This window comes from Magnolia sinica, chromosome 2, assembly GCF_029962835.1.
Source record: "Magnolia sinica isolate HGM2019 chromosome 2, MsV1, whole genome shotgun sequence".
NCBI classification, from domain to species: Eukaryota; Viridiplantae; Streptophyta; class Magnoliopsida; order Magnoliales; family Magnoliaceae; genus Magnolia; species Magnolia sinica.
Window position 1 is genome coordinate 128,732,269 of NC_080574.1, and position 72,089 is coordinate 128,804,357.

The 72,089-nt window shown below is 40.0% G+C and overlaps 1 protein-coding gene across 10 annotated transcripts; it reads left to right on the forward strand.

The window, feature by feature from the left end:
* Nucleotides 1-15,861: 15,861 nt before the first annotated feature.
* Nucleotides 15,862-34,316, forward strand: LOC131237622 (zinc finger protein BRUTUS-like). Of its 10 annotated transcripts, none has more exons than XR_009167335.1 (15): nucleotides 15,862-16,279; nucleotides 20,282-20,491; nucleotides 21,849-22,043; nucleotides 22,457-22,815; nucleotides 22,985-23,210; nucleotides 23,301-23,469; nucleotides 23,946-25,196; nucleotides 26,138-26,309; nucleotides 26,469-26,690; nucleotides 26,781-26,918; nucleotides 31,770-32,004; nucleotides 32,145-32,204; nucleotides 32,881-33,045; nucleotides 33,209-33,280; nucleotides 33,418-33,460. XR_009167335.1 is itself a non-coding variant. In XM_058235495.1 (15 exons), the coding sequence occupies exons 1-14, from the start codon at nucleotides 15,947-15,949 to the stop codon at nucleotides 33,547-33,549; spliced, it is 3,774 nt and encodes a 1,257-aa protein (XP_058091478.1). In that variant the 5' UTR covers nucleotides 15,862-15,946; the 3' UTR covers nucleotides 33,550-33,564; nucleotides 33,828-34,316. The 10 variants fall into 10 exon arrangements, 9 of the variants coding, with proteins under 9 accessions (XP_058091478.1, XP_058091477.1, XP_058091479.1 ...); XM_058235495.1 differs by lacking the exon at nucleotides 32,881-33,045 and adding an exon at nucleotides 33,828-34,316 and having other exon boundaries at nucleotides 33,418-33,564; XM_058235494.1 differs by lacking the exon at nucleotides 32,881-33,045 and having other exon boundaries at nucleotides 33,418-33,792.
* Nucleotides 34,317-72,089: the final 37,773 nt, after the last annotated feature.

Below are 72,089 nucleotides of genomic sequence, written 5' to 3' on the forward strand. Positions count from 1 at the left end.
TCAAGGAAGGTGTTTGGCTGCGAGGGATAATGAATGAACTCAGGTTTCAACAAGAGATCGCGCTAGTTAATTGTGATAGCGAAAGCGCGATCAATATAGCAAATTCAGTCTACCATTCTAGAACTAAATATATTGATGTTTGTCATCATTCTATCCAACAAATGCTTGAAGAAGGCGGTGTCACTCTCAAGAAGATCAATATGATTGTGAATCTGGCGAACATGCTTACTAAGGTGGTTCCCACAGATAAGTTCCAATTATGTTTGACTTCTCTAGGTCTGGTAAAAGGTTGATGAAGATGGAGTGTGCGTGAAAAGCGACGGCGATGGTGAAGCTATGATGGAAGTGATTAGAGATGAAACTTATGAATGAAGATTGAAGCCATGGTGGAGATTGTTATGAGATGTTTCAAATCTATACATAGAACAGTAAACCCCAAATTATGCAGATTGGTCTCTGGACAGTTTTGGACAGTCTCGATTGACCGAACTCTAGGGTCGATCGATAGCATTTGGAAAATACCTCTAACCACTATGGACACTTTTGGGCGTGTTTGATCCCTTAAACACTCTGGCTTGATCGATTGAGGATTACTCGATCAGTGTCGATCGATTGATGGCACGTTCGATTTTGTAGTTTCCTATTCCAGGTGTTATATATATATATATATATATATATGGGTGCAATTGCGAGATTAGGGTATTCTAATCGAGACTTGAACGTTTCTAGGGTTTAGAGAGGAGAAAACGGAGGTTTTTTAATATTGTAAGTGCATCAATTTCACTTTGCACCGTGGTTTTTTTTTTTTTTTCCCACAACAGTTTTTCCACGTAAAAACTCACGCTTTCTTTGCATTTGTGATTGATTGTTCGTGTTTATCTTTCAACTATTTGATCTGAATTCAGGATTTTCTTCTACAACTTTCCCAACACTAAATAGCTTAAGAGAGTGACTGCAATTGAATAACTAGTTAATGGTAATATATTCTAAGACACGACTGAAAGTGATTGGCTGCACTTCTTAAAAACTGGTTGGAAGCACGAAGATCCTGAAAAACCATCATTAAGATAGAAATATAATCGGTCATGCTTGCTAATTAGCCAATTAATTGAGAGAAGATCTTAGAAATTGATTCTAAATACAATTCTCCAACAACCGACTTATGTGCCTATAAATAAAGCAAAAAATGAAGAGCTTCGTGCCCACGCCAGTCTAACACAACTCTCTTATACACTGCAATGTTGCTTATCCTTTATCCCTTATGAACGTTTATTTGAGCTTAGTTTAGTTTAATCTTAACTGAAAGCATGAACCAATTAAATTGCTTATCTTTACACCCTATATCTACAATCATATCGTTGGACAACTAGAAAGATCTCTACATTTCGAATAAAAGGCCTTCGAGATTTTTCACACTTATGTGCTTAGTGATTTCATTGATTACGAACAAATTGTCATATAACTACAGTCATCTCGACTATGAAGCCTAGTCGAGCAACGAACAAACAATCCAATTACGATAGTCTCACCTACGAAGTGAGATCCTGAGTGACGAACAGGTAGTCGTTGGTCAAACCACCTGTAGACACCCTACCCCCAGGTCGATAAGCCGATTAAGTTTGAACCAATGGATGGTCAACTAAAACCCTAAACTTAGAAACCTAAACCTTAAGAACCCTAAACTCAACCCAATCAACCTAGTCAGCCTAACTCTAAACCCTGAGAACCTAGAACCCTAAAACCTTGAGTCAACTCGACGACTCACCCAACCAACTCGTTGAGTTAATTCATCCAGTCAACCTACCAAGTCCAAAACCCAATCAACTCATGTAGTTAAGCCTAAAATTAAGCCTAAACCAAAGCCCAAAAGCAGGCCCAATCAAAGTATCATGCAAAACTTGAATACGATGTCCTTCACAGCAGAGCCTCCACGTGTTTGGTGAAGGTTGCATGCCGAAGCAATGAGTTCAAGTGGGGACTGGAGGCATCCAACTTGTTGTCGGCCATGTGGCACTCCTCCTCTTAGGGGTAGCGTTCCTCAAGCATGTGGAATCTCTCTTTTTTCAGGCCCTAAGTGTGCGACTAATGTGTATTTACTTCAATGCCCATCTCCTTAATCAAAATTATCCTTTCACAACCTCATCCAACCCATGAGATGATGTCAGGAAGCAGTATCCAATCTTAGCCCTTCAACCACCTTTTTACCACTAGAATTTATAGGAACTACAAGAAAATCGGATTTAGAGGCTATAAATAGTTCAATCTCCTTCTCATTTTAAGCATTCAAAAGATCCCAGAGATCATTTAGCCTTAATCATCTACTCATCCCTCCACCAAGGAGAGTGAGAGAGAGAAAGAGAGAGTTCAACCCTTGTCTACCTAATTTCTTTCTTCAGAGCAGTTTCCTTTCTCGTCCCTCTACCCCGGCATAACGTGACAGGGGTGGAAGAGCGTATATATCAAATCATGAAAGAATTGTTATGGAACGGCAGGGTAATCTTGAAAACAGTTTGTCAATCGAGTGTCCCGATGGGAGTGTCAGCCGAATGATCAGAGCTCAAATTTGATGGAGAACTCTAACATCTTTGACCATTATTGAAGGCTTGATCACCTGAAGAGATTTTTAGGCAGAATTCATAATTATGACCGCAAGGAGTGAGTTGCCAAATGAGATTATCCTCATTTCTTGGCTGGGGTTTTAGAAGATAAGATTTATGTAGTAAAACAAAAAAGTCTTATGAAGCCAAATGCTCTTGGATGGGTGTCAAAGCCCAAGTCTCCTGAGCCACCTAAGCCCTAACCGGAGCTACTTGATCTAGCCTTGCAATACTACCGTCCATCCACCCATTCAAGCTTCAATATGTTTAATCAAATTTAATCATTAGCATTGTGTATCATTCATTCTCTTCTCAACTCCCTTGCTCTTCATAAACATCAGTATTACATTGCATTTCATCGTTTTCTCATATATAACTGGTAGGCATATGCTGTGGCTTACCAATATAATTGAATTTGGCCCACCAGAAACTTTGCCAGTTAGCCGTTATTTTATCATAAACATCAACATTATATTACATTCCATTGTTTTGTCATATCAAACCAGCGGATATATGCTATGTAGCTTGCCAATATAATCGGAGCCTGCCCACTAAAAACTTAGCAAGTTAGCCGTTGTTTTATCATAAGCATTGAACATCCTATATATCATATTTCTATATACTTTGTACCATGCACTCGGTTGGTTCGAACGTATACTCTGAGGCTTACCAATATAATCAGATCTTGCCCATCAGAAATTTGTATTGATTAGCCATCATTATCATTGTATTACATTTCAATCTTTGTATGTGAGAAGTAATATTATTTCTCAGAAATTAGTCAGATCTAGTGAAGTAAGGACCGTACATCTGTATAGGCAAAGTGGGTGTCTAACACATTCCATCTCTTTAACTGTGGTCCCTTACTCAGAATATTTGGAAAGTAAACTCGAGAGTTGTCTTGGGGTTAAAGATCTTCAGATTCTCAATCTTGAACATTGCTATAATGTCTAACTAATTGTAGGATCAAAATAATTTATTTGTGGTGACTTTGGTCAAATGTAACACTCTCTTAACTTCCCCCCCCCCCACACACACACACAAAAAAAAGCCTTCGAGTGAGGCAACCTATGGAAAGTGAGCCGATCCCCCACCCGCAGGATCTTCAGCGTTTACACCACCTTACCTATGAAGTTTAGTTCCAAGCAATGAACATTTTATCACCCCATCGGATATTTTGCCTATGAAATATGGTTCCAGGTGACGAACAAACTATCATTTAACCATGACCATCTTGCCTACAAAATCAAGTCAAACAAGCTATAAAAAAAATTACCCCCGCATTGGCTATCTTACCTACCAAGCTCGATGCACGTCGAGCGATCAACAAACGACTATTACACCAACCGTGATTGTCTCAACTACAAAGTTTAGTTGAGCCACAAAGAAAGTGTCGTTGCCAACAATAGTTTTGCTTACAAAGCTAAAATAAGCGACACACAAACCATCGTGTCCAACGACCGTCTTACATACAAAGCCGGGAGGTATTTTGCTAAGTGATGAACAAACTGCAATTAATTTTTTCTTTTCTTTTTTACATTCACATATCTTTATACTGACCGTAAGCATTCATCTGAATATTATAGGATTATTTTCTATTTATTAATATTGTCCTACCATTGAACTTTATTAATTATCGAAAGTCCTTTCATTACAAAGTAAAAAAGAACACATAATAAGAATGAACGCCCCTTTCTCAAATCACCTAATTTTTGGTAATAGATGGCTAGAAACATAGCTATTCGTGTGGGACTTAGTCTCTTCATCTATTCAATTCCTGATTTGAGGTGCTTCCAGCTTTAGCATGCCCGCACATGTACACACATCACACGAATGACTGAATTTGAGCCAAACAATTGTTCCTGGTTTACTGACCCCTTGCACGGTTACACACATCACACGAGCCAACATCACTGTGGGAACATTTGAAACACGTAGAAGTTGAGATAGTGCACTCGAGGTGATCAGCTGCATAGTTACATTGAATGTGGACCATCGACAATTTTATTTTTTTAATCCATAATTTACATGTAGGGGGGGCCCACCTGATAAGTGGACCTGCCTTGTTATGTCACAGACCACCTTATGCAGGTACAGATGACCCACGTATGACAAATTGTCCCGTGTGCTGCTTTTAAATGTTCGAGTGGAGCTAGCCTGGTATAGCGGCCGTCTCATTAGGGAGCAGACGGTCGGATGATTTATCAATCAAGACCATCCATCGATCAGTTTTCTCCTATCATGATGGCAGGTGGTTCGGACTACAAATGTGTTGGTCAATCGTAGCGGTCAGATCAAGTAACAGTAGAGAAAGAATATAGATGGATGGTCCTGATTGATTCATCGCTCTGCTACGTCTCTTCAAGGAGATTGCAGTGCATGATTACTTTTTTTTTTTTTTTGCAGAAGTGGATCGGTCCTCGTGTCACATATAAGTAACAATATAATCTTTTGCTTTCTCTTCTTTAGTTTAAGCCGTTGAATAAAAAACAGATGGCAGATATTTGAAATTCGACCGTCCAACCACTATATAATGAATATTTATTAAAGAGAGGCTCTAAAAGATACATAAGCAGTTGTGTCTGGCAAAAGATACTAAAGGTGGAATGAGTCCAATCACTATTGAAAAGTTGTTGTCGCTGACTTGGACTGAATTTCAGCAATTGGTTTCACCTCCTTGAAAATGTGGTTGGCTGTCCACCTATTAAACTTCTACAGTATCAGATGGCAGTTCCAGCTCGGTCTAGACACATATCAAATCTCTCCATTGCCTCTAGAGGTATGGGAGATACCATTCTTATATGTACTTTTTGTACAAGTAGCAAATATGGACTGTATCTAAACCGTTCATTTGATATGTTGGATAGACAATAGGCCATGGTCTAAAACTCATGATGCTTAAAACAAAAGCCTTTTGTTTCTTATGGTCATTTGTCATTAGGGGCTGACCTTTGATATGAACCACCCATTATGTTAGGCACATCTTGAGGTGGGTTATCCATCACGTGGGCCCACCTTCAATGTCCACTACCCATCTCGTGGAGCCCACCTTTGATTTGGACCGTCCATCATGTGGGCACTACCACTGAAGTGGGTCATCTATCATATGGGGCCCATTTTGGATGTGAGCCAATTTATCATTAGGGGCTGACCTTTGATGTAAACCATCCATTGCATGGGCTCACATATTGTCATACATCATGTAGGCCCACCTTCGATGTGGAGGGCAATCCATCATGTGGACCCCACCTTTGATGTAGACTGTCCATTAGGTGTGGCATCCTTTGACTGTGGCTATCCATCACACCGCGAGATGAAAAAGAAGTACAAAAAAAAGAAAAGTAAAAGGTTGAGAAGCCAGATAAAAAATTTATAAGAATAAGTTATTTATAAAAATTACTTTGAATGGCACTTACCAAACTGATTGAAGTTAAAAAAGTAACTTAGTCTCATTTGGCATCTTTACTTTAATCTAATAAAAGCTTTTCAAATAATAGCTATTTTAATAACTTTATTGAGTTAGCAATCAGTATAATATATGGCATGTAGATATGACTTAGAATGAAAGAACAATAAATAAAGAAAATAGATTTCCCTTCCACATCAAAACATTAACCTAATAATATACTTAAAAGAAATATTTGATGATCAATTACAAATGTTAAAATTTGTAGATAAGATTAAAGAATTATCAATTGAAAGCATAAGATCTTTAAATCTTGAAGAATTTTAAGACATCCACCTTTACGAATATCTATTAATATATGATCAACATTTTCAATCATCTAATATGACCCAAAATCTAATGTTTATAATTCCTATTTATCCTATATCTCCTAACAAACCTCCCAAAATAAATGCAATTATGCAATTAAATAATGCTACCATTATCATCATTGCTTCCATGTGGTGTGGTTAGGGGTGTACATTGAGTCGAACCGAGTCGAAGTGGCCTCAGTTTGACTTAGCTCAGCCACTAGCTTACCTCAGCTCGAACTCGGCTCGGCTCAGTCCTCGAGCCTGACTGGCCAACTCGGCTTGGTTCGGTCAGCAGCTCGAGCCAAGATCGAGCGGAATTCGCCATTGCAGCATTTTCACAAACACCTGGATTGCACCTTCAAAATTTCATTGTATTTGAGACAGTAGCAATGGTTTTACAAGTATTTTATCAAACACCTTCTAAGCAATATAAAAATTAAGAAAAAAAAGGGTGTTGGTTTCGTATACATACCTTCCTTGCCATTAGCCTCCCTGCTTTGAGTCATTTCACCGAACACTTGGTGAGCAACATCAATATCAAATTAACCAAGTCATCGAACTGGTACGATCCGAGTTCGATTCGAGCTGGGTTTGATCTGAGTTGAGTCGAGCTGAGGCCAGCTCGAACTCAATTTCGAGCTCAAAAATTTAGCTCGACTCGGCTCGAATTCAACTTCAAACTGAATCCAATCGAGTTTTTTCGAGTCGAGTCGAGCGAGCTAACCGAGCTAGCTGGATACGTGCAGGTATGATCCCACAGAGCCCCCAAGGTAATACCTAGCCTTCCCTCCATGTGCATGTGTAGAAGACACGAAGCATGAGGTCCACAATTTAAAAAAGGGTAAAATTGTCATTTCACGTAAGGAATTTATTTCTATTGGCATCGGTCCATGCATGGATCCAACCGCCGCACTCTGGCTTCTTCCATTTTTTTTACTTTGTTTTTTTTTGGTCTGTTAGGCACCGCTTATCTCTTCCTTGAGAAAACGTTCGTTGGACTTGTTTTTTCCGTCTGTTAGGTTCTCTCCCCGAGAAAAAGGGGAGTGGATTAGCTTCTCATACATTGTGGGGACCACCTTGATGACTGCGTCGTATATCCACGCCGTGCATCCTTTTTCAGCTTATTTTAGGACGTTACCGCAGAACTTAAGCATATCCAAATCTTCGGTGGACCACACCTCCGTAAAAAGTAGTGAATGCCATTAAAATATTTTTGTAGGCCACAAAAGTTTTGGATCAAGCTAATCTTTATAATTTACCTTTGTCCGGGTCTGTTTGACCTTATCAACGACTTGGATGGCAAATAAACGTTGCGGATCTGCTTGCAGTGGACACTCGAATGTTTTTAACGGTGGCCTTTCAATCACCACTGTATCCTGTCGTGTGGTCCACCTGATATTTGGATCTGCTTAATTTTTTAGACCAACATCTAAAACGGGCTGAAAAAACGGATGGACGGCGTGGATATACACCTAATCCGCTCCCAAGAAAACGTTGGTTCGCGGGAACTGCTCGCAAATCGCAATTAACCGTTTGGAGTTTTTGTAGTTTGATGCATTACTCAAAACTGACATCCTATTATACAGGTGAGCACGTGTGAGATGCACTGGGCGTCATACAGTTCCTTCTTGGTAAGAAAAGAAGGTGTGGGCCTTTCGGACGGAGGCTGCCACGTGGCTTGGATCTCCAGCACCTCCCGCCCATTTCCTACTAGTGAGAGGCGAGTGCTATAAAATTGCATTCGCTCGAGTGCACCGAAAATAGGACGATAGGATGTCCAAAGGGTAATTCCGTAAATTCCTTTTTTCTTAAGGCAAGAAAACAACGGTGTCCCGAGCGACGGGGCCACGTGGTTGCGAGTTGCGACTCTCCAAAGCGACGGGGAATCTAAGCGTGTGACGGCCTTGAAAAGTCACGTGCCAACCTTAACATGGCACGCCGCAGACACCCACATCACGTGTCCTCTCCGTGCATGGCGGTGGTCATCGCACCTTCCCTCCTCCGTCCTTAAATTTCAAAGAGAGAGGCTGAGGCATTCGCGGGAGGAGAGACCGACGAGGAGATTCGCGGCAGAAGTGATAGCTCAGAAACGTGTGAAAGATCTTTACCGTTCATAAGTTTGATACACTATGATCATACGATTATCCACTCTAAATCTGGCCTAATCTTCAGGTGGGACACAAAAGTACATGGAATAGAAACCATTGGTTTTTTTTTCCACTGTCTTATCGTACATGTGTGGTCCGCCAGGTGTTAGCCGTTCTGAGTCTTGGGCCAGGGAATTTTCTTGGTGGGATCCAACTGATGAGTGGCCCAGATTTCAAACACGTGTGCACCGTAGGTGCGCGTGCTGCTCGTGGCCTCTTCAATCCATTGTCGTTTTAATCGTCTTGCGTCCTTGACACGTTCTTATTAACGAAATGAAGACCACAATGACGTATAGATATGGTGGAGAGATCTTCCCACAAGTACACCTGACGGAATAATAGTGTATCGATCGGGACCGTCCATCTAGTGGGCCCTATTTTGATTGCCCCAGGTTTCAAAAATTACAGCTGTTAGACAATCCTATCCATCAATTTTCTTCAATTTCCGTACTGAATGTCAACAACGAGATATTTTTTTCCGCTGGGGTAAAACAATCCATGTGCGTTCTTAATCATTTTCGATCCATATCAGGGCTCACTAGATGGACGGTTGAGATTGATACGTCATCAGGACAATTATATTGCATAGATATGGCCGTACCATATTCCGGTTCCACCCGCTCTGTACCGTCATCTCCCCGTATAAAAAGCCACGCAAACTAGCATGAGATCTCGACCGCTCATCTCAACGGACATCTGTGCCAACAGCTCAAGAGTTGAATTTATTGGACAATCGTAACCCTCCGAACCAAAAACTTCCGCCGTGGAATGTGGATTTTTACATTTTTAGATCTTTATATACAATCTCCTTGTCCTTTGGTGCCCCTTCCAACGGTCAGGATCTTCCTATCAATCCGAAATTTTATCTATAGAGGGTCTCGATCACATCCATAAGCCGTACAGCCACCTGCACTGTGCGATATTGATCAAGTTACCACCTTTGCTTGCCGACGAAGATCCTCAGCCACACACCTAACAACATGATAATAAAATGAGGCTAGTTCCCTTGCAACGCTGTAGAGTAAGCTTATTGTACAACATTTTACATGTGGGTCCACCATAATGTAGAGACCGCATCCAATCCGTCCATAAGGTGAGCCCCTTCACGCTCATTCGGTATCCCAATACTCAGCCTGATCTCAAATAATGGTGGGCCACACCACATAGAACAGTTGGGATAGGAGCACCTAAACCGTTGAGATTTTGTGTGGGGCCTACTATGTTCTTTTTATAATCTACCAATCCATTCTTTTTGTGTGGCCCACCTGAATTTAGAATGGTCTGATTTACTGGATCCAAAGAGAACGTGTGAGGATACTAACGGAATGGACGGATGGGATGTGGATCTACACCACATTGGTCCCACAAGCAAGGTGTTGTACAACAAGCATGCATGCTCTACTACGTAGAGGAAACAACCCCCGCATAAATCTTCAAAAACAATAGCTAGGGATGATAATTATACCTCCAAACCATGTTTTAAATATTTACAATATTAGCCTCTATATCTTGTATCCCACTGTCAATATATTCTACATATTTGATTTGGCAATAATTTTTAATTTTTGATTTATTTTTTAATTAAAATTACGTTAAATCAGTATTAATTGGTTACAACTTTATTAGTTCTTCATATTTTGAATAAAAATTATAAAGTTTGAGATTGATTTCGATAACTATTACTTTTTTATGTTATTCATTATTTTTTTTCTAAATTTTCATTTAGCTAGCTGTTAATTGAGATTAATTTGAAGTATTTATGATTATTTGATGAAATAATAATAATATATATTCTAATTTTGAAATTTGTGTATAGGTTGTCTATTTTGAAAAAAATAAGAGATTTTTTTTAAATTTTTTTAGTTTCTGTTTTCTCTCAAATTACTTGCAATTTTACACTCTAAATATTAAGTCAAGCATGTATTGGGGTTGATTTACTTATTTGTTACATGTCAATTTTCAAAAGTAAAAATAATTTATTAATTAAAAATTATTAAAACATTAATTAAAAAAATTGTTCAATTAGTTGTCAATCGAGACTAATTTCAAAATGTGTATAAGTTTTTGATGAAATAATTACTACATACACTTTAAATGTTATACATTCAATTTAAATATAGTTGCTTAAGTTCAATTAGATAACACATTGTTTGGGACACTATATAAAAGAAATTTATTACATATTTTTTTAATTACTTTTTAATAATTTAAAAGTATGTATTAAGGTCTTTTTTAACATTTCTTAAAATTTTATTTAAAAATTCAATCATTTTTCTCCGATGTTCTATTTTGTTTTCTAAAAATTGTGATAGAATACCTAATACAAACAATATATTCCGTATCATAACCGATACATATTTGTATTCTAAGAATGTGATACATAATGCGGTACCGATATTTCAAACACTGCATCTAACATCTTATAAATTAAAATGTTTGAGCAAGACCAATCTCCAAAGCTTCTTTTTAAATGAATGAGACCATTACCTTTAGTTTTATAATTGTTTATTTTCATCATCATAGCTTAGGTTGTTCCACAAAGGAAGTGATGAGTCATAGTCTAACGGATCGTTAGTTAGATCAACGGTTGGAATACCAAATCATTGCATCTTCCTAGAAGTGTCAAAAGACCCCGAATCCTCTAACATTGATCTAAAGGCCCCCGCCACAACGGGACCTCCCTTAAAATGTTCCTATTGGGTGGTCCTAGACATCAATATCTTTAATCTTTTGAATTGTGGACCTCTTTTGGTTTTGTTTACTAAGTTGTTGGCCACTAATTGAAAGGTTAAGATTTTTTGACCAGAAAGATACTTGATGAATACTTTGTCATATCAGTTGTCGGTTGCAATCATGGTGCATGTTGCGCTAAAACATAGACTATGGCCCACCAATTGCATGATGACCTCAACCTCAATATCATGTGGTTAAATTTGACTGGGTCATGTACCACTATTAAAATTTAGACCAAGCAAAACATGTTTGAAAGTTGTTAGGTTACTCAAAAGTACCCTCCTCTGAAGAGGTGTGCCTAATTGAGGTTGACACTAGGACCTACCATAAGATGTATGGTCTTGCAGGGTTTTGTGGGGCCCAACATGATGTACATATTTTCTTTATACCGTTTTATCCACACCGTCCATCAATTTTAACATATCATTTTAGGGTACAAGCTAAAATTGGAGGCAAATCAAAGGCTCAAGTATACGGCATCACATAAGAAGGTGGGAATTGAATGCCTAATGTTACTGATTTCTTTAGTGCGGCAAGAGTTTTAGATTAAGCTAATGTTTATTTTTTCACTTCATCCCGGTATATATAACTTTATCAATAAGGTGGATGGCCAAAAAACATCAGGATGGGCCCTAAGAAATTTTCAACAATGAAGTTTTTGTCACCACCACTTCTTGTGTTGTGGTCAGTATCCAATCTGCCTCCGTTTTGATCTAAGCCCTAGAATGATTTGTCAAAATAGAGGAATGGTGTGGATAAAAAACATACACACGGTGGGTCATAGGACAGTCCTTCTTTAGCTAGATCCTGGTGGGCGTAGCGCCCAATCGGCGCCCCACCTGATCGACTCAAATCGCAGTGGATCCCAATGCCATCGAGCTACGTGGTGCTGGGTCACCTCGCAATCCGAGTAGAGGGAAAGGACCACAGAAATCCTTCATGAAACGGTGTGCTCGGATCTGTGTTGGGAAAAGAGGGGACACCTTTGCATTGGTGCTGTCAAGGCCCACATTCACCCACAAAAACATCACCCCATCTGGGTGGGCCCACTACGTCTCCACCGTTGAATAGGAGATGATCCCGTAGAGCTAGATTAATAGAATACCGTAGACCCACGTAGTGTGGTTATTTTTAATCAGAATCGTCCATTTTAAATGTAGTTGGACCGTCTAGATTGACGGATAGATAAGTGGTTCCACGATATTAGATGACCAAAATACCCTCTACTTTGTCCAAGCAACATAGGCATTTCTAGCTGCTTCTCTGTCTCGACATTTCACGGCCGTTGGTGAGTGGAGGCTTAGTACGACACGACTAGACGTCGGTGGAGGGATAAGCTGCACACCAAGAAATCTTTTGATACTCTGGTAGAGTGTGATGGATGACATACAGGCACTTAAAAATTACCGAGAATTTGCTTATGTTGCAGACAAATGATTGATTAAACCGTCTAAAAACTGCATCACAGTTTAGATGTACCTTGTACAAAAAATTATGACTATTCAAATATCTCACTATTAGATTGGTGGACGTTTATTGGACCGTTAAAAATGGAAATATCCAATGGCACTATTACAACAGTGAAATGATCCTTTTACAACAATTAAGTGTCCACTGATTCAACCAATCTAATTTTTGGACTGTAACCTAGCCGTAGAGTTTGTATATCCACGTGTACTATTTCTAAGTGCATGCGTATCAAGTGTCATATGTCGACAGTGTATCAAATAACTCCCCACAATACACGCACCACCTACACGCGTCACTGCCATTCCGAGGGAAATCCTTGGCCGAAATATATCAGGGCGGTCTGCTAGTGAGGTGGGCCACGAAAGTACAAAATGAACAGAGTCGAAAGATAAAAAATCTACGGGGGAGGGTAGGAAGAAATAGATCAAACGGTTCACATTCAGCGAACCGCGCTCTCCAGGCCTCTACAGTTGGACGACCATGCTGATTTTTTACAAGAGAACTCTCCCATATGATCGGCTTTAATCTTGCGCATGTATTTTACATGCACGTGCTGAGGAGAATAGAAAGAATTTCACTCGCTCGGGTGTTCTCGGGAGTAACTGGCATTTCTCCTCCCCTCCCAAAACGGGATGCCAATTGCATCCAACGTACTGCAGTCGGAACCTAGGTGGAGCCTACCATAGTGTTTGTGAGAAATCTAACGCGTTCATTAGTTTTTCTAGTTGTTGTTAGGATTTGAGCCCAAAAACTGCAAAGCCAAACTCAAGTTAGCCACAAGATAGGAAAAAGTAGGAAGGAAAATGGCCCCGCTGTAACATGTGGGGTCTACTGAAGTTTGGGATTAGACTAATATTTTTGTGTTTCAGTTCATCTTGTTGCGATTAAGTATATGAACAGTTTAGATGGCATATAAACATCACAATGGACCATCAGAAGATTTCGACAAAGAGTATTTTCCTCTCTATATATTCATGTGTGGCACACTTGAGTTTATAGATTGCCTCATTTTTTAGCTCATGTTTGGGACAAAATGGGGGGGAGAAGTTGGATTTCTAACAAACATCATGGTAGCCTCACTTGGGTTCAAATGCGGGGACAGGACCCTTGGGATTCTTCTAAGTCCATTTCAGTTCTGTTCCCTGCACCGCTAGTAGTTGCTAGAAGCTCTCGAATCTATCAACCAACCTGTTCCCTGCACCGCTAGTGGTTGCTAGAAGCTCTCGAATCTATCAACCAACCAATGCAAAGAGGAACTCATACTTGTGGGGTAGAAGATGTCCTTTTCATCGTGGAGGATAAGCACCGGGAATTTAGCATGTACTTGGATGGTGCTTTTAACTATAAGGGAAACTACCTACCTAAAACTATCTTGATCACCTTTCAGAATTATTTGATCACAATCAATCCACCATAGTTAAGTAATGTCATGCTTGTGTTATCCAAACCAAACCATTCATTCATTCATTCAACTAGCTTATTTTTAGGCATGAACTCAAAATTGAAGCATATCTATAACTAAAAAGTGCCACACCACATGAAATAATAGAGATTGAATATTGGCCATTGAAATTTTTTTTGTCCTTGTGACCTTATAAGTAGGTTTCATGAAAAATAAACATCAACGTGAGTCCTGCAAAATTTTCAACAGTGAATGTCATTATCCTCGCTCTTTTATATATTGTGGTCTAGATAAGCCTTGCAAACACTTCAGTTTTGAGCTTATGCCCAAAATGAATAACAGTAAAATACATACCATGATGAGCCCTACGGAGTCTCAGCACTATGGGTTATCTGATGTTGGGGTGACCACACAACCTGCACCCCAAACTCGAGCTGGATGGGTTGGTGATTCCAACACCAACCGGCCAGGTTGTATCGGCACTGTGGGAGTGGATAGGGTGGTGACTCCAACACCACCCAACTATAGATGGTATTGGCACCATGGGGGTGGATAGGGTGGTGACTCCAACACCACCCAGCTAGGTGGTATTGGCATTATGGGTAGGGGTGCACGCGGTTCGGATCCAGCTTCAAAAGGAGTGAGAACTAAAGGTGGCCCTCTTTACATGAATGATCTATATCAACAACTGGCAGTGGCCAATTCATTTATCTCCTTAACTATTCCTTTCCGGTTTCGAAACCGGAACGTGTGCACCCCTAATCATGGGGTAAATAGAGTGGTGGCTCTATCACCAGTCAACTAGGTGGTATTGGCACTAAACAGCTCACATCGTGATGTATACATTGGAGTCACTATCCTATCTACCTCCTGTTTGAGGTGCCTTGAACAGGAGGCGGATAGGTTGGTGACTCTAACACCAACCGGCTGGGTGGTATCTGGATGATGGGAGTGGATAGGGTGGTGACTCCAGCACCACCCGGCTAGGTGGTATTGGCACCGTGGGGGTGGATAAGGTGGTGGCTCCAACACCACCCATGTAGGTGGTATTGCCACCATGCCCCACTCTGTGATGCATATGTTTCAAGATTGGTAGCGATGGGTCAGTGGAAATAACACGTGGGAGAGGTCAAATACACTGTTTGAAGAGCCCTTGCGTGTGGCGCTTCCACGGTTCCAACACACGTGTAGATTTAACCTGCTTTAGGTGGACCATCTCAGGCAACATATGCTCAACCACAGCCTCGGGAAATTGGCGTACTCGGCCCATCGATCTAGGTTCCCTAGCCGGTTCCCACGTGTCATCTCTATCCACGGTGTCGCGTATGCGTTAGCAGCTCTAAATCTAGGTCGCGTGTTAGGATATAAGAATGCATCGCGCTGTTTGAGCCCCACTCCGGGGATGATCGAAAAATCAGAACCGTCTAAGCATGCGTAAACATGCTAAAAAGATAAACTAAAAGTATTATGTAGCAGAATGATCTTTACCGTTGATATGTTTACCTAAATACGAGCTATTGAAATAAAAATTTCAAATGCTGATATGAAACTCCATAGATAAATAGTAAAATAAATTTTCTATGCCATATCTCACTAAAAACATGTATCATATGATGGACGGTTTCGATTACCTGGAAATCTCTTCAAGTGGGCCCCATAGGGCGACACATACGAGCAATCCGTGAGTTTCCGACGTACACAAAACGAACTCGCTCCCTCCTTATCACCCGCGAGGAATACTCTCGTGTCGTTAGCCAGCTCCCTCTCGTTGATAAAAAAGACGAAGAGAGAGAGAGAGAGAGAGAGAGAGTGAGTTTCTGCAATTCTAGGTTTTGAAAATGGCGACGCCATTAACGGGCCTCCAGCACAGAGACGGAGTTCTTCCTCTAATGGCAGGCCCCGTAAATTCGGTCGATTCTTCGTCCTCTTCCACATCCCCTTCTCCTTCTCCTTCATCATCCAAGCTCTGCTTGAAGAATTCCGCCTCGAAATCCCCCATCCTCATCTTTCTCTTCTTCCACAAAGCCATCCGATCCGAGCTAGACGGTCTCCACCAGTCCGCACTCGCCTTCGCAACCGATTGCAGCGGCCATAGCGACATCCGTCCCTTGTTCGAGCGCTACCATTTCCTCCGCGCAATCTACAAGCACCACTGCAATGCAGAAGACGAGGTATGGGATTGAAAATCAGGATTTTCCCGATCTCTGCCAGAGTTAGTGGTGGAGATTTAGCTTAAGGGTATTGATATCTAAGGCCCACCAGATTGACTTGCATACACCCATCTTTTTCCATTTTGGGATTGGATCAGTACACTTTTGAATAAGATTCGTGGAGAAACGAATTTCAGTTATTGCTAATTTTCAATTGAGAAATACTTTGATACTCACGCAAAGTGTGAAGGATGATACGCAGGCGGTTAGAAATAACGAAGAAATGGTATACGTGGCATACAAGTAATTCAAAATAGACCGTCCAAAACTATGAATGAAGCAGAAATACCTCTTGATTGCTGGACATTTATTGGACGGTCAAACATGAAAACAAGTTTCCACGAATCAGAGGTTAGGATTATACAAACGATCTGATTTTCAGACTATAACCTAACGGCAGCGGTTTCACAATTTAATCGGTTTAATTTGAATTAATATATTCCACGTGTACCATTTCAGGTGCCTGTGTATCAAGCGTCGTATGCAGCCGGAGGATCATCTAACTCTTGTTTTCATTTTTTCTCTTCTTGATTTGATTTTCGAATCGATGTTCTAAACGTGGTTTTAGAATCTGTGTAACGGCTGTTATAACAGTAACGGCCCCAAATAGTTACGTAACGTATCACTGTGCCAGGTGGGCATTTTAGGCAGTTTTTTTTTTTCCATTCGTTGAGTAATGATCATCTGCAACTGGTTGCTTAACATACAACCCATATCATGCGCCAACATGTCTTGGCGTTTGACATCCAAGCTATGCCAAAGGTGGGCCCCACCATAAAGACTGCTTGGTGCAAAGATCAGGTTGGTCAGTCATCAGGGTGGACACTTTAGTACACTGAATCAGAATAGATCGCCCTTTTGTCTGGTTATAGTGTGGCCCTTCGATGATGGAGTGGCTGATTTTTGCATTATGTGATCTTTATGGCGTGGCCCACCTTTTGTATGGCTTGGATGTCCTACAAACACGACATGTTGGCAAGCGATGCGGTTTTTATGTTAAGCTAACCAACAAGCTGTTATAGGTGATTGTTACTGTTTCTCCGTTTTTTTTCCTCTTCTTATTTTGTCCCCATTATGGAAGTTGTTACTCTCCGTGGTTGGCATAGCATAGCAGTGATTTTAAACAGTTGTTTATCAAAAGAGCTAGAGTATACATATTTCTTTACTGTTGTTTGTTAACATCTATGTTGTTAGAATTTTATCTTTATATAACAGAGCTAGGTTTTTCCTTTTTTCTTTTTATCCTTTCTTATCCATGGCATGCTGCTAGTTGAATTGAATGGTACCGTTGTGTTTCAATCTTTCTTGTGGAACACTCTTGAATAGTAAGATTGTTCTTTGGTTTGTTTCCATTAATTGGTAAAGTGATTAAAATATTATGAAGACTATTATAATAAAAAGATTAACAGGCAGAAATAAAAAATGCACATCAGTATTTTTTTTTTTCCTTTAAAAGTTGATAGAATGATATAATAAATTACAGGAAGAGGTCCTGTGCTATATGTTCTTTGCAGATGACTAGTTTTGATTGATGAGATGAGCACAAAACTAGGAGTACGGAGTGATGCTTTAGAATCTAAATGTGTTAAAGTAGTTGGACTAAAACAGAGTATATGGAATGCAATTTTAGAAACAATAGGAGTGGAAACAAGGAATTATTTCAGATTGTTGATCAAGAACCCAAACAAGATCATTTTCTATATCTTGGGTTGATAATTCAAGAGTGCGGATAGGTTGAGACGGATGTTGCTCATAATAGAACTAGAGCTGGGTTAATAAGTGGAGATGCGCCTCTAGAGTTTTATGTGATTGTTGCATATTAATCAAACTGGAGGGGAAATTTTAAGGATAGCTATAAGACCAACCATGCTTTATTGGATAGAATGTTGGGCTGTTTAGGAACAACATGTTCATAGGATGAGTGTAGCTAAAATGAGGATGTTGAGATGGATGAGTCGCAAGGTAAGGAAGGGCAAAATCATAAATGAATGCATTCGAGGGAATTTAAGAGTAGCACCAATATGTCATAAGATGAGGGTAAGTAGACTAAGATGGTTTGGCCATGTGTAACAAATACCATATATTGCACCAGTTAGAAGCAATTAATTGGTCCAAGTTGAAGGTGCTAAAAGGGCAAGGGAAAGACCCAAATTGACGTGAGTGGGTGTAGTAAGAAAAGATTTAATTGGGACATGGTCCTTGATATAGTGGCATGGTAGAACAGATTTGTGTAGTTGACCCAATTGGTTGGGATAAGGATTAGATGATGACAAGCACTTGATAGAATAATCATTGTATATACATCAAGTTTGTCCAATATGGAATGTAGATGCTATTCATTTGGGCATATGGTTGAAACACTCATCTGAATATTTACTTCTATATGCAACATAGACTGTACACACCATTCATCCCATCCATGCTCTATTAAATAAACTTTTTTTTTGAAAATTTTATTTTTATAAATTTATTTTATTGGTACCCATTGGTGAACTATTTCAATGTCTTTTTCTTCAAATGAAAGCTTTGGGGGCTATCACCAACCCTATTGGATGCTTTAGGGTGAATGAGAAAAAACAAAAGAAGTGGAGCACGGTGGAATAATAGAAGCAAGATGTTGAGAGGCGTCATCAACCCCACCATTGCTTGATGAGTACCACGACGAGTTTGGTCTTTGGTGTGATGTGGTGCCAATGGGCATGTGATTTATTATTTCGAAGGCTGTGGAATTACTTGTGGGATTCTATGATATGTGGGAGAAAAAATCCTACACGGTTGAGAGGGACAAAAGAAACTCATGTTGCATCTTAAGTTGATTGACGGAATGGATCAAATATTAGGGCTAATTGTGAAGCAATCCAAGGAGATTAAGCCATTATAACTGGTTGATACTTGTCTCCTATGTAAGAAGGTAAAATTCAATGGGGTCAAATTCCTTCCAGATAGTGGGGAATAATGCAAGTGGGGATGATTGCAAGAAGCATAAGATGAGGATCTGGAGCCCAACAACTCAATTTGTGGGTCCTACGTGTTTACTGGTGCGTAGAGATTTTTAAGAGATAGGGATACTTTATGTGTTTGTAGCTTGGCTGCTTGATTCTTTAGTCTTTATTTAGTAGATATTTTGAGGAATCTTTATAGGGATATTGAGTTATTAATGGTTTATGAGAGTTGATGAATGAGACTGGAATAAAAAAGAAGTGTAAGCTTGGAGAAAATACACTTGCAGGGGGAGAAAACCATGAAAAATCAACCTTCATGAATTTTGTAGGTTTTGTAACAATCCAAAAAATCAACCTTCATGAATTTTGTAGGTTTTGTAACAATCCAAAAAATCAACCTTTATGAATTGTGTAGGTTGTGTAACAATCGATTCTCTCTCACTCGCTTGCTCACTCCTTTTCTTCTCTCTCGTCCAGTCTGCGGCATTGGATCGCATGGTTTTCCACACTGTAATGTTTGGATTTTGCTTTCTTTTTCTTAAAAAGAAAATGAGATTATTTATTTATATATGACTCTAACTCCACTCAAAATTGATGGGAACAGATGGAACATGACCACGAGTTTGAGTAACTTAGCTGCAGGCATGTTTTAGTCTCCAAACTAACCACCATAAAGCACTAAAGGTTTCAGATCTTCTTTCTGAAAATTATGGCCACATCTATTAGTTGGATAGACTACCATACATTAGTCCCGAGCTCATAATGCAATTGTAATTTTAAAGGCCACAAAGGTCAAGAACATTTTCTCTAAATAATTTTGACCTTCTCTATATAGCATCAACATTTGTCATTTGGCATAAGTAGAAGTCAATAACTATAGGTAATGGTTTTAGGTTTGAATAGTTTGCTGTTCTGAGATTTTAATTGTTTTACTCTCTTATTCTACAATATTGGTTTGGCCAAAGACTGTTAATCAGAAGCACAATAGAAAAAATGTTAATATTAGGTTCTGAAACTACAGGTTATCTTTCCAGCTCTTGATATACGTGTGAAGAATGTAGCACGGACTTACTCGCTTGAGCATGAGGGGGAAAGCCTGCTTTTTGATCAGTTGTTTGAATTGTTGAATTCAAACACGCAGAACGATGACAGTTTCCGGAGAGAGCTAGCTTCTTGTACGGGAGCGATTCAAATATCAGTTAGTCAGCACATGTCTAAGGAAGAGGAGCAGGTATTTATTTATTTCTACTGGAGTTTCTTAAGCATTTTCTCATCCTATTGGCAAACTCTACTTAGCTGACCATTATATTTTCAATAACTAAACTGAAACTATATTCCTTTTCTTGTACGAACTGGGGAAGTTGGAACCATATATCCATACCGAGACCAAGAGAATCATGTTTGAATTTGAATAGAAACATATTCCCAAGATGAAGATCTGAAACATTAGCTACGTCTAGTTTCATGCTTTTTACATATTTTTCAAAGTGCTTTAAATTGGTTTTTTTTTTTTTTTTTGACATCATAGTAAGATAAAATCTCTGATTAAATTTGTTTTCAAGAACTTGTGCTCTTCTGCAAATAGCTTCAAGGAGGGAATGGAATTTACCCTATTCGATTGGGACTAGGTATCAAGTGAGAGTTCAAAGGACCCAACCCCCCTCCCCCACCCCCCCGGCCCCCAACCCAAAAAAAAATAAATAAAAAAAAATAAAAAATGTCAGATTAAATTTGTTTTCAAGAACTCGTGCTCTTCTGCAAATAGCTTCAAGGAAGTAATGGAATTTACTCTCTTCGATTGGGGCCAGATGTCAAGTGCCCGCCCCCCAAATCTTGGATTAAATTTGTTTTCAAGAACTTGTTCTCTTCTGCAAGTAGCTTCAAGAACTCGGTTGTGGCTTTTTTGAAGGTGCTTTTGGATCCTTAGGTAAGATGTTGTGGAAGGAGATTCTGAAAGTGCTCTTTCGTGGGTTTGGGGATCAAAGCTTGCCCTTGGAAGTGTTTCTTTAGGGTAAAAGGCTGTTGCTTTCATCCATATCTTTTTACCTTAATTCCTATAGAGCAGAGGAAACCAGTGCTCTTAACATATTTTTTGTTTCCCTCATCTCTCCCCCCCCTCTCTCTCCTTGCTCTGTTAAATCTGTAAATCCTATCCTTTTGGCATGAAATTACTTGTTAATGCAGATAAGATCTGAAGGTGTGCTCTTGTAAGCAGCTTGACAAGTGTGCCACTTGTATAAAGAAATGTTCAAGGGAAAACAGTCTTTTTTTTTGGAAAGGTGTTCAAGGGAAAAGAGTTTCTGTTCTACTTTGTGTGGAGCAAACCTAGTTTATGCATGGTATTTGATTGCCGTTCATTGACCCCTATTAGGCCTTTTTTTTTTGTTGTCCCTCTGGTTTTTAGATTGTTGGTGGGGACTGTTTTTGTTAATTGTCTAAGTTCAATTTGAGTGTGAATATTTTTGCTCTATGATAGTAATAAAGTGGCTCAAATATTTCATAAAACACAAGCACAATTGCAATATTTGATTTATTGAAATGTACATTATGTTTTAATTGTACCAGCTGGTCTTTGTTTTTTGGTACAGGTCTTCCCCTTGCTTGTAGATAAGTTCTCATTCGAAGAACAGGCTGCCTTGGTCTGGCAGTTCTTTTGCAGCATCCCTGTGAATATGATGGCAGAGTTCCTTCCATGGCTTTCTTCTTCTATTTCACTTGATGAGCATCAAGATATGCTGAAATGCTTGTGCAAGATAGTCCCAGATGAAAAGCTTCTTCAAAAGGTAGATACAAGGTATTCAATAACGGTAATGGTGGCCGTAACAGCCAGCCTTATGGCCATTACGGTGCTGGCCATTACAGCCCTAAAACAACCAATTCAAATTTTATTTTTTATTTTTAAAGGAAGAAACTTGTGGGCCCCATATTGGACTGTTATGGGCCTGTATCGGCCTGTTATGCTCCTTAAATGTCCTGTTAGATGCCATTTTTTTTTCCCCAGAACAGGCATTACAGCCTTCTATCATGCAACGGTTCCTACCTTTACCATTATGTAACGGCCGTTACATAACCATTTTTTTAGTATGGTGGGTAGATATTCATTTGAGCGTGAAATCATCTTTGATTTAATGTTCAATACACACAACTATTGCATACAAAAAGAAAGTACTTGACCATATATTATGGAAAAATGTAGGTCATATTCACCTGGATGGAAGGGAAAAATACTGCCAAGGTCATTAAAAGTTCTGAAGATGATCCTCAATTGCAGTGCTGTGTGGATCCCACACATGGCCAATTAATAGATCGAACAGAGAAAGGGTGTTGCGCTTGTGAATCTTCCAAGACTGGAAAAAGGAAACATCTGGAGTCAGCTGTTGATTCAATTGTAGCACATCCAATTGATGAAATATTGTATTGGCACAATGCTATAAAAAGAGAGTTGAATGATATAGCTGAAGAGGCAAGGAAGATACAACTTTCAGGAGATTTCTCTGATTTATCAGCTTTCAATGAGAGGTTACAATTCATTGCCGAAGTATGCATCTTCCACGGGTATGTTATTCATCATTCCTGAAGTATACATCATTGCTATTCATCGTTGGATGTCCCTTATTGCAATCTAAGAAAAGGGAATGAAAAAAGGAAAAATTTTCCATTGCGTTTGATCCTTATTTTTACTTTCATCTTGTGAAGTGAATATTTCATGGGATTCTGCTTGCAGCATTGCTGAGGATAAGGTTATATTCCCAGCGGTAGATGGGGAATTATCGTTTGCTCAGGAGCATGCTGAAGAAGAAAGCCAATTCGACAATTTTAGATGCTTGATAGAAAGCATTCAGAGTGCTGGAGCCAATTCAAATTCAGCTGATTTTTATGCAAAGCTGTGCTCACATGCTGACCAAATAATGGGCATCATACAGAAGCACTTCCATGGCGAGGAAGTTGAGGTAAGCTTGACTGCTTGGTGTGGTTGACTCCTTTACTTCTCTTGTTACAAGAACTCGACACAGTATACCTGGCTTGCCTTGCTTTCCTAGGTTCTTCCTCTTGCTCGTGAGCATTTCAGTCCTACAAAACAGCGAGAGCTTCTGTATGAAAGCTTGTGTGTGATGCCACTGAAATTGGTAGAACGCGTCTTGCCATGGCTGGTAGGATCACTTAGTGAAGAAGAAGCGAGGTCTTTTCTTCAAAATATGAACTTAGCAGGTTCTATATTCATCCTTTTTCATATTGTCATTTTTTAGAATGTGGGAAATATAATGTTTGATCGATCAATGTGCTTTGCTGAAGAAACTATACATGTGGGGCCTTTTGGCCATCCAAACCATTCCTATATCGTTGTGGATGGGACACCCCAAAAATCTCCCTCATCAGATGATCCTGGTTTTTCTAGCCATTAGCTATAATTGTCCATATACAGGCCTTCCCATCATCTGATAGGGTTGATATTGAGGTGTGGATCATCCTGTGTCCCACCTGATGAACAGCTTAGTTTATCCAGAGGTGAGCCCCCCCTGTGCCATTGCGGGGTTGAGCAAAAGCTTCATTTCTTTTGCGGGGTCGAGCAAAAGCTTCGTTTCTTTGATTGAGCATTATAACATGCCTCTTTAAGAGGGTACTGCATAGACATTTACATCCCCTTTTAAGTGCGTATGGAACTTAGACATGGCAATATGGTGCAGCTCCAGCGTCTGATGCTGCACTGGTTACACTTTTCTCTGGCTGGGCATGCAAGGGTCGTGCCCAGGATGTTTCCAAATCAGGAAGGTTCATATGTTTATCTTCAAGTGCAATCAGTGACTGTCCGGTAAAGAAACTGAATGAAATTGAAGTAGGTATCAATCAGCCATTATGTGCATGTGCTTCTCGATTGTACACACATGAAGAGACATCATTTCTGCAAGAAGATAACAACAAAAGGCCAGTCAAACGTGGAAACTTCTCAGGGTCATGTGAAAATATCAATGATTGTGGACATTCAGATGCCTTAGACAAAAAACAGTCTTGTAGTAATCAGCCTTGCTGTGTCCCGTGTTTAGGAGTGAACAAGACTAACCTGGGAATAACTTCACTTGCTGCCAAAAAGCCTTTACGTTCCTTGTCTTACAGTTCTGCTCCTTCTCTTAATTCCAGTCTTTTTGTCTGGGAAATGGACAATAGCTCTTCCGAAATTGGGCATGCACCAAGGCCGATTGACAACATATTCAAATTTCATAAAGCTATAAGCAAAGACTTGGAATATTTGGATGTTGAGTCTGGAAAGCTTATTGGCTGTGATGAGACATTTCTTCGACAGTTCAGTGGAAGATTTCGGCTCTTGTGGGGGTTATATAAAGCTCATAGTAATGCAGAGGATGAGATTGTTTTTCCAGCTTTAGAATCTAAGGAGGCTCTTCATAATGTGAGCCATTCATACACTCTCGACCACAAGCAGGAGGAGAAACTCTTTGAGGATATCTCCACTGTTCTTTCTGAGTTTTCCCAGCTGCATGAAATCATGAGCAGAACCATTCCTCCTAGCATTTCTACTGGAAGTAACCTGAATTCTTCTTGTGATGGGAATGATCTGATGAGGAAGTACAACGAGCTTGCTACGAAGCTCCAAGGCATGTGTAAATCCATACGGGTGACGCTCGACCAACATGTTTTCAGGGAAGAACTCGAGTTGTGGCCGTTGTTTGACAGTCATTTCTCTGTGGAAGAGCAGGACAAAATTGTTGGTTGTATAATTGGGACAACAGGAGCAGAAGTGCTCCAGTCAATGTTACCATGGGTAACTTCTGCTCTTACTCAGGAGGAGCAGAATAAAATGATGGACACATGGAGGCAGGCAACAAAGAACACAATGTTCAGTGAGTGGCTTAATGAATGGTGGAAAGGAACTCCTGGGCCATCGTGCGAGACTGCAACAGGGAGTGTTGTTTCTGCTCAAGGTCTCTTCATTTCTTTTGTTTTGGGCTGCAAGCAACATCATTTTTTTCTTACTAAGCAATGAGTGCTTTTATCTTAAGGGAAAGGATCTGGTGCTAAACACTTGTGTCCAACATAGTTGTCAAGGACTCTTATCTCTTGGTCAAAAATATCTTGCGATACTGAGTTGACTTGGTATCGGTCCTAGACAAGATGATCTGGGTCCTGATTAAAGGAATCCCAAATTGGGGGAGTCCCCCGAGGACTTGTTGGACTTCTTCTGATCTGGCTATGTTGGATGGTATGACTTGTCTGTATCAGTGATATGTGTGGTCAGAATGACTGAATTAGTGATGTGATTTGTTCACATTGGTATTATGCACAATGTGGGTTGCGTGTGTTGGCGATACCACTTGCCTGTGCCAGCTGAGTCACACAGGTCATGTAAATTAAAGTTTTGGACTGACTTGGTACAACTCGTCTGAGTCGTAGAACTATGCGAGGACTGACTGGGGCTCTGAAGCAAGTATTATTAACCATGCTCTTATCTCCATGCACTTGGCACATGTGTGAGATCTGACCATTCATCTGTTTGGCCCCACCTTGGATGCCAATGTCAGATGATCGTAGCTGCTGCTAATTGGAAAATTGTTCCCTTTAATTGTCAACCATTGATTATACTTTTTTCTTTGCCTAATCATCAAAAGCGCTCAAATAAGTTGATAGGATCATTTGAGCCGTGTGCTATTTGAGGCATGGCCAATCCGCTGAGGGCCATAGCATATGACTAGTCTGGATCCCCATGTGTCCTCATGTGTAGAGATAAGAGTGCCAGACAACTAACTTAAAAGTGATAGCATCTCATGCTTTCTTAATGGACTGCATTGTAGGATGAATATGAAGTGTTCTGATTTCTATTTGCAAAGAGTTCCTTCTGATGATTTCCTACCTTCTGCATTTTTAGGCATGGATTTCCAAGAAAGTCTGGACCAAACTGATCAGATGTTCAAGCCTGGCTGGAATGATATTTTCCGAATGAATCAGAATGAGCTTGAGGCGGAGATAAGGAAGGTTTCTCGGGACCCAACTCTTGATCCACGTAGAAAGGCATATCTTATTCAAAATCTTATGACCAGGTTTGTTCCTATAACAATCATACTTTTATGCACCTTGCGCTACAGAAGTTCAAATTATAGTCTCGATCAATTCTCTTATCCACCTTCCATTATACAATCCAAATTACAGTCTCAATAAAGAATCTTACAAAAGAATTAATCAATAATTTTCTGTTTTAGTCGCTGGATAGCTGCCCAGCAGAAGTCACCTGAAGCAAGAGCAGGGGAAAATGTGAATGGTGAAGAAGTACCAGGATGCTCTCCATCATTTCGAGATCCTGAGAAGCAAGTGTTTGGCTGCGAGCACTACAAAAGAAACTGCAAACTCCTTGCTGCTTGCTGTAACAAATTATTCACATGCCGGTTTTGCCATGATAAAATCAGTGATCACTCAATGGATAGGTAACTTTCTAGTTTCCAATGTATCAACATTTTCAAGCTGCACTTTCTATATATATATATATCTGATTCCAGGTGCATCATTCTTTTTAGGAAAGCAACATCAGAAATGATGTGTATGCGCTGTTTGAAGATCCAGGCAGTTGGACCGATTTGCAAGACTCCTTCCTGTGAGGGACTTTTAATGGCAAAATACTATTGTAACATTTGCAAATTTTTTGATGATGAAAGGTATGGAATTTCTCATCTAGAACTCCACTTAGATTTCTCTACCATCATCTTATCTCAGAAAACAGTTCTCCTTTCAGGACTAGATAGTTACCTCAAATGCCCTTTTTATTTTTATTTTTATTTTTATTTTTGTATTTATTACATTCATGACATGCTATGAGACCATGGAGAATTTTCAACTGAGCTCTTTAAACTTATCCTCCCACTTTCTACGGTAGAGTCTTCAGTCATGAATAACTCTGAAATAAGGTGTGAAGTGGGCCTGGCTGCATTTGGCTGAGGATAAAGGCCCAGAGTCAGGGCCTGGGCATGGTTTTGCGGTCTGATACCTGGTTAGGGTGGACAAGCCTTGATCATGGATAAAATCCCAACAAGACTGCCCTGCCTTGCATGACTTATTGGACAATATTGGACTGGGTAATCTGTTAGCAAGCTGGGTCTGGCCTGGGCCTGGTTGCTTAGCTAGTGGGCTGGCCAATCCTGGGGACGCCGCGGTGGTATTTTGCTCAGGGACTGGATGAGGATGACTTCAGCTTGGCCCATAACACACCCCAAGAGATAGAGAAGTTGATGAGGACGTAATTGGCTAGAATGTCACTCTTGCAAATGCACCCAGTGAACTGGCAACCAAACACAAGTCTCCATTGTGACTAGAAATGGATTTAAAATCTCTCGGAGTGTGGTTCCAGCTGCATAGATTCAATCATGTACCTGAACAAGGCTATTTTATTGCTTTTCTTGATAGATGAGAAGGGATGTTAGAAACGTCACTGAACCATAGGTGATTCTCAAAACCAAATTTCTTTTTTCTTGATAAGGGACTCTAGAAAGATTTCAAAGCATTTAGGAGACGCTTGACAATATTACCATGGTTTTTTGTTTGTAATTTTCTTTATTGTGATTCATTTTACTGAATTATTAATTAGAAAAAACAGGAAAAACTACCTTTGCTATCTATGGTTGCTTTATCTAACATACGAAAATCCTAAATTTTCTAAGAATAAAATTGGCAATCAAGTGCCCAAATAAATCGAGTGCGTATGATATCATAATTTTCTAAGAAAATCAACATTTAAATGTGTTACACTTACACTTTTGTGTTTATTATGAAAAAAAATCTCAGAAAACCTGAATTTATGAAGAAAAGGCCTTGAATATTTTGAATTTTCCAGAAGTTTCCTTTAACCAAACGGTTCGATGGCACAACGACCAAAACACCCTTCATTTATTTTCTTTTAAGAAAGTGGTAAAGTCCCATGTGATGTTTCTATGACATTGTTCAATGCAATGTCTAACCTGCGATTGGGTTTTATATTATTAACTGTACTACATGGATATCCACCCAAATATGCTTTGTTGAGAGGGTTTCATTAATGTGGGAACAAATACATTCTAGTGTATGGTTTGACACGGGCCGTTAACTACATTCCTTGGGGAAAAAAACCTTTTATTAAAAGGTTAAAGTCATAGAAAATTTATATATTACATGGAAATGAGTAGCTTATGCAAATGATGCATAAAATCCTAATCTATGATCATTCCTTTTCAAAGTGTCCAGATCATTGATTAGGTTGAGGGGCTAGCGATAACCTTTGGTATTTAGGCGTCTTGTCTAGCCAGCTGGGCATCGAGATACTAGCAAACGATGCATATCACTAGAGCTGTAAACGAGCTAAGCTAGCTTGAAAAGCTCGCTCGACTCGGCTTGATCTAGCTCGCCTTGAACGATGACTCGAGGCGAGCTAAGCTTCATATGACCCAGCTCGTTTTGAAAACAAACCACGGTCGAACATAGTGCAGCTTGAAATATATATATATATATATATATATATATATAATTTGATTTGAGGGTTGGGTCAGTTGGGTCGGGTGGTTGGGTCGAGTCGGTGATGCAGGGATGAACGCGATGAGGTCGATCACCGTCTTCCTCAAGGGGGATAACTACTTCGAATCCACGAAGCTTCTCTGGACTCCTCACAGAGACTTCTCGAATCCACAAGGAAAAGTAGAAACTAGAAATAATTCTAGAAAGTCGAAATAAATTTGTTGAATATTGATAGACGAAATAAACGAGTCTACAACCCTTTAAATAGGGATACTAAGACTATGAAGAAGTTTTAGAATTAAACTATAACTAAAACTCCCTAAAATTCGTAACTTACTATAAATAGTAAATTTTTTATTTATAGTGTCCTATGTGACTTAGCCACGTTATTCTCCTAATTTTTCTAAACACTTTTCATGTTGGGCGCAACTCCTAAAGCCCAACAGATGAAGAGTTATAATCAAACTAAAACTTACTATTTATAGTAAAAACGGAATTAAACATGGAATTCGACTGTTGATATGATGGAATCTCGTAAATTAAACATGGTTGGCTAAAGTAGCTCGTCCTACCGCAAAATCATATATGGTACATCGAGTAACTTATTCCAGTTTGCAAGATATGCTTGTTTTAAGGTTCTGACGGCCTTCATGGCTTTTGCCTCTGATCGAGCCTTCTCTGATCCATCTTGGACATGAAAGTGTCCGCAACCCGCTCTACATCAGTCCCCTCCACTTCAAAAGAACTCGTTCTCGAGTTCTCCTGCTGCTTCAGTTCATGAAACTCGGTCCGGTGTGCCGGAACGATACCTGGATCAAAAGTTATGATCAATTTACAGTCCATTTTCTTTTAGTCCAACCATGTTAGGAATGTATTTGTGACACGTTTTACATCAAACCCATCTGCTTGGAAAAAACTCGTCCTCGAGTTACTCAAGAGACTTCGTTCATGATTCTGAGATAACTTTTGATGTCGATGTTTATTAGTCCTTTTCTTGTACTTGGCGTTAGGCTCTTGAGTTGACAAAATACATGTACTCATGCTCTCCTTGATTTGGCTAGTATGGATCAGTTCCTTCACTTCTGCCTTCAAGATCTCATATTCCTTCTGATAATGTGGGCAATTAGGCAGACTTATCCTCGTAATAAGATCAATGTGGTTTTGTATATCTCGTATGGGAGACAATTTATTAGGGAGTTCATCTAACACAATCGCCTTGAACTCCTACAATACTGGTTTCAAATCTTCTGGGATGTTCACAGGCTCTATATATTATTTCTTTTCAATTAATGCATATATATCTTTTGTTTCCTTAGATTGTTTAACAAAAGCCTGTTCAGTTGGTAAGAGACCGTTCTTCAACTTTAGAAGTCCTAGGTTGGTTCTCCATTCCCATAGAGACGAGGTTAATATTTTTACTGTCTTTAGTAAATATAAATGCGTTATCCCGACCTCTATGCATTGCAATAATATCATTATTATTTTGTTATGGTCGACCAAGTAACATATAACAAACTTCCATGTCGATTAGGTCATAAAGTATTTAATCATTATAATTTTTACCAATTGAAAATGAGACAGTGCATTGTTTGGTTACCTCTGTTTTCTTAACCTCTTTAATCCATCCAATCGTGTACGAAGATGAATGCTTTTCTGTTTTCAATTGCAGCTTTTCTACCATTATTCTTGACACGAGAGTCTCATTGCTCCTGACATCGATGATCACATTACAGACCTTTTGGCTTACGGTGCACCTTGTTCGAAAGATGTTGTCTTGCTGTAATTCTATTTCTACCTTTGACATGTATAATGGCTTCCTCACGATCAAAGTAGTGGCCTGCGATTTACCATCATCTGATGGTGCTTTGCAGAAATTGGGGTTGTGCCGTACGACGACAACGGGCGGTTGAGCATTACTTTGAGCTCAGGGTGGAATTAGCGCATCCGCAATACGGTTGAGGGTTGCCTGCAACCCGTTCATGGTCAACTGACTCACCCGGTGGAAAGCTTCCATTCTTTCCGAAAGATAATGAATCTCTGGATCACCGTCCACAGGATTTTTTTCATACCTTCGTTGTTTGCCATCGACTCGAGGGGAGTCTTTGCTTTGATACCAATTGATGCAGGGATAAACGTGATGAGGTCAATCACCGTTTTCCTGAAGGGGGATAACTACTTCGAATCCACGAAGCTTCTCTGGGCTCCTCATAGAGACTTCTCGAATCCACGAGGAAAAATAGAAACTAGAAATAATTCTAGAAAGTCGAAATAAATTTGTTGAATATTGATAGATGAAATAAACGAGTCTACAATCCTTTAAATAGGAATACCAAGACTAGGAAGAAGTTTAAGAATTAAACTATAACTAAAACTCCCTAAAATTTGTAACTTACTATAAATAGTAAAATTTCTATTTATAGTAAAGTGTCCTATGTCGCTTAACCACGTTATTCTCCTAATCATCAGTCGGGTGTGGGTTGGGTGCCAGGTTGAGTTGGGAATGGGTGTTGGGTTGGGTCGGGTGTGGATGCTCAGTTGGGTTGGGTTGGCTGCTGGTAGATGGGTTGGGTCGAGTTGAGTGTGGGAGCAGGCTCAACTCGACTCGAGGTAAGCTTGCCTCGACTCGATATATTAGCTCGCCTCGAAAGTTTTGGCAAACAAGCCAAGCTCCAATTTTAAACTCAAGGGCAAGCTCGAGCTCGAGGAGAGCACAGACAAGTCAAGACAAGCCTGGCCCACCTCAACTCGACTTGGCTTGATGTGTTATATGTCGTAGAGATTAATACCATGAGAAACTTTGGAATTCGTCTGCTCAACTCGAATTATAGAAGAGTTTGTTGAAACTCACCTTGCGAAACTTTGACTTTGATTCTCCTAGTTATGAACATGGTATATGCCCTGGTTATATTTGGTGGCAGAGAATATGCCAGATTGATGTTGTGATAACTTTTTAATGGAATGATTTTGAAGTGGAGGTCTAAATGCATTCCCTCCTCTTTTTTTTTTTTTCCTTTCAAATTCTTCAGGATAGTGTACCATTGCCCATTCTGCAACTTATGCCGCCTTGGAAACGGACTTGGCGTTGACTTCTTTCATTGCATGACATGTAATTGTTGCCTGGGGATGAAGTTAGTCGAGCACAATTGCCGGGAGAAAGGTCTGGAGACTAATTGCCCCATATGTTGTGATTTCTTGTTCACTTCAAGTGCAGCAGTTAGAGCCCTTCCATGTGGCCATTTCATGCATTCAGCTTGTTTTCAGGTCTGCCCTTCTCTTATTTGCTTTGATTTTAAATGGCATTATGTGTGAATTTCCACCTTCCTTGTTGTTCCCTTTTTCCCATTTATTGTGAGGTATAGTGCATGAACTCAACTCCTGTTGTCCTTTTGCATTGTGTTCAGGTGTACACTTGTAGTCACTACACGTGTCCAATATGCAGCAAATCCTTGGGAGATATGGCGGTGAGAAAGCCTTTTCCCGTTTCTCTTTAATAAACATTACATGGTTCAGGGACTATACTATCTGCTTTTTTCGATCATTCCTTACAGTCCCTTAAATCACAGTGATTCATCCACCATGCATGTGGCATATGCATACATCAATCCAAAGATCCTGGACCTCAACGCAGAGCCAAAAAAGAGCACTGGTTCTACAATGTTAACCACCTGTTGTCCAGTGAATTTGAACCGCTGAGCCTCTCTCTCTCTCTCTCTCTCTCTCACACACACACACACACCCACCATCCATTCAATTCCCACCAAGAAAAATGCTTGGAACTTGGGTCCTCCACATAGTGCGATTTTCAAGATATGCTCCATCCACAATGGGACTTGTGATGTGGATGGCCTGGATTGACGTACATTCATGCTTGGCATGGCAATGGGCTGGGCGGTCCCATCTGGCCCAGGCCCCTAAACTTGGCTTGAAATCCAGGCATGGTTCATGAGCCGGGCCAGGCCAAGACTTACGATGAGTCATGCTGCCCAACCTGTTGGCCCTAGAGCATTATTTTAGTTGTGATGTGCTTTTCTATGTGATCCTTCGGCAATGGGCATTCTTAATCAGGCCTATCAAACAAAGGACTTGAAATTGATGATCTGTGCTCCATCTCTTTCTGCCAATGTGTCCTTTGTGCAGGATATTCCTACCATTCAAACAGTAGGCCCCACCATGAAGATCACTTGACCAAAAATCTGACCAGCTTGCTCATTGGGCTGGCTCTGGCCCAACTCAGCCATGTAGGGCCAGGGTTCCGCGGATGAGGGCTAGGCTTGGGCCAACCTTGGCCCAGTCCCTTGCCAGGTTGGCCCTAGTCCCTTGCCACCCCTAATTCAATGTACATGTACAGTAGACGAGGTGCCTTGATGAAATTATAGAGAACACACAAATTAGCCTTACATTTCATCCACTTTAATCTTCTTTGCCCCATATTTTTTATTCTCTAAGTAGAAAAGTCTACATCCAGGTCTACTTCGGCATGCTCGATGCCTTGTTGGCTGCTGAAGAGCTTCCAGAAGAATACAAGGATCGTTGTCAGGTACAACTGCTGGGTTACCTCCATTTTCTTTAATCATTTCTCTTTATTGGTGTTCCTTTTTTTTTTTTTTCTTTTTCTTTTTATTTATTTATTTATGTGAGAAATAAATAAATAACTAGTGAAGTTGCATAATCCAGGATATACTCTGCAACGACTGCAATAAGAAGGGGACAGCCCACTTCCACTGGTTGTACCACAAATGCAGCTTCTGCGGTTCATATAATACCAGGGTCATCAAGACCGACACGACATGCTCCACGCCAAACTAGCACATGTTGCTTCAGGTGTGTAAATATGTGAAGGCTGATCTTGTAAGTAACATGCCTGCCAATCAGTATATAGTCAAAATCATTTTTACAAAATCTTACCATGATTGCCGCAAGTATAGGGTCAACGGCTGGCGTTAGCCCATTTTGTTGCATCCCAAGCCTAGATGCCCAATCAACCCCACATTGTTGTGGACATTTCATGACGTTCATTTAATAAATCATTAGGATGAAATTAATTCATAACTGTAGTCTTAATTGATACTCTTATGTGAAACCAGATACTTGGGTTGTGCTCCCTCTTCATGGCAGGATAAACAAAGTGAGAACTATGCACCTCTAGGGCTGCAAGCTGGAACCCAACTTGCCCAACCTGAAAATTGTGTTGGGTTGGGCTTGGGCTGGAAATCCTCAACCCCGGGTCGGTTTGCGCTCTGGCTGAGGCCTCAGGACCATGGCTTGGTGATGGCATGTCACCCAGCTTAGGTGGTTCAATGTAACTCGCATTGTGTGCCTGCTTATCAAGCATCACATGGAGCCAGGGTACAAATAACTTCCCTTCTTAGCTTATGGAATGGGGCTTTTGCTCAGCCCACTTGCGTATATGGGTCGGCTATTGCATGCTACCATATATGCCAGCGTTGCACACAAGTGAAATATTATTAATAATACCATGAATTTGGTATTATCCCATAATCACATTTTATTGATGATAATTAGCATTTCATGTTCAGAGTTGAATGAGATCCATTGAAAATCATATTTTTCATTGTTCTAAATTCATAAATGGCCACAATTATGTCTATTCAAATCCAAGATTCTCACTATGGATTTGACAGCATAGATTCCAAAACATGGATGGTTCAGATCATCAAACCACTCAGCTCGTGAGCCCAGTGCCTTACGCCGGACAAAATAAAATCTTTAGATATTGCGATCGCATGGCCGACTGCAAAATGGGAAGCTTCCTTCCCTGTCTCTTGTTCATCTTTCAGCTGTCTTGCTAAGACCTCTCTCTGAACTCTGAAGACAGGCTTGTAAGAAGAAAATGGAAGAAGAAGAAGAGAGAAAAAACCTCAACCGACCTGACCTGACCCGAACTGAGATGTGTTGGGGTTGAGCATATGATAACTTGGGTGGCTCTCGGGTAGGAGGGTTGGGCTTTGGTTGAGTTGGGTGAGGGTTGGCTCATTCTTCAGTCAGGTTGGGCTCGGGTTTGCCATCTACCTGACCTGACTTGCTCAAGTCACACCCCTTTTCTATGCACATCTCTGATATTCTTGTGCACGGAACTCATTATGGGCTGTTAGACATCTTCGTTTCTGATCCTTTATGATGGCGTCCTACCAATGATGAAATTTTCCAAGTGTCAGGTCAGATACGTTATAAGGGTGATGCATGCCGGTCAGCCAGTAAGAAAAAATGGGGAATGATCAGATACATTGATTACCATACGGTCAAGCCGTGTGGTGCCTACTGTAATGTAGGAGTGCCATCCAACCTGGCCATTAGATGCACACCCAAGGCTTAGACCCAAAATCCTGCCACATCCATGACTCACGTGGGCCAAACCAAAGAACATTGGAGAAATTAGGGAAGGGGACCCCCTAAATAAAAGCTTCCAGATGGAATGTTTGGTCCATTGTGTTGTGCATGTCATCAATCCATTCATCAGGCATGCCTCACCAGTATGGAAGGAAACCTAAACCCATTGCATTCCAAAATTGAGGTGGGGCAACAAGTGAATATGCAAGTTTGTGGTGTGTTGCTTCCCTGCATGTTTTACCTGAGTTTTTTAATGCATAGATTATTCGAAACAATGGCATAGGAAATACCTATATATATATAGGAATGCTCGCCTGTGCACCTTCTCACGTGAGCACCCGTGCGTACCAGTCCACGTGATCTGGCACCCCTTGAAATTCTATGGTCCCAATTTTCAGCCTGATCCAAAACTGTAGTGGGCCATAGCAGAGAGAAATGCAAAACATGGGAGGAAACTGTTTCCTTTTTCCATGGCCCACCAGAGTTTTGTATTGGGCTGAAAGTTGGGTTAGTGAGGTTTCAAGGGGTGCTGCATCACATGGACCGTTCAGATTCTGTGCCCATGACACGTAGAGCTGGGCATCGGATCAAGTCAGATCAGATTGGGTCGAACTCGATCTGATCCAAAATCTCAATGGCCTGACTTGAACTCGATCCGATCCAGGACCAAGTCTGAGTCACCTGACTTGAACCGATCCGAAATGTACATGGCCTGATCCGATCCGAGTCCGACTCAGTTAGGAAAACTGAGTCAGATCGGATTGGGCACTGTTCGGATCGGTCCAGATTTCAAAAGAAAAGTTACAAAAGAAGTGATAAGGCGATCAACACATGAAGAAAAGGTGTCTTTGGATGACTCTAAATAAGGAGAGAGAGAGAGAGAGAGAGAGAGAGGAGAAGCAGGCGTTTTTGTTGCAGGGTCGGTGTGATAACGTGGACGCTCTCAGAAGCAATACTGACCGTTGACATGTTTTGGTAATCATCAATCGGCACATGCCGGTTTTGCCCTCTAAAATCTCAGCTCACTGATATTTGAGAATTGAGATAGATGCTTCCACCGCCTAAAGTTGTTAGTAGTCTCTAAAAGGGTAATTTTGGTGAGAGAGTACTTTGATACTCAGTGCGTTGGGACACGTGTTTGTTGAAGTGAGATCTTTGGATATTTCTCATTTACAACTGTTCATTAAATTTCCAAGCCAAGACTGTGGGCCCGTGTGATGGGAGGACTTGGATGTCGCGCGAATGCGTCAGCTAAGTGCACTTGTTTCGGCGTGCACATCCCCTTCTGGGTTCATCGTATCTTAGGAAATATAATAGGCAGCAACAGCAACAATAGTAAGGAGATAGAAAGGGTGTTGTGTATAATGCCTTCCGGATCGGTCCGGATCGGATTGGGTCGGATCTGGTCCGATTCAAAATTGACTCGAAAAACTTTCGAATCTGAATGGACCTACTTGATCCGCACCGATCCAAGCCGTTGGTTCGAATCGGGTCGGATCCACTGGATCGGGTCAGAAATGCCCAGCTTTAATGACACGTGTGCAAAGATGCACACGGGTGCTCACATAAGAAGGTGCACATGTGAGCATTCCTCTCTCTCTCTCTCTCTCTCTCTCTCTCTCTCTCTCTCTCTCTCTATATATATATATATATATATATATATATATATATTCCTCTTTTTATCCTTTCATTTAAAAAAAAAATATCTTCATATCAAAGACGTCACAGACAATTTGGCAATAGCCCCATCAGGGCGGGTCCACAAGGCCATCGATTGGGAATCGTGCATGTATCCCGTGAGAGAAAATAGATCATTGATAAATAAATTTTTTTTTTAAAGAAAAGAAAAAAAGAAAGAAAAAAAAGAGGTTTCGATAGATTTGAACCCTCTCTTTTCGCCCAAACACAATAACACCTATTATTTGTCTTCAAATAACACTTGTTTCTCAAATTCGGTAAAAAAATCAGTGTGCCGTTAATTTTTTTAGACCTTGGTAAGGTTAGCAAAATCTTTTTTTTAAATGATAATTTTATCGCTCTTAAATCCTTAAAAACCCAGCACCAACCTCAACCTCTCGTCTCTCTTTTCTCGTGAACCCGAACCCTACCCTCTCCCAAACTACGGGTAAAAAAGTCATTGTATGTCTCCTTTATCATACTTATATGTAACCGTCCATATAGTAAACCCCACTATAGATGATTTAAGAAAAGCAGTGATTATAAAATGGTGACTTAAATGGTCTATTATCGATATCTAGTGGATGCTAATCAATATTTTAAGTAACATATTCTCATAAATTAGACACTACTAACTTGAAGACTAGCAAAACGGACTTTTTATATTAGTCTAATTAGACCATTGACATTCATTATTGATTTTTATACCATTCGTCTGAAATATCGGTGAATTAGACCATTTATCTTCAACATCTACCTAATCTTATCAACCTAATTGAACCATTCACCTTTAATAGCCACCTAATTAGATCATACAACTTTCATACCAACCTAATTGAATGGGTTTAAATGAACATGCATACGCTTAGGTTGTTCATTTTCAATATTGGCCTAATTGGATGCATTTAAATTGACACCAACACATACTACTACACATATAAATAGATTTTGATATGCTTGGTACACACATAAGTAGCACTTTGACAGACTTGAACGGGCTTCTTCGACATACAATAATGAATTTTGGCAAACTTTAACTAACTTTAGCAGAGTTTGATAGACATTGGAAAACTTCACTGCATTTGATAGACTTCAACTTTTATCCATCCAAGTTTGCCTAAGTGCGTGAACATTCACAATAATGTTTATTGAGGTGTGCCGAAGTCCATCAAAGTCAACCAAATTGCTTGGAAGTGCTATTTAACTGCATTGATGTCTGTCTAAGTCTGTTTAAGTGTATTGAAGTATGTCTAAATCCATATAACTAGGCTACGATGAATGATTTATTTAGGGAAATGTAGATGAAAAATGGTTGAATTGGGCAAATATTAAAAGTCAACATTATGATTTCATTGATAACTAAAATGAACGGTTTGATTAGGCCTATTTTGAAGGAAAATTATCAAATGTGCCAAATATTAAAGATCAATGGTATGATTCCATTGATATTTAAAGCAAAATCCATCTAAGTATGTTTAAGTGAGTTTAAGTGCTTTTAACAAATTAAACTAATCTAAATGAACCTTCACATATCTAAGTGTGTTTCCATATGCTCTTAAGTTTGCCTTAGTGCATTTCAAATTATCTACCATCAATAGAGTGGACAATGAGATGGTTACTCAAGAATATGGTTCTTCACCCTTTTTCAATTGCAACACCTGTTTTACTGAGCATAAAATACCCAAGCTCTTTGGGCCATCGTTTCTTTGTGTGAAATCCAATCCGTCTATTGGCTGGGCTCCTTGGTGCTTGGCCATGGGGCCAAAAATCAGCCAAACCAACAACATTAAGGAGATGATCTTAACCATCCAATGTACAATGCAACTGGTAGGCTCTTAGGAGTTTCAACACCCGGTCAAGGGTTTGAGTATCCATAGGTGGTGAAATCCCACTACGGCGTGAGTGCGTGGGGGTGTGTGTGTGCATGTTGCAAAAAAAAAAAAAACGGTTGGAGCTATGGCCTACTTGCAGCTATGGCTATTTAATGAACCATCTAGATCTCATACACGTACACGTAACATGTGTTGAGTTACCATAAGAGTGACAAAAAGATGTGGAGGGAAGACTATAGTTTGAGAGTATATTTATGGAAGAGTATTGCCGGTGGTGGGTGCGTGTGGTGCAAGGCCCAATTCAAGGGGAAAGCTCAGCCCATTAACTAAGCCCATGTTTTGGTATTCAACCCAATGTTTCCATGCTAACGGTGTTTTATGATGCATGGTTTTGGGACTATGCCACATGCATGAAAAAAATAAAAACAAGCTCAACTATATGTCTTGTGATTATTTTACATAGTTTAGAAACTTGTATTTTATTTTAGAAAAATGTTATACATTAACTCATTATTGTTATTAATGTATTTATGAGAGGTTATTGTAATAGGTGTATTTAAAGACATATTTTGTAATGAAAGAGAATTCATTTTTTAGTTTAAAAAATTATAAAAAAATATATTTTATAAATTTCTAACAAAAAAAGAAAAGAAAAAGAGTTGAATGATTCCTCTTTGGTTCGACAACTTATCCTGCTCATTAGCACTACTTTGTTATTGCAGAGTTTTAGTTTTGACAAGTTCATTGCGACATCGCTGGGCTACATCACAAGTTCTGTGGACCCCACCACCATGTGTGTTTTATCCATGCTATTTATCCATTTTGTCAACTTATTTCAGGTCATAGGCTCAAAAATGATGCAGATCCAAAGCTCTAAGTGGACCGTACTACAGAAAACATTGTTTGATAAATGCCTACCATTGAAAAATTCCTAGAGCCCATAGTGATGTTTTTTTTGCCATCCAACATGTTCATACATATATGAATGAAGAAAAAACACAAATATAAGCTTGATCCAAAACTTTTGTGGCCTCCAGGAAGTTTTCAATGGTGGGCTTTCAATACCCACTATTTTGTATGGTGTGGTCCACTTGAGCTTTGGATCTGCATCATTTGTAAGCTCATGCCCTAAAATGAATAGGAAAATGGATAGATGAAATGGATAAAACACATTCATCATGGTGGGTTGACGCAGGGATGAACGTGACGAGGTCGATCACCGTCTTCCTCAAGGATAACTACTCCGAATCCGCGGAGCTTCTCTGGACTCCTCACATAGACTTATTGAATACACGAGGAAAAAGCAAGAAGCTAGAAATAGTATTCATGAAAATTCATAAATTAATTGATTGATTGATGAAATAAATGAGCATACAACTCTTTAAATAGGGATACCAAGACTTGGAATAAGTTTAGGAATTAAACTATAACTAAAACTCCCTAAAATTCGTAACTTACTATAAATAGTAAATTTACTATTTATAGTTACTATTTATAGTAAGTGTCCTATGTGACTTAACCATGTTATTCTCCCAATTTTTCTAAACACTTTTCATGTTGGACACAACTCATAAAGCCCAATGGATGAAGAGTTATAATCAAACTAAAACTTACTAAAAATAGTAAAAATGGAAATAAACATGGAATTTGACCATCGAAACCTGGCATAGCCGGGTTGGTTGGCTAAAGTAGCTCGTTCTACCCCAAAATCATATATGGTACGTCGAGTAACTCATTCTTATTTGCGAGATATGCCAGTTTTAAGGTTTTGATGGCCTTGATGATTTCTCCCTTTAATCGTGCCTTCTCTGATTCATCTTGGACATGATAGTGTCCGCGACCCGCTCTACATCAGTCCCCTCAACTTCAAAAGAACTTGTCCTCTAGTTCTTGTGCCACTTCGGTTTATGATACTCGGTCCGGTGCGCCATAACGATACCCGAATCAAAAGTTATGAACAATTTATAGTCCACCTTCTTTTAGTCCAACCATGCTAGGAATATATCCGTGACACGTTCTACATCAGACCCCTCCGCTTGGAAAAAACTCATCATCGAATTACTCAAAGGACTTGGTTCATGATTCTGAGATGACTTTTGATGCCAATGTTTATTAGTCATTTTCTTGTACTTGGCATTAGGCTCTTGAGCTGACACAATACATGTACTCATGCTTTCCTTGACTTGACTGGTATCGATTAAATCCTTCACTTTTGCCTTCAAGATTTGACATTATTTTTGACTCACCTAATAGTCAGGGCAGTTGGGAAAGCTAGCCCCATGGACAAGGCCTATGTGATGTTGGATGTCCCTCATGGGGGCAATCCATCGAGTAAATCTTCGGGCTAGACTTCTTTAAATTTGTTCATGAAAGGCCTTAAACTTGGAGGAATGTATAAGAGTTTCAATTCCTCGCCATTTACCACTATGACGTATACCTCGCCGGCTTCCTTGGATTACTCCACGAAACCTCGAATGCTCAAGAGGGAGCTCCCCTCCACTTTAAAAGCTTTAGGGTGTTTCTCCAGTGCCATAGGGGGTAAGGATTATCTTTCAACCGTCCTTAATAAAGACGTAAACATTGCCTTATCCTCAGTGGGTTGCATCATGATCTGACTGCCATGGTTGACCGAGTAACATATGGCATGCTTTCATGTCTACCACGTCACAAAGTATCCGATCTTTATAAGTTCTACCAATTGAAAACGAGACAATGCATTGTTCAATTACCTTGGTCTCGTTCACCCTTTTAATCCAGCCAATTGAGTAAGGGGGATGATGTTTTGTTATAGGTAGTTACAACTTTTCCACCATCACTTTTGAGACGATGTTTTCGCTACTACCACTATTTATGATCACATCACAGACCTTACCATTGACGGTGCACCATGTACAGAATATATTATGTCACTGTGAATGTAATTCTTTCTGTGAGGTGTACATTAATCGCTTCATGACTAGAGATTCGCCATGATCCTTGCCCATCCATTCTTCACCATGTGCTCCTTCCTCAGTGGGTTGTTCATCTTCATCAAAGACAGTGTATTCTTCTACGACCTCACATTCAGTGCCTCCTTTGTTAATGGTCAAGTGGGTTGCGGGGCATTGAAGTCTAGATGGGCTGCTCCCACTAGTTGCAGAAGGTTGAGAATGTCTTGCTAGTAGTTTTTTGTCTCGTGTCAGTTCTGAATCCTAAGTGTGACTCGTCATGGGGGGCCGAGTTGAAGGGTAAGGCTGAGTAGGAACTCTTGCAAGCTGTGTTTTTGCCCTACTTGCTAACTGAACTACTTCATCCATGGTCTTGACTCGGTGCATCTGAACTCGGTCCTGAATTATTGATTGTAACCCACCTATAAATAGTGCTAACTTCTGTGATTCTATTTCTGACAGATCGTTTTGTGTTGTCAACCGTTGAAATTCTTCGGTGTAATTTGTGATGGTTCGATTCCCTTGTCGACAATTTCGGTAGTGCCGGAATAATACTTGCTCGTAATCACTAGGAAGAAATCATGATTGAAGAAGGCGTCTCATCCATGACCATGATGAGATGGGTGCCTTGTTTTGTCGGACACGTGAGAGTTGTAATTATTTCCACCATGCAGAAGTACCAGATTTTAATTTGAAGGCTACCAACTTCATATTTTTATGATTTGGCACATCCATGTAATTGAAATATCATTCTACTTCGGCAAGCCAGTCGAGGAAATCTTATATACATAATAATCTATTAAAATTAGGAAGTTTGGCCTTACCTCGATAGTCTCTTTCAATACGATCTAGACGATCTCCTCCATGGACTGATCGTTGGGTAAAGCCGTCATCGAGGTCCTCGTCGCTAGAACTCGCATCATCTGGTATAGCCCCACGATTCACCACTGGTAATGCTATAAGGAAATTGGGGTTGTGCCGTACAGTAACCATGGGAGATTGAACATCACCTAGGGCTTGGGGTGAAATTATTGCATACGCAATACGGTTGAGGGTTGCATGCAGCCCTTGCATGACCAACTGACTCTCCTGGTGGAAAGCTTCAATTCTTTCCGAAAGATAACGAATCCCTGGATTACCGTCCATATGATTTTGGTTCATACCTTCGTTGTTTGCCATCGGCCCGAGGGGAGTCCTTTCTCCGATACCAATTGACGTAGGGATGAACGTGATGAGGTCGATCACCATCTTTCTCAAAGATAACTACTCTGAATCCACAGAGCTTCTTTGGACTCCTCACAGAGACTTCTCGAATCCACGAGGAAAAAATAAGAAAATAGAAATAGTATTCATAAAAATTCGTAAATTAATTGATTGATTGATTAAATAAATGAGCATACAACCCTTTAAATGAGGATACCAAGACTTGGAATAAGTTTAGGAATTAAATTATAACTAAGACTCCCTAAAATTCACAACTTATTATAAATAGTAAATTATAAGTGTCTTATGTGGCTTAATCATGTTATTCTCTTAATTTTTCTAAACACTTTTCATGTTCGACACAACTCTTAGAGCCTAACGAATGAAGAGTTATAATCAAGCTAAAAGTTACTAAAATTAGTAAAAACGAAAATAAACATGGAACTTGACCATCGATAGGATGAAATCTCGCAAATTTGACATGGGCAACCCGGCATAGCTGGGTTGGTTGGCTAAAGTAGCTCATCCTACCCCAAAATCATATATGGTATATTAAGTAACTTATTTTTGTTTGTGAGATATGCTTGTTCTGACGGTCTTGATGATTTTTGCTTCTGATCGAGCCTTCTCTAATCCATCTTGGACATGAAAGTGTCCGCGGCCTGCTCTACATCATGGGTCCCATTGAGCTTGGGCCACGTCGCCCTGGTATTTATAAGACGGAAAATTCGTGTACCTACTTGCATTAACATGTGAAACAACTTAGGGCCTATTTGGCCGAGCAAGTTGGATGGGATTGGGTTGTATTAGAGTGGACTGCATGGCTTTCAAGATGATAAATGAGTGTGTCAGTGGATTGCATGCAATCCCATTGGATTGCTATATCCAACGGCCAGCTAGTGGCATGTTTGGATGGGCAGACGGCCGGGGGAATGCTACAACAGATGGTGTTTGGCCCTGGCTTGGGATTGTATGAGACCCATGGGATTGGCCGGGCGTACTAACATTATTGGAAAGGACGGTTATACCCGTTTGGCGCCAATGGACGGATTGCATACAACGCCTGCCATCATACGCATGGCTAGCAGTCTGTGCTCTCTACACCCGGCCATGATGTAAATGTTTCATCTATGCCCTTCATCCATTTTCACATATCATCTTACACCGTTGTCCCAAAAATTAGAGGGCTATATATCTCAGGTGGACCACACCATATTATGATATACCAACAATCCCATTATTTTACTAGAAAATTTCACAATCTGATCTGTTAATGAATGCCATACAGGTCTATATGGAGTTATAAAACACAGATATCAAAGAATATTAACTGCATGTGGACCCTACTGGTGTGTCCAAAGGTCGACCCTCATTCAACATTGTTTCCTGTAATGTGGTCCACCATTAACATTTTGGATATATGTAATTTTTAAAATCCCACCGTAAAACGATGCACAAATGAGGACGGACGTCATGGATGAAACACATACATTGTGGTGGGTCCCACAGAGCACCGACCAGCAGCCTGTGCCTCGTGTCAGTGGGAGTAGCAAGTCCCGTCGCTTACATTGAGATGCCCATAGCTTGTTCGGGTCATAAAATAGTGTGGGGCCCACTGATGTATGTCTCATCAACGCCGTTAATATCTAGTTTATTCAATTAATATCACCATCACCATAGAACATGTCCACGTATCCGCATGGACCACATCATGTGACAGTGGTGTGATACAAATAGATCCCTGAAAATATATGGCAGTCGAAAAAAAAATGTATGAAAACATGAGAAACAAAAGACAATGTCAAACATAAGTTGTGCGGGAAAAAGAGAGGAAAAGAAACAAGTGACATATAAAGAGTTACAGTCATCCGTGTTGGGCTAGAATTTAAAAATTACAAGGATGACAAGAAAAAGGACACCGACGCCAACTAGAAGAGCACAGAACAACTCTCCATTTGATCAGGTTGATGGGGGAAGATCATAAGTCGACACGGCCCTAGAAACCATGGCCGACGTCGCTTGTGCCGTCTACGTCGTCTGTTGGATGGATGAAGACGAAGAATGACGGATGTCCAGCTCATCAGAAAATGCGGCAACCTGAACCGCATGAGAATCCGTACAAGTTCTCGACGGTGCACATGCCTTACTGAAGTGACCGTGCCAGCATGCAACTGCCTCTTTCCAGTTCCTGAATGCGCTATATCTCGCTCCACTAAAGCCCTCTACCTCCAACCAAGCGTCGTCCCAACATATGTATATTCCAGGCCTACGTCCCACCAAGACAACGTAATACTTATTATTTTCTATCTGCAATGACATGGACGTAATTGGTACGAGATTCGTGTGTTGGAATAGAAAGTCGCAAATGAAGTTTACATGCAGTATTGTCCTATCGAGTAGCATCGTAAAGTACAAATAGACTTACTAGATGAAAGCAAAATTCAGTTGTGTTTACGTATTCTTCCAACGAAGCAGATTGTATGGTCTTATCTATCTTAAGAAAATAAACTTACCAATGCATGCATGTGAAACCATATAAAAGATGTTAATTACATAAAAGTTATCGCCATCGCATAAGTCATATTAGTATATACTACGTATATACCACCATATTTTTCAGTCCAAAAAAATAAATTTAAAATTAAAAAATCAAGAAAATCAAGTATATCAAAGTTATTACATACCAACAACTAATAACCAAGAAAACATAACCTAAGATATTAAATCCTCAGATGGATCTGACACCTCGATCACCAAAGTGGTCATGGAGAGTTTTCTTCAACCAGTTAATGTGGCGCTCAGGTTGCAGACTTATAAAGAACGATGCCAGTCCCTTGTCCTCACTCAAGAGCTAACCAACCTTAAAAAACTATGTATTAGTCAGGCCCTGGACGTCTTCTAGTATATCAAGTACTTTGGAAGTGCAATTCACCGACTTGCAGAGGCCAAATTTCAGCATTAACTCGGCAACGGTCTTCAGAGAGGCCCCGAGTACTTCACAAGGACAAGGAGGGCGTGATCGTTTCCTTCCTGCGCTCCCACATTGAGTAGTATTGGAATCAGCTGTGTGAGTGAGAGTGCTACGTGAGCCGTGTTGTCCCATCAAAGAACCGTCTAGCGAAAATGGTAAGGTCCCTGTGGAGTCTGTGATAAAATTATCTGACAGGTCAATTATCTCGTCGATATCATTATTCAGCTCTCTCCATGCATCATTGAGTTCTCGTTGAAGATGAGATGATGATGCTGATGCGGCTATACTCCTACTTCCTTGGACATAACGTCCCGATGCCTAGTCCAAATCGACGATAGCTGCATGATCATCCATTCTCTCAATCCGTTTCCCGCGAAGTCTTTCCGCACGCGGGTGAGACTGCAGCCATACATGGAGCATTTTTAATATTAATAAGAAGTAAATACTGATGTGAATATCTCTACTTTATATTTTAACAATCATACCTTAAGATATTCCTTCCAGACTTCATCAGGAGCCGTCACCACCATCCGTTCATTGTCCCATCTGAACCCGCTAGCCGCCAGCATATCCTTCACTGCAGTGTACTCCCTCTTGTAATACCTTAGTCAGTTCGACACATTCTGCCACTTGAGGACTATATTGGTGTGCTTCGTCACGCTTCGGTGACAATTTGGTACACCTCACATTTGAAACCATTATCGCTCTTGCATCCCAATGCCACTTGTTTCAGAAATATGTCGATCATAACCTGATCTATATCGGGAGTCCATTTTATTTTTGAGGTTCGGGACAAAGGATCAGCCAGGGATTTCACCGTCTTCATGGGGAAGATCGTGTGGGGACCACTAGTGTCTTGGCTGGTGAATGTGTTGGTGTCGATGGATCATTAGACATCCTGTCTGCCACATCACCTCAATATCAAGTACAATTGATGATTTGCAAATGTTAACCATAATCATAAGAATGACAACTATTTCAAAAGAATGATTCGAAAATCATCATCTGGTATCTCCATATGACGAATCTATCTAGTCAGAAGTTGGAAGATTACAATTCCATTGTTCGGTATGTAACGTTTTGTGAAATTAAATAACAGTGAGTCATGGAATTTGTAACATATAACGATAAATTATCTACTCCTACTATTTTGTTGCGCATCGGCCTACAATCTGGTTGTAATATCATCGCGCACGCGAATCCAAACATCCTTTTCACACTGAGATGCCCGCAACAACCATTGTCGCTCGTCGTTTATTGATAGCTCATGAGGCATTGAGTTACTCTCCTCATCAGCACTAGATATTCCAGCGTTTTCCAGCTCTTCTTGAGATTCTGGTCTAGTATGTATGAAATTGTGTAAGACACAATAGGCTATCACAATTTGGACCTGGGTGTGGAATTCATACTGCATAGCGGTCTTCAAGATGGGGAATCTGCCTTTCATAACACCAAAACAACGCTCAATTGCATTGCGCAACTGTGTGTGTTGGTAATTAAACAACTCCTTCATGTTGGCAGGTGCTCTCCCGGTTCGATACTCCTATAAGTGGTATCGAACACCCCGGTATGGAGCCATAAAACCAGGTGAATGTGCATATCTGGCATCGACAACATAATATTTTCCTACACATTTGAATCAAAGTCCCATTGAGTGAACAATCAAATAATTTAAGTACATGAAATAGATTGGATTTCTCTTAAAAGATAACCAATACCGTGTGGGACAAGCAAGGGATCATCTGATCGACTCAATGCGTTGTGTAAGACCCTCGCATCCAAAGCATAACCCTCCCAACCAACCAATATGTATATGAAATTCATATCAAAACCACATGCTGCCAATACGTTTTGGGAGAGGACCCCCTTTCGATTGCGGAAGCTCGTATGGTCACTGGCAGGCACATGAGCTGGAATGTGTGTACCATTAATTGCCCAACGCAATCCTAGATGCATTGGATAAAGGTGTGAATGAAGAAAAGTAAAAAACACGTATGTAGAAATCTGACCCACCATAATTAATACTTAAAAGTAAGTAGCCCAATTTGCGTTTGTCTGAATCTCAATGGGAGTTGCTGGTCCGGCCTGTTTAACAAAAATGGGGTACAAAGATACAATTGCTTCTAGTACATGGTGAAAGTGGCGACTCATTGTTTCACCCGATCGAATGAATCTATGACCAATGACGCGATTTCGAACATCGTGCCCCAATGTGTGTAGGAAAATAACTAACTGTTCTTCAAGACTCACACGTCGAGTATCACCCAGCATTGTCTTCTCGCGTAGCTGGGTACATAGTTCGAAGAACGTCTCTCGATTCATCCTAAGTTGCGTAACAAAATCCCAGTACTGGCCCTAATGATAGAGTTAATGAACCTGGCTCGCTCATCATCTCCATGATGAGCCGGCTGTTTGAACATGTATTCACGACAATATTCCTCAACAGCCGCCACACAAGCCATCATTGCCCGAGCAACTATGACACTATCTGTATCTTCTCCCGAATCTTCACTCTCCATCGCCAACTGATAACCAACACTATCAGGTTCGAATACTCACATTGACAATATTTATTAGTATTTCTCCCATGAAATGGGGAATAAACCAACTCTACAAGCTTAGAAAATTATCAGAAATTTTAAACACTTAATCGTTCCTTCAATTTGACTCTCGAGATAAGTCGAGTTTTCTTGCATGGGAAGGAATTTGGAACATCTGAAGTCCTTTCATCTCCTCTTCGACAAAAAACTAAATGTAATAGAATAATAATGGTAGAAGATGTAAGCATTGTCCTTTCACTGTTAGTGGCTCTACCGGTAGAACTTTGTAAAAGATAAAGAAATCCGATTAGCTTCTATCGTTATTTTTTTTTTTTTTAAAGTCTTTTCTAAAACGGTGCTTTGCTATGTTTAGTCGTCTTAGATTCTCTTTGTTCTCAACAAATCAAGCTACATTTTTTTTATGGAATATATTTTAACAGACAAAAAAACTAAAAAAAAAGGACAAAAACTACTCACCAAATTATAATTAAGAAAATGGTACATAAGTAATCATGAAACTGCCATTGAATTTGCACAAAACCTTGACCATGACTTCATACAAAATATGAAGAATTGTCAACATAGTTAAAACATAGACATATATATTTTTCCTGTAACTTATGAATTGAAAACATGCATATGCTGACATGCATATTTTGGAATGATATCAATCAGTTCTCCTGGCATAATTTCGTTAACATCATCTGATTGGCAGCAGCACAACAGATGTGGAAATGGAAGTATTCATCGCTAATGCTAGCTATGGAATCAAGTATATTTCACAGAGATCTTGTCGTCATCAAAACAATACAGCAAATTTCTGTTTCCCCATATGAACAGAAGACTAGAAACTTACCTCTTAAATGTCTCTGAAATGAACAAGAACGATGTGCTCAACACTGTTTCCTATAAAATTGAACAAAATGTAATGAAAATATTCGTTAAGATAAAGTAACAAACGACCATAATAAGTAAGTCCCTACTACACCATTGAATGTAAATTAGACGATTCCTTTTCTTGTGAAATTTTGAAAATTCTATGCTTTGTTTGTACATATCAAAGCAATTGTAAGAAAACCCAATTGTCGAATTTTGGTAAGTAGATGGTTAGTTAGAGGATGAATTGGTTTTTATGGTTGATTTGAACATGAAAATTGTTTTTATGGAAGGACAAGTGGGGCTGCTGGAGGCTCCAATTAGCTAACATGTCATCCAAGCATTGGATCTAAATCAGCATGAAATTTTTGAAGCCACCCCTAAGGCCCAAAATGCAAATACATGATCTCTTGAGGTAACCCATCCTCTATGCTCTCTCTCTCTCTCTCTCTCTCTCTCTCTCTCTCTCTCTTGTTAGCCTTAAAAATTGTCACTGATATAATCAACATCATTAATCACTCTCCCCTCGTGACTATAACTTTACATGCAATCATAGCTGTATTTGTCTCACCGATGGAACCTACATAAGAGAGTTAATCAACCCTCCTTCAGTGAGTACAACAATAGAAATTGAATATCCAGCTAACTGCTGCACGGCTGTCAGAAACTGAGTATCCTTTTGAAACAACACTGAAGGAGGGTTGATTATCCAGCCTCACTTGTCCTTCCCCTATTAATAGAAATTGAATATCCAGCAAACTGTTCGCATATAATCCGACGACTTGACAATTGAATGGAGTGTGCATTATTAACTACCAGATCATTACAAAACCATACCAGATATGTATCACAGATAACAGTGAGATTACAGAAACCATACCAGATAAACTTCATGGAAAAGCTACGAAGCTGCGATTAACCAAATGAGAAATTCGTAACATATAGATTCCAGCAAAGGAAGCAAATAAGCAAATGATGCTTATTATTGGTAATGTATATCAAATCTCAGAACTGGATTCCAAGGTCAACCAACAATTGTAAATCCATCGAAAACAAACTGGTAACAATGAAAATACATTGAACTTGCAATCCAACTTACTCCACATTGAGAAAATAATCAAAATAACTGCCCACTGTGAAGTAAACAACTATTCATGAAGAACAATCCACTTCAATTTTAGCGAAATTAGTAGAGTATAAGACAAATTTCAACTTTATGCATATTGAAGAAAACCCATATGACAAAATATACGAAGCCAATCAGATGAGTCGACGTTGATATTGAATGAAATTCCACACAATATGAGAAACAAAATCCATATGCCCAAATACCTGAGAAATAGAAATTCGCAAAATAAACCCATATGAAACAACAGGATACTTAATAAACGGTGAAAAAATATGCAATGCCCTTCAGAGAAATTCTACAAACTACAAGGAATGTGAAAAACAAGATACTTCATAATCTTTGCACAAACACACCGCCTAAGAGATGCAGTGAAAATGCATCTACAGCCCAATTTTCCATGTCTTAAGTTTTCAAGGGTGGAAAAATGACCCTCGCATCCTTCTTTTTTTTGGAGAATACATGTTACTGTTAACAAAGATTTTATCTCACTAGAACTGGATAGAAAATACACAATTACTCCTATCAGGAAATGAAAATGGAAGTGATTCCAATAATGATTAATATCGGTAGTGTAAATTAAATATCAGAAATGAAGTTGTGGAAAATCCAACAATAGTCAGTCCACGATCTGATAAGTGGCAACAAGGAAAACAGGCTGAACTTGACGAGCTATCGTATTGCACTTTGAGATTCAATCGAACTAACTGCCCACTGTGAGTAAACAACCATTCATGAAGAACAATCAACATCAATTGGAATGAAATTAGTAGAGTATAAGACAAATTTCAACTTTATGCATATTGAAGAAAACCCATATGATAATCTATGACAAAGATAGTCACATGAGTCGAAGTTGATATTGAATGAAATTTCACACAATACGAGAAACAGAATCCATATGCCCAAATAATACCTAAAAAACAGTAAAGCAAAATAGACCCATGTGAAACAACAGGATAGTTAATAACAAATGACAACATATGCAAAGATATGCACAACAATTCCATAGGCTACAAGGAATGTGAAAAACAAAATCCTTAGATGAATGCACACACACCGCTTAACAGATGTAAGAAAATGATTCTGTAAGCAATTTGCCATGTCTTAAGTTTTCAAGCATGGGAAGGTGAGAAGCATCCTTTTTGTGAGAATACATGCTACTATTAACAACGATTTCATCTCACTAGAACTGGACAGAAAATACACTTGGACTCCTTCCAAAAAATGAAAATGGAAGTGTTTCATATACTAATTATTATTGGTACTGTAAATCAAATCTCAGAACTGGATTTCAGGGAAATCCAACAACAGGGAGTCCACAATCTGATAAGTGGTAACAAGGAAAGCAGACTGAACTTGACAGGCTATCTTATTCTACTTTGAGATTCAATCGAACTAACTGCCCACTGTGAGTAAACATCAATTCATGAAGAACAATAAACATCAATTAGAATGAAATTAGTAGAGTATTGTCCAAAATTCAACTTTATGCATATTGAATAAAACCCATATAACAAAATATGCTTAAATAGTCAGATGCTATGAAGTCGATGTTAAATGAAGTTCACATAATATAGAAAATAGAATCCATATGGCTCAAATAATAACTGAGGTACATTAAAGCAAAATTGACAGATGTGAAAAAACAGGATACTTAGTAACAGATGGCAAAGTATACAGAGATATTCAGAGAAATTCCACGGATGAAACTGAATGTGACAGATCTAGATACTTAATAATCTTTGCAGAAAGACACCACTTGATAGATGTAAGTAAATGAATTTTATGATATTTGCCATGTCATAAGGTTTCAAGGGTGGAAAAGTGAAGACACAAAAATTTATCTTCCACCTCTACTTGAATTCATCTCAATTGACTTAACAGAAAATACACATGACCTCCTCTGCAAATGAAGATATTAGTGGTCAAGCAATGATTAATATACTTAGTTTAAATAAACATAGTATAACTAGATTCCAAGGAAAACCAACAACAGCAAATTCATCTGAGATCACTGGTAAGAAGAAAATTTAGAAATTGATTTTCAAGTCTAATGGATAGACATATGAGGTCTACTAATGTAACAATAGAAGTAAGTAAAGACAGATTCATGAAGAACAACAACGGATTGGCGCCAAGTCAGAGAAAAGACTACATTATCTAACATATGCGATCTACCAAATTGAAGAAACCCATGGAAAATCATAAATCCCAGAAATATATACAGAGAACCCAAAACCCCCCTGGATCATTTCGGCGGCAAAGACTCCGACAATCAGAATCCAAAAGCCTAAAACCTAAGAAGCGGTATAGAAGAAAACTCAGACGGCCATGCTCCAATAAAAAATCCACCGTCGGAGTTATAAGAAATTCAAGAAAAATCATGTGATGTAGGGAAATACATCACATGTGTATACATCAGATTAAAGTATTAGGAATAATAGGACATCATTCTAAGACCTATCAAGAAGAAATCCAACAGCACTTATACATCTGGAGTTCTAACGATGTCATGGTAGCCAGCTTGACAGGCTTAAATGCATGACATTTGGGCCTGTTTCGCCGCGAGCTGAGAGGGATATATCACAAGAAATGAAAATCATTCATGCCTATGAGGCCCATATCCTAGCCCGTACTGTTCCATAGCCTTCTGCGATCCTTCCAGTCGAATTCTGGCGACCCGCGACGCGTAAACTACATTTGCGCGCGACCCTGAGTCGTATCCTATTTTCCAGAGTCGGCTCGACTCGAGACCTATACTCTTGCGACCGCGCCGTTGCCGCGTCTCGCGCAACGAGGCGATACCCTGTAACGCCCCGTGTTTTCAGGACCCGAGTATATGACTCGTTTCCCAAAAATCCGAGTGTTAATCTTAAAGGATGGTCAAATTCACGTATTTTTTTTTCTTTTCTTTATCAGAGTAAGCAGATGAGCGTAGAATGGACAAGTAAGCTAAAAGGGAAGTTTAAATTTTCATTTAGAATATACAAGTGGTTGCCCATAATGACTTATACAAACCAATGTCCCCATTCTTACAAATACAAAATTGACATAATATTACATGTGAAACAAGGTAAACTGCAACAATCTTGAACTGATTGTAAAATCATGTAGCAACCCTTAGCAAATAGAATCATGCACCCTTGTCAACCACATAGCCTGCTCCTCACCAATATACAGGGCCACCTGCACTACCTGTACGGTTGTATATTTGATGGATGAGTGGCCAGCTCAGTGTGAATTCCCCTCAAGATTACACACCGCCGCATCAGGTAAGCATATAGTTATAAAACAACAAAGCAATCAAAACAATACATGATGCAATCTTTTTAAATGTATGGATGCATGTATGCACATCGGCCTGGGGATGCACATCCAGCCGGACTTGGGCTCGTCACCCATGCAAATCATCGACCTGGGAAAATCATCCAGTCGGACAGGGGTCGATAGTCGGTGGTCTGGGAGCTAGCGAAACGATACCCCGAAGATCCTAAGGGCACGTGCTACAGCATCCAGATTAGCCACCCGTCATCGCCAACATGCTATGGATGTATGATTAGCCAAACCGTTATTAGTCCAGTTACAATCAGCCAATTTAGGTAAGCTCAAGGTCACTACGGGGAGCTCAGAGCCCAGCGTAGGCCGACAGCTCGGGCATAGTGTCCCATTACCACCATCCCCGGCTCATGAGACTACCATCTTAGGATGTTTAATGGAAACTCATCGACTAGTGGTCAATCATATTACAACATATGGGGCTTGCCATCGCATGGTTGCATCGTATAAAAACATCGAGCCCATATAGGAAAAATACCAGGACAAGGACACGTACGACGATATCAAAGCACAAATATCAAAATAAGCCACATAGGGCGAGTATCAAAATCGTGCGATAAAAGACCATCCTTGAAAACCGTTGGACACAACAACCCTGGATGGTAGGCCCACATCACTGGTTAATTTAAACCACCATTCAATAACCACTAAGCCGAAGGTCCATTACTATCACAACCAGTCGGGTTACATCCCAAGTATGGGTGTACACATATAGGTGGGGGTTTCCCACTGGTGCACCAATTCAAGTTCCATAAGCAATCCATAAATAATCCATGAACAATCATACAAGATGAATGTTAAGCAGGCAATATAGCAATTCAATTTCCACCAACTAACACATGTGATTATAAGAGAGAGATATTAAATATAAATTTAAATAAAAACTATGACTTAAGCTAATGAGAAGATGGAAAGCTCAAGGGGAAGAATCATCACCTGACTAGTCGAATTGCCAATGCCAACTAAGGCTGCTAGGAAGCGCGTGCCCTTAAAATCAAATCCTACCATAAATCAGGAACTCGTACAATTAGATCCAAGTTCTACCTACTACCTAGGGTTTAGTTTTAGGCTTAGATTCCCGGTTTCAGTTATGGAATTCGAACTCTATTTTGTGTGGTCATTAATGATATTATCAACTGGAATAATAAATGAATAAAATTAATTAGATAAATTGGTTATTAAATTTAGGAATATTAACAATGGCCACTATTATATTAAATTTCCTAACAAGAACCCACCACAAACAATAATACTAATAATTCTAAAATGATTATTAGTATTAACAATATCCCTAATATTAGTTAACGTGACATTAATGATCATTTTGATGAAAATGAGTAGTATGTTCTAACGTTAATAGTGATATCTTAAGAATGACAAGGTAAAATATTAATATTTTAACAATCATAACTTTTATATGTATTAACTAATATTTGTATGGATAATTTACTAACGACTAGGATCATAACATACGGTCCAGATTACGTAAGTTTAGGCTAGGTTTTTAGGGTTTGAACTCTAGGTGGTGAGCACTAAATTTTAATAATTAAAAAATATTGTTAGCATTAGTGTTATAATTTATATTAGCTAAAGTGATGCTAACAATTATTTTGGTGAAAATGCATAGTATGTCCTAACATCAATGATAATGTCTAGTAATAACAAAATAAGACACTAATATTTAATAATGATAGTTCTTATATGTAATAACTAACATCAATATAGATAGTTTATCAACTGCCATTCATTTATAATACTCATGATTCTAATAATGATGGAAATAGTAGTAATGATAAATTTTAATCGAAAGAATTTCATTCAGGAAGGAGAAGGTGAACTCACCTTAGTCGACTCGGGTTGAGTCAACTCGACTCACCACCACTCGCTCTCCTTCACTTCCTTCTTTTCTCTTCTTCCACTCCCTCTTTCCCTCCATTCTCTCTCCTTCTTCATTTCTGCTTCTGGGAAGTCCAGAGGTGGCTGGACTCGACTCAAGGATGGGCCAACTCAACTCAGGTGAGTCGAGTCGACTCGCCAGCTACACAACTCACTCTCTCAACTTGTCTTCTTCTCTCCCTAACTCTCTCCTCTTCTTTCTCTGTTTTCAATAAGCTGGAAATCAGAAACGTCTGGACTGGGCCAGACGCAAGACTCAGCTCGAGTCGAGCTAGTGCAGTAGCTTGGTGATGGTGCAGCCGCACCCATTCTTTCCCATTTTTTTCTTCTTCTTTCTCTGCTCCTCTCTCACTGACTTCTCCTTTTCCTTCCTCCTCCTGGACGTGCAAAGGACCAGTGGTGCCTGGACTGAATCAGTCCCACGTGTGACTCAATCTGGAGTCGGTCCAGATTCGGCCCAGTTTGAGTTGGTGCGGTGCAACAACTGCACCACTCCATCTTCCTCTTTCTCCTTTCTTCCATCTTCTCTCTCTCTCTCTTTTCCAGTCAAAAATGTCCCATTGAGGACGGCAATCCAGCCAGATTCGACTCGGTTTGGGTTGTCAGGTGCGGTGGATCGGTGAGGAAGAAGATGACGCCATTAATGGCGGATCTCGAATGGAGGCTTCTTCCTCCGATCTGACAGCATGGGATGGTTCATATGAACCCTAGGGAGCTTATGGATAAGCTCATTTGAAGCTTTAGGATGATTTGGGTGGTGGGTTCGGGGGTAGAACGGAAACGGCCGGTTTCCGTTCGAGTTACAGTAAGAGGTGGAGAGCAGCTGCGGCTACTCGATCCTCTTCATTTATAGAAAAATCCTAGCTCTCTAGGGCCATTGGATGAGAACTGGATGGCCCAGATTGAATACAGCCATTCGATTTTCTCAAAACCGTGCGAGGGATAGGTGTTGGTTTTGCATAGAAAACCTAGCACGTGATTAGCGCGTGAATGGTTTGGGTGCGTCCGAAACAAGGGCATGTGATTGGAGGAGAGGCCCTCACATGGATCGCCCGCGTGGAAGAAAACCGGGCTTTCCATTTTTTTGGAAAGAAACAAACACAAATGGCTCTCTTGCGCTGGAAATTGCAACCCTGCATGGGAGCTTCAAGGTGAGTGACCAACAGGGTTGTGGTCAAAATCTCACCCTCTACAAGATGAACGGATTGGATCATGGAATCGGGTCCACCCTCATGGGCCATGATCATAGACACGGACAGTTGTCCGTCCGCTGTTGAAAACCAGAGGGAGAGAGAGAAATCTCTCAGTTCGAGAGAGGGCGCGGGTCAGCGCCGGTCGGCTTGCCTGGCACGTCTGATGCACACCAGGTGCACTACACCAAGGTGTACGTGCACAGAAACATAAGGCTCACCGGGTGTTTGTGACTAATCCACGCCGTTCATCGTCTTGGCCAGATCATGTAGTCTTATGGGTTCAGATATGGAAAGGATCTAAGTATTTTAGTGGGACACAACATATTTGAACAGTAGATGTTGCCCAGCGTCTAATTGCCTCTGGAACCACTCTCATGATTGGCTGTGGCATCATGTAGGGTCCCTCTTGATGTCGCTTAGGCAAATCCTCTCCCTTCATTTGCTTTGTATGATAATGTTAGGCCATGGGCCAAAATATGGGATAGATCCGAGTTTTGGATGGGCCACACCACTAGTCAACATGTGGTGATAATTCCGTCACCTTCCTTTTTCGTCCGCTTTTACAACACGCAACAGTTTCTTTTCTTTCTTGTTGTTCAAAATAGATGGGGTTCCACCTGTGATGATCTTCCAGAAGATCCACTCCATTCACCGCCTTTGGCACGCCGTATTAACCGATGGTCTAAAATTTGAAGTAGATCCGAACTTTAGGTGGGCCGCACGATTTGATAATACATTAAATGGCATTTACCGTGAAATCCCATGCACGTAGAAAATTTGAATGAATTGATATTTTTCAAAAAGTCCACTTTACTACTTGTAGTTATACGATCCACTCTACTCATTAAGTTTAACATGCCCTGCTAGGATTAAGGTCAAAAAATGGGGCAGATTTGTTGATCGGGTGGGCCGCACGGTATGTTTTAGTTTCAACGGATTATATAATGGCATTCAAAAATATTTACGATGTTGCCATTCATTTCTCAACCAGCGTCCGACGTCCATTACGTCAAAGTGCGCCGCCCGAATTTCTTGAATTTTGGCAAGCATTCTTCATTTTTCGTGCTCTTTCTCTTGGTCTAGTTTGGGCCCCGATCTCCCAAGGGTGTCTAAGATGCTTCTTTAGTGGCCTATACATTCCGTAATTCAAAATGACATTTATATACCTCCGATTGACAAGTTACCAGGTAGTTGGGACTTAAACCCGAAGATCTTCACAATGACCGATTCATCTTGATATTCGGATGGTCCATTTGGCGGATCCAAACCTGATGGATGGTCAGGTGACTTGTTAAAAATAAGGAAGCTTTATGGTTAGCACTCTAACCATGCATATGGGTGGATGTATAGTCAGTTTTGTGAATAGGTAAACACAAAGTGGGTTTCCAGAGTGATTAGGGGTAAGACTTATATAACGTTAGATTCGAGTGACTTTCTTATACATGAAAGTTTCTCAGATTCTGATTCTAATGGTGGGATAAGCATTTTTATATGGTGTGAATAAGATGGACGGATCAGAATCTTGATCTGATAAGTGTACGAACGGATGTAGAGGTCAAGTAGTTGATTTACTGTGATCTAAGGCCTAAAATTCTACGTGTACGGTTAATTTTTGGTAATTAGGCATGGTATAAAGTTTCACACGAAACAGATCATGAGAACCTTGTGAGTTGGAATTTAGGATATAGGTTGATGGCATTTTCGTAATTATTGCTGATCTAAGAGTTTTGAGAAGTCTAATGGCTCCACATAGTTCTAAGTACGTTACTAAGAAATTCTTACAAAAGAACGTATATCTAAATTGTTATGGATAGGGAGTTATTTGTCAATTCCTTTAAGGGAAGACACATACGTTAGATCTCATGACAGAGAGTCTTACCTTGAAGTTTACGGTCAGATGGCTTGATCTATGAAAGAAGATCATTTTCAATGGTTCAATTTTTGTTAGGGAATGGATGTAGGTATAGGATAACTAAGTTGGTGTCGTACACATGCATGTGTCAAGTTAAACTTCATGGTAACACTCGAGGACTTTCAATACTCGGGTATTGAAAAGATCGGATTGTTACATACCCAGGCCAGGAAATGTTGGCCCGTGTTCAGTTCGAGAAAACGCTGCGCGTTTGCAATCTCAAAAGAATCTCTGCAACATGTCTCATCAATCATTACATCATGTCAAGTACAACACCATCCCCAAAGTCAACTCCCTCTCTTACACACCCTTACATGTCAAGTACACATCACTCACCCATCCCTCTCTCTCTTTACATCCCATCCTCTCTCTCTCTCTCTCATTTCCCCATTTTCAAGCAAGCAACCCCATGAGAGGAGCAAACGTCCAAGCTCCATGAGAAAGCTAGGTGTGCCCCACCTTCCTACCTCCCATCTCCACCATCCAATGATCATCTCTACTGTTGAAATGCTCTAAGATGCGTTGATGGAATAAGAGGTCCAAGAAGATCAAAGGTGGGTGATTTACCATTAATTTTCTATTAGGGGAGCCCACTTGTATGTGGGACCCATTTTGATATATGTGTTATAATCTTGAGGGGCCCATAGTGGCGGGGTCTCTCTCTCTCTCTCTCTCTCTCTCTCTCTTTCTTATTCCTTAGTGATGATGATGATGTGAGTGGCCCACCTATGACGTATGTATTATATTCATACCATCTGTTTTGGGACGTATGGACCCCACCTTGATGAATGGATTAGATCCACATCGTCCATAAGTGGGCCACATGAACATGAGACCATCTTGATATATGCGGCTAGTGAGCCACGAGTACAAGGACCCCATGTGAGTATGTGAATATCCTCACTGCCTGTCCATCTTACTGGACTGGTGGGCCACACGCGTGGTCCCACCTTGAGGTACGTGGTGTCCACCGTCCATTGCAGGATGGTGGGACCCACGTGATATGTGTAATATGCATCCAGGCCGTCAGTCCAGGGCCTAGACGTTGGTCCTATTTTAATAAAAAAAGATATAGTAATAATAGTAATAATAATATTATAATATATCGTATCATATTATATATATATATATATCTTCTATATACATGGTGGGCCCCACATGGGACCCACCTTTAATGCTGCATATCTGCACCGTCCAAATCCATCTGGACGGTGCCATGAAAGACAACTGGATGTAAGTGGACGGTGGGCCACTGTAGTGTATGCATTTTATCCACACCGTCCAGATCATGGACGGTGGGAACCCACCAGCCCATCTTGTGGCATGATTATGAGGGATGTGTTATATCCCAACCGTTCATCTGGGACCCACCTTTATCCAATGTGAACTGCACCGTCCAGATGGGTCTGGATGGTGGTGTAATGTATTTTTTTTTACATAATATATAATATTATACAATATATTATATTATATTGAAAATGTATGTTGGGTGGGTCACCGTCCAGATGGATCTGGACGGTGGATCTGGGCAGCCACTCCCTCTCATATATATAATATATTATATCATATTTAAGTACATAATATATTATATTATATTATAAAATATAATATATTATGGTGGGCACCACGTGGGACCCACCAGATGTATATCTGTATTTTGTGGTGGGGCCACTTCCACGTGGAAGCCCACCTTGCTGCATTTAATCAGAGCCGTCCATCCATTTTACGTGTTGGGCCATGCTGGTGGACCCACTTTGATCTATGTGTTTCATCTGCACGGTCCATTTGGACGGTGCTAGGTACGGCCTCACCATGATGGATGTTTTCCATCCAACCATTCATTCATTGGTGGCAGCCACGTGTGTGGACGCCACCACTATGTATGTGCTTTATCCATGTCGTCCATCAGTGGGCCCCATGACATCAACAGTCCTGTAGGGCCCACTGCTGTATGTGTTGTATCTAAACCGTTCATCCATTTGGCAACTCATCTTAAGGCTTAAGACTAAAAATGAGGCAGATTCTAGTATCAGGTGGACCACACTGCAGTAAACAGAGGGGATTGAACGTCTACCATTGAAACCCCTTTTTGGGATTTACAGAAGTTTTGAATCAATATAATATTTGTTTTTCCCTCCCTGTTCAGGTCTTTGTGACCTTATGAACAGTTTGGATGGAAAATAAATGCTATGGTGGGCCCTCTAAATTTTTAACTGTGGAAATCATTATCACCACCGTTATTTGTGGTATGATCCAAATGATCTTTTGATCTAATTCATTGTTTGGACAATGCTCTAAAATGATCTCTATAGATAGATGAATGGTGCGGCCCAAGCAGTGCGGCCTACTTGTTGTATTTGGGAGGCCTAATATCACGTATTCGAGGCCCATGTGTTGAGGCCCATTGTGATATGTATTAGGCCCATAAAGCATGGCCCTTTTGATGTATTCGAAGCCCAAATACGTGGCCCATTTGATGCATATGAGACCCATGTTTAGGGCCTACCTATTGTGTATTTGAAGCCCATGGGTTGTGGTCCATTGTGATGTATTCGAGCCCATGGGCAAGGCCTGATGTGATGTGTTTATGACCCATATGATGAGGCCCATTGAGATGTCTTTCCAACCCATGTATTGCGGCCCATTTGATGTATACGAGGCCCATTGGTGCGGCCCATATAATGCGGCCCATGTGATGTGGCCCACTTGACATAAGGGGCCAAGTGATGAGGCCCATGAGTGAAGCCCAATGTGATGCATATGTGGCCCATGAATGAAGCCCAATGTGATGCATATGTGGCCCATGAGTAAGGCCCATGACAATGTATATTAGGCCCTTATGTGAGGCCATGGGGCTACTATACGTACGGCTCTACATGGACCACTCCTTGGGAGCAATGTTGGTTAAATGTCCACATAGATGAGCAATGATGGTTAAATATCCACATAGATGAGCAATGATGGTTTAATGTTCACATTGTGACCTTTCCTTAGGCCTTAATCGACCGATCATTGAGGCCGATTCCGATCCCGATTATCTAGGCCGATTCCGATTGTCGAGGTCGATTGTCATCGCCGATTCCGATTATTAAGGTCGATTCTGATTATCGAGGCCAATTCCAATTATTGATACCGATTCCGATTGTTCAGGCCAATTTCGATTATTGAGGCCGATTCCGATTGTCGATACCGATTCCAATTCCAATTGTCGTGGCCGATTCTGATTATTGAGGCAGATTTCAATTTCGATTCCAATTGTTGAGGCCGATTCCGATTCCGAGTATCGAGGCTGATTCCAATTGACGAGGTCGATTATATAAGCTGATTCCGATTGTCGAGGCTGATTCCAATTATCAAGGCCGATTTCAATTGTCGGGGTCGATTGTTGAGGCCGATTCCGATTCCGATTGTCAAGGCTGATTATCGAGGCCAATTCCGATTGTCGAGGCCCAATAAGATGCATATGCGGCCCGTATTTGAGGCCCTTTGTGATGTGTATTCAACTCATGTTTAAGGCCCAATGTGATGTGTATGAGGCCTATGTGATGAGGCCCATTGTGATGCATTTGAGGGCCAGGCGATGGAGCCCATTGTGATGTATATTAGGCCCATGTGAAAGGCCCATCGTGATGTGTATTAAGCTCTTGAGTGAGGCCCATGATATTATATATTTGACCCTTGTGTGAGGCCATGGGTCCACTGTATGTTAGGCTCTATATGAGTCATTCCTTAGGGGCAATGTTGGTTAAATGTTCACATTGTCGAGGTCAATTGTCGATACCGGTTATGGATACCGATTATGAATATATGACAGCATAGCATCATGATATATGCCCATACGCATCATCTGCATGTTTGTTATGAGATATGATTGACCATTGCATATGCCATAGTAGCGGTTGTTATGAGACTCCCTAATAGGCGGAGATTGTCTCACATGAGCGCACGGCATACGCAGGATTGATGTATAACTGGATTGTTGACTCATGCATCTTGCATTGTGTACTGTGATTATTGTACGCCCTAGCGACATCAGGATCGTAACCTCCACAAGCATATAGTGAATGGCCAGATGGGACACCGAAAATCTTTTTTACATGGGGTGCTATAGATATCCATCGGTGAAAGTCCCTAAACCCTCTTGGTTCCAGAAGTTGCTCCAACGTCTACACCGAGTGGATGCATGAGCGCATGAGGGCCGTATACCGTTAGGCCGCGTCTCTCACTGTGTCGTGGTCGGTTGGAAGGGGGTGCGACCTTACCTGCTCGAGAGGAGGGGGCAATGCTAAGCTGAGTCTAACCAGCTCGAGGAAAGGGTCTGTTCTCCATGAGCCAGGCCCGATATTGGCAAGCGAATAATGAGGTCTCTTCAACTCACCTTGTTGCGCATGATGGGGCGGCAATCTGGTTTGAAGTGTAATAGACCCCGGTGATTTCTTAGAGAGGGACCGTACTGATATGTGGACTTATTGAGTACTAGTTGCATACTCATATATTCATTTCATTCACTATCCACTTGGCCTGGTGGTGCACAATTAATTGTTGTGTACCTTCGCATGGCTAAGATTTCGGTTGGGCACGCAACTAACCTGAGACCAGGAGTATACTACATTGAGTTTGACTATCGAAATTTAGGTATGTGACTGGTTTAGATAGAAGTCCCTTATGGTGGACCCCGTAGCCTGCAATGCTACATACTATCATCCCAACTTCACAATCCAGCTCGGTCATTTCATTCGCATCGCATATTATATTGCATCCTTAGCACATAGTATTTGGCTTCTTCGCATTGCATAACTGATCTACATTGCTTCCTCAGTATATGATATTTGTTATTATATTTTTGCATCGCATAGCCTGGATAAGGCTGATGGTATTTATGGGTCTATCTGTATGTTTTCGCATAATTCTAATATTGTATTATTTATGGGCTTGTCAGTATTTCCACTTACTTTGATTACTCTAATATTGCTTACTTGGCACTTACCTTGTGCACACACTTTCACCACCCACTAAGCTTTTTATAAGCTTATGCACAATAGATGCATGCAGGTGACGTTAGGTTGCAGCAATGTTGAGCTTGGAGCATGCAGCGAACCTCTGGAGCTTTGATTTTCGATATATGTATTTTCCTTTCAGCATTGTATTCAAATAATTATATTAGTGGATGTGTGATGATGATGTTGCCTTTGTGATTTTGGTAAACTTGTGGTTATGTTTCTTACGAGATAAATGTATGTTGGAAAATACTCCTTGTAGGATTACAGGATCGGAATCTGGCGTATAAGTGTTGAGAGCCGAGAATGGGGTACTACGGAGGCTGTCGGCACCGGATTCGGAGATTGAAATTTGTGTGAGTCCGATATCCGGGTTTGGAGCGTGACAATGCCCCTCTCAGATGTTAGAGAAATCAACAATTCCTGGAACATGCAAGACATATGCACATAACACAAGGGCGTTTCATGCTCGGGGGCGAGGAAGACAACCTACCTCAGCCCGACCACTCTTTTTAGCTCGCGATGGCAGACCCGGTCATTTGAAAATAGCCATCGCGGGTTGAAGGCACCCTTTATAGGGCGATTTTGCGGCAAAAAAAAAATCATCCATCTACCACATCTCCCGCCACAAATGCATACCCTGAGAAATCCCATCTTTAGCCCGTACGATGGACTGTTGACGGGAGTGAGATGGGATCGAGAAGGGATTTTAATCCATCGATGTATCCAGCGCAGGATTTCGTAATCCCAGATGAAGCCGTCCGAATCCAGCGCGATCTGCAGCAGATTTTTAATTCCTCGCCACCCAAACAGAGACCCATACAAATGGGATGGGATTTCAAAAATCTATCCAACCTGCTCCACCCTACTCCAACGCTCCTTGGCCGTCCAAACACGCCCTTAATGACTTAACGTGCGGGAAACCCACGTAGCCCATCAGGTACACCGCCTCTTAGCTGGCCTTAACCCCAAAAATTAGGTTGATCGTACTAAAAATAATAATACCTAGAACCTCTAACTCACATGGTACGTCTCACCTAAGTTATGAAATGGCATGAATTCCTAGCAATTTTTTCATTGTAACCAGGCACATCAAATAAATGTATTGGATGACATATAAACATCACGGTGGACCACACATAAAATTAATAGAAGTTCTACCCAGAGTGAGGTACGGTAGTCCGTGCGGTTCTCATCTGATCCTTGTTGCACTCTATTTGGACCACATCATGACACTGTATTTAATGCAGCAGTACCGGCAACGAAAACAAGAGACTTTAGTTTGAGGTAAGCATAGGATCCGTTTTCATTGAATTAACCTTTGAATCTCGATAATCTTCTAATAATCTAGACCGTTAATTGATAATTCTGCCTTTGCATGGTAGAAAGACAAAAAATAAAAGCTACTCAGCTGTATTGTTTCATCCGTTGGATCTTTGCTTTGATCATGAACGGTCAGATTAATCTTTGTTTGATCGCTGGGTTGTAATGGTTGATCTAACAGTTTTCTTTGGGCACTTTTAAAAAAAAAAAATTTTTACGCACGCACACACACGCCCACACACTCAAGAGCCCTGACGGATAAACGGTTTATGTCATTGGAGGAAGCCTGAATCTAATGGCTACAGTTATCTTATTTTAAGAACCATAAATCTAACGGCTACAGTTATTTTAGTTTAACATGTCCGAATGTATTCGAGCAAATCTCACCGTACAAAAGTCAGTTCCAATTTCAAAAAACTACAACATAGCTTCTGTGGACTTCACCATTACCTGGATATAAAATCCACACCGTCCATCATTTGGGCCAACTGATTTTAGTACTCTAAGGAAAAAAATTCAGGCAGATGAGAAGCTCCAGTGGGCCACATGATTGATAAGAGTGGCATTAGGTACACCATTCCTGGCCCTCCCCCAACCTGTTCAGGAGGTGGTCCCATTATAAGAAAACCAAGTTCCAACCTTATCTGAAGCTTGTGTTGTCCTAATAACATTTTAATAGTTCACGTCTCATTCTTACTTTTTGACATGATATGACCGATAGCTTTCTACATGATTGATTTTGGCCAAAGTGTTGATGGTTCGTTTGATACCTTAGATTTTTGGAGATATGAGGGGAATTTAAATTTCTGGCTTTTTTGGCATCATAAAGTAAGAGGAGATTGGAGACACCATTCAGGCCCACCCCCCATCAGTACGCGAAGGAGTACCACTAGGACGAAGGGAAAACCAAGTTCAAGCCTTATCCAAAACTTCAGTGGTCCTAAGAACGTTGTAAGGAGTCTTGTGGCACTATAGATTCAGAGGGAAGGGTTTGAGGGGATTTCAAATGCCCTGATATGTTTGGCACTATAAAATAATTGGGAGTTTCAAATCCTTCCAAGAGTTGCATGTGTAACATGTGTGTCATTAGACTATTAATCTATTGGACACATGGCCTAGCAATGATATCCCAAAATAATTAGATTATCAATTGCATTACTATAATTACTTTAATATGATGATATGCGCCAGCAAAACATTATCCATGTCAATCAATGGTTAGTTGCTCAGATGTGATCTTGTGCTTGTGGCCCATCCGAGAGTTTTATCATTTTGGGGCAAATGATATATTTCAACGGGCTTGTTACAACCATTGTGTCAAATATTATATACATACACTAATTAAAAATATTAAAGTTGATTTAGTAATTAAATTCAAACCCCTATAAATATACTATGCATAACTATTTTTGGATTAGAGTGGGTTCTAAATTCTAGGTGCCAAACACAATAGGAAGATACCGAAACTAGAGGTTTTTGAATACAGGGGGTTCCAAATCCAGGCTCCCAAACATGCCCTATTGGCTTGTGTCCAATCCTTACTTTTTCATGTGATTTGAGCAGTAGCTTTCTATATGACTGATTTTGGCCAAAGTGTTAAGGTATGGTTTGGCACCCTAAATTTGGAGAGATTTTAGGGGATTTCAAATCTCATTATCGTTAGATTTTAAATCCCCTCAAAGAGGGGTTTGAAATCCAAGGTGGAATATAGGATTGTATTTAAAATCATCCCATGAGTGGCATGTGTAACATGTGTGTCACTAGCCTACTAAATTGTTGGGCACGTGCTCCATTGATGATATTTCAAAATAATTAGATTATCAACTATATTACTAAAATTACTTCAATAGGATGACCTGGGCAGTCCAAACATTATCCACGTAAATCGACAGTTCAAAATTGTTAGTTAGTAACTTGGATGTGGTCATATGTTTATGGCCCATCCACAAATTAGAATTTCATCATTTTCGATAAAAATATATATTTCAATGGGCTTATTACAATGCATTATGTCAAATATTATGTACATACACTAATTAGGGATGTTAAAGTTGATTTAGTAATTAAATTCAAACCCTTGTAAATATACCATGCATAACCACTTTTGGATCATAGGGGATTCTGAATTCAAGATGCCAAACACAATCAGAGTATTTCAAATCCAGGCTGCCAAACAAGGCTTTATATTATCACCTTGGATTTGGAGGTAAATGGGTGCATTTCAAATTAAAATAGCTACTTTTTGCATTTGATAGCCTTGGATTTGAAGATAATTGAAATTTGAGGTATTTCAAATATACTTTTTTAGTGTGTTTTGAAATCTGAGCCAAATGCTAGGATTCCAGAGTAATCCAGATGAAATGCTTTTTTTTGGCTTCTTTTTAAAGGCAGGAGAGTCGTATATGTAAAAAAAAGGTGTCGCTAGGAAATCTTAGCCAAATGCTAGGATTCCAAAGTAATCCAGATAAAATGCTTTTTTTTGGCTTCTTTTTAAAGGCAGGAGGGTCGCATATGTAAAAAAAAAAGGTGTCTCTAGGCTACTAATCCACTATACATGTGGCACACTAATTATATTCTAAAACAATTCAATTATCAGCTGCATCACTAAAATCACATTAATAAAATAATTTGAACCATCCAAATGTTGGACATTTAAATGGACAATTAAAAAAGTCGACAAGTAGCTTGTTTGTGATCCTTACGTTTTGGGGCCACCAAAGACTCAAAATTTCGTCCTTTTTTTGGGCCAACGTATATATTTCAATGGCCTTATTACATTCATTCTATCAAATATCACACACACACACACGCACACACACAAAAATTTGGGATATGGAAGCTGATTTAATTTATGAACTTTAGGTATGTGAATATACGGAAGAATTCCAATGCATTCAAATACAAGCTCCCAAGCAAAAGATTTGGATTCTAGTGCATTTAAACCAAACATAATTGAGAATTCTGAATTACCTTGATTCTAATGTAATTGTGATTTGGATTCTAATGCATTCCAAATCTAAGCTCCAAAACGGGCCATAAAATTACTTTAAAATAGAATTATCTAAGCAGTCCATACATTGTCCATGTAAATCAACGGTTAAAATGGTTCGTTAGTCGCTTCGTTGTGATCCTATGCTTGTGGCCCATTTAAGGCTTGGAATTTCATCATTTTGGGGCCAAAGTATATATTTTAATGGGCTTATTACAATCATTGTATCAAACATCACATATTTACCTTAATTAGGGATATTAATGTAAATTTAGTAATTAAATTCAAACTCATGTAAATACATTATATAATTTAAGTGCATAACTATTTTTAAATCAAAGGGGATTCTGAATTCAGAGTGCCAAACACAATCATAGGATTCTGAGTTCGGGGTATTCCAAATCTAAGAGATTTTCAATCAAGAGATTTTGAATCCATGATGCCAAATGAGGCCAAGATTATCTAAAAGAAATAATGGATAAAGTAGATTTTGCAAATGCTCATCAAGGTGGGCCCCACAAAGCTTTTTCTTAATCTTAGGAAGTCTTTAATAACCACTACTTCCTATGGTGTAGTCCATCTGAGACTTGCATCCCTTCATTGTTAGGACCACGCCCAAAAATAAGTGGGCAAAACTAATGGATGGTGTGGACATACAACACATACATCTAGGTGGGGTCCATGGTCAAGCCTGCATTCACCTGTCTAGATCCGGGTTCAATCCTGTTTGAACTCGAGTTCACTCTTAATCTCGAGACTCTCGTTGTGAGTGCGAGCTGCATGCACTTAGAGCCTATTTCGTCCATGGGATTAACACTATTATTGCACAATGATTGTATGTCTGGAAATGCCATGGTATTTTGACCATTCAATCCCTATGTTTGGGATCAATTCTTACTAAGGCAAAACCACCATATTAAGCAAAACCTAATTTGGCAGGCGATGGATTTGTAATCAATGGACCATATTCATAACTGATATTAGTCACTTGTACATGTATACAAATCAAATGTCACATGTAAAGGATGCATGTGGATGGACCACATAGATAAAACACATGCATCAATGTAGGGCCATAGATGTAGATTTCAAAATTCTTCGAAAATCCTACATGGGAACAAATGCAACTCCATTCCACCTAATCCCATTTCTTCTCATGTCTTTAAACATCCCATGGAAACAATACTGAAATTGTCCCTTTAAAGTGTGTGAGTGTAACACCCCGAACTTTTCAATACCCGAGTATTGAAAGTCCTAGATTGTTACCATAGAATTCAACTTATTATGTATATGTGTATGGTACCAATCTAGCTACTCTAACCTTACATCAATTCTCCAACGCAAATCTGACTATTGGGAATAGTCTTCATTTATAGATCAAGCCATTTGATCATTGATTTCAAGACAAGACCATCCATTACGTGATTTGACATATGTACCTTCTCGTTAATGAATTATGAATAACTCTTTATCAATAATGATTTAGATATAAGTTCTTTTATAAAATTTATTTAGAAAAGTGCATATAACCATGCAGAAGATTTCATAAAACTCTTAGATCACCAATAATTACGAAAATGCCATTAACCGTAACCTTAAATCCCAAAACACATGGTTTTCCTAATCCATTTCATGCAAAATTGTATACCAGGCCTAATGATCATAGATTAACTATACCTGTCAAATCTCAGCCCTTCGATCAACAAGAACAATGACTAAAACAAGTATTCACTTAAGATGGCCCACCAAAGCTAGGGATTCGCCCCATCTCTAGTCAAACGTCCCAATAAGATAATCAGAGTTCGATAGACGATGTGGATTTGATCACACACCACTGTGGACCTCACTTTGAGGATGAAGGTGCACACGGTGCATGCACGCCCATAGTGCACCGCACCTAGAATCGGGTCAAACTAGTTTAACCCGATGAAAATTCAAAACAGGGAGGATTTTCCCTCGTTTCCACCCACGACGGGTGACCGTCTGTTGTTATGATCTTTAGGTCACCATCATCATCCACATGGATGATCTGAATCGTCCATTGCGATCATGAGATGATTTTGACCAAACCCTAGCACCTTTCACCCCGAGCCCAACCAAGAAACCAAAACTGAACCCTCCCGACTTCGCACACAGCTCGTGACCAAAACGGATAGTGTCCGTCTGGGTAGATAGTGGCCCATCATCACGACCTCATTCGAGGATCTGAACAGTCCAGTAAGATAGGAGGGAAAAACCAACCAACACTATAGGACCCATGATGGCCCATGCACACAGCTGTGGTGCAACTGCGAGCGCAAGAAGGAAAAACAACTTCTGTTAAAGCTATAGACCCAGAAAACCGGCCGCACTGAATCCATCCACATGACCTACCATTCCATCTCGACCGTTCCAAACCCTCCAAACAACATTCCGCCTCTTTCCACGAAGACAGATGGAGAAAGATTCAGACCACAGGCCACTCTGTTTCCTGTCATTACGCAAGCCTAACCCGATTTCTGCCATGCAAAGGCGGAATTGCATAACTAATCCACCCGACCATGTTCCATTCTTACTGCGTAAACCGGTCTGCGTAAGGATACGCAGGAAAGACCTAGAAGCCCGTACGCCTATAAAAGGGGCCTCTTTTGTCCGATGGTGAGAAAAAAGGAAGAAAATGAGAGGAAGAAAGAAAAGAAAAGAAAAGAAAGGAGGAAAACGGGAGGAAGAAAGAAAAGAAAAGAAAGGAAAGGAAAGGAAAGGAAAAGAAAAAGGAAGGGAAAGAGAGAGAAAGAAAGAAAAGAAAAAGGAAGAAACAAGAAGGAAATGAGAGAGAGAAAGAGATCCTTGTCAATAGATTTTTTCAACACTCTGATCCAAATCTGTAGTTCAAGTCATGACTAGAAGAAACTCTTAATACTGGGTCAAAGAGTTGAAGCTTTGACACATACCAACTGGAAAGGATCAAACCTAGAGGTGAGGGTTTTTATCCTTTAAGCTTATTCGATTTAAAGATGATATTATCTTGACATTTACGTGCTTTCATGATACTGTGAACTTCCTCGTATTCGTTTTCAAAACCGACTATTTATCCTTGGGGAATAGTGGTTGAAGTGTAATGTTACTTGTTCATGGCCTTTCAAAATTTTATGTGAAGGTTTTTCCTTTAAGTTGACATTAATTTAAGTTGATGTGAATTACCTTGCCTTTAACATGCTCTCATGATTTCCTTCCTGCAATTATTTAATTTATCATCAACAATTATCTACCCTTTTGGGAATTATGATATGACATTAATTACAAGTGATCGTAATGAATTTATAGGGAGCAATGGATACAGGTTTTGCCCTTACCTTTATCAATTTGTTGAGTTAGCCCTTACTATTCTTCTCTTTATCGAGTTAGCCATTGTCACTCTCCTTGTTATTGAGTTAGTCATTGCTATTATTTCATTTTTTAAGTTAGTCATTGCTACTATCCTTTTATTGAGTTAACCATTGTCACTCTCCTCTTTATGAGTTAGTCATTGCTACTCTTCCTTACTTTACTAACTTTGTGTTATTTATCTTTGAAGCTTGGGCATGTGTCTTGATATTTCAAAACCCCCATGATTCGGCTTTTGTTCTTTATAAGTGCAAGTGATGTGTTAAGAGGTATCATAACTAGTGATTCAAATATTTTATCATAGGCATAATGCGCTCTGGGTTGATACCCTCTTTGTCGACATGTAATTCCATGAGTTTTTAGGTAATGGTGCACAAATCGACCTAAGTAATTCGCAATGAGTGTTACATCACTTTTGGGATTGGATGTCGCAAATAGTCGTTCCATGAACAAATCGTGTCATTCATCCGACTCATGTGTTGTGCCGCCTCGAAGTGTTCACGTAAATCCACGATAATGTTGGACATGCCGGTGAATATCTGTAGTTATGGGATGCCGGTCGAGTTGGGTTTTCTATGAATTGTATTCCACATTATGATGATCACTACGTATGATGAGCTGTACATACTTTGTTAGGCATGCATCTCATGTAGGTTGTTTGCGCATACTGATACCCTCATAGTTATGGAGTACGAGACATATCAGAACCCTTACATTGCGCTTATAAATCTTTTGAATCATTGTTAATCTTAAATGATAACCATCACTATGAGTAGGGCGTTGACCCTCTCCAACCATATAGATGATGTAGGTGATGTACAGATTGAAAACCTA

Coding starts and splice junctions, on each gene's coding strand:
- LOC131237622 (XM_058235495.1), top strand. CDS start 15,947: ATGGCGACGCCATTAACGGGCCTCCAGCACAGAGACGGAGTTCTTCCT. Junction 25,197..26,137: donor GAGTGTTGTTTCTGCTCAAG/GTCTCTTCATTT, acceptor CTGCATTTTTAG/GCATGGATTTCCAAGAAAGT. Junction 32,005..32,144: donor TGCATTCAGCTTGTTTTCAG/GTCTGCCCTTCT, acceptor CATTGTGTTCAG/GTGTACACTTGTAGTCACTA.